We start from the raw sequence: 72,089 nt of genomic DNA, 5'->3' as shown, positions 1-72,089 counted from the left end.
GACCCCCTCTAAGTACAGGCCTTGAGGTTTTCTGGAGTTTAAAAATATCCACCGCTACGTTCTTCAATTGCAGTGGCTTCAGACACCGGGCGAATTTCCACAACTAGGTTTCCACATAAACATTGACAGCTTTTTTTTCTCTCCTCCTTTTTCCTTCACAAGATGGATTCCAAAAATATCAGGTGTGAACAGTGTCCCTCTGTGCTCACCTTCCTCCAATGGATGGTTCTCCAGCAGTGTTTTTTTTCCCTGACATATTAGCATTAATTACTCTACAAAAATTTGCACAGCACGATGCACTCCGGATAGAAAAATACACTGTGTGAGTAAAGGGAACCCTACAGTATTATAAGTCAAAACAAGTCAGGTGGGTTTCACTGTAATTACACCATATTACTTGTATTAAAACCAAATGTAAGGTGTAAAAGTAAAACAGTACGGTAATATTTAAGTAATACATTAGTAACTGATGCTTTCATAATGATGAATTAACACATCATTAATGCATTAAAGAAATAATGAAGCATATATGTACATTAACAGCCAACTGTGTACATATACAGTATCTCACAAAAGTGAGTACACCCCTCACATTTTTGTAAATATTTGATTATATCTTTTCATGTGACAACACTGAAGAAATGACACTTTGCTACAATGTAAAGTAGTGAGTGTACAGCTTGTGCAACAGTGTAAATTTGCTGTCCCCTCAAAATAACTCAACACACAGCCATTAATGTCTAAACCGCTGGCAACAAAAGTGAATACACCCCTAAGTGAAATGTCCAAGTTGGGCCAAATTAGCCATTTTCCCTCCCCGGTGTCATGTGACTTGTTAGTGTTACAAGGTCTCAGGTGTGAATGGGGAGCAGGTGTGTTAAATTTGGTGGCATCGCTCTCACACTCCCTCATACTGGTCACTGGAAGTTCAATGTGGCACCTCATGGCAAAGAACTCTCTGAGGATCTGAAAAAAAAGAATTGTTGCTCTACATAAAGATGGCCTAGGCTATAAGAAGATTGCCAAGACCCTGACACTGAGCTGCAGCGCGGTGCCCAAGACCATACAGCGGTTTAACAGGACAGGTTCCACTCAGAACAGGCCTCGCTATGGTCCACCAAAGAAGCACATGCTCAGCGTCATATCCAGAGGTTGTCTTTGCGAAATAGACGTATGAGTGCTGCCAGCATTGCTGCAGAGGTTGAAGGGGTGGGGGGTCAGCCTGTCTGTGCTCAGACCATATGCCGCACACTACATCAAATTGGTCTACATGGCTGTCGTCCCAGAAGGAAGCCTCTTCTAAAGATGATGCACAAGAAAGCCCGCAAACAGTTTGCTGAAGACAAGCAGACTAAGGACATGAATTACTGGAACCATGTCCTGTGGTCTGATGAGACCAAGATAAACTTATTTGGTTCAGATGGTGTCAAGCGTGTGTGGCAGCAACCAGGTGAGGAGTACAAAGACAAGTGTGTCTTGCCTACAGTCAAGCATGGTGGTGGGAGTGTCATGGTCTGGGGCTGCATGAGTGCTGCCGGCACTGGGGAGCTACAATTCATTGAGGGAACCATGAATGCCAACATGTACTGTGACATACTGAAGCAGAGCATGATCCCCTCCATTCGGAGACTGGGCCCTAGGGCAGTATTCCTGCATGATGACGACCCCAAACACATCTCCAAGACGACCACTGCCTTGCTAAAGAAGCTGAGGGTGAAGTCTCCAGACCTAAACCCTATTGAGCATCTGTGGGGCATCCTCAAACGGAAGGTGGAGGAGCACAAGGTCTCTAACATCCACCAGCTCCGTGATGTCGTCATGGAGGAGTGGAAGAGGACTCCACTGGCAACCTGTGAAGCTCTGGTGAAGTCCATGCCCAAGAGTGTTAAGACAGAGCTGGAAAATAATGGTGGCCACACAAAATATTGACACTTTGGGCCCAATTTGGACATTTTCACTTAGGGGTGTACTCACTTTTGTTGCCAGCGGTTTAGACATTAATGGCTGTGTGTTGAGTTATTTTGAGGGGACAGCAAATTTACACTGTTACACAAGCTGTACACTCACTACTTTACATTGTAGCAGAGTGTCATTTCTTCAGTGTTGTCACATTAAAAGATATAATCAAATATTTACAAAAATGTGAGGGGTGTACTCACTTTTGTGAGATACTGTCCATTAACAAAGTTATATAGGAATAGCCTTTAATCATGGTAAAAAAATAAAGTATTAACATCTTGTTAATTCATTCTGTTAATTTCCTGACTTATCCAGTATTAGTAAAGATAATTTACATTGTCTTGTTGTACACAATGCACCCTAAACTTTAGGCTATTTAAATAACAAGAAATTTGCGATTCACAATGTGAAGAACGACCGACACTTAGTAGTACCTACTCAGCGTGGCTCAAGGTCCCTTTGAAGAACTTTCAAACTAACTGTTCCTCAGTGGTGGAATGAACTTCCAACCTCAATCTGGACCACAGAATCTGTCACCATCTTCAAGAAACAGCTAAAGACCCACCTCTTCCGTGAACACCTAACCAACCCATAATTTTTTTTTAAAAAAAGAGCATGTTACAGACATGTACACACCTTAATCACACTGTGAACGTCGTGTGGGAGTTTTCAGCACATTTTGCGACAGGACACGTACACACACGGCAGTGCTCAACCGTTTGACGGCAAACAAGAGAGCATGGTTGCTTCCGAAACTGCGTACTTACCTGCTCTATAGTAGGTGAAATACATGTATCTCGGCTACAGTAGGTAAGTATGTGGTTTGGGACGCAGCCCACGGCTATAAGCAGTCATCTATTTGCACGTATAGCATGACAAATAATTAACTGCATTCAAAGCTTTCATAAAATTAAAAATGAAACACCCAAAACTGTATACAGTACCATAATGAAGACCAAATGTATGTCGATATTCTGGAGGGAACGTCGGACAGAGTGGCGTGGGGACGTAATGACGTGTGCCGTTAATCGATATATCTTCTATAACATATAAAACATGAACATGAAAGGAATATTCTGAAAGCAACTCATGTAAACTCCTCAATCAGAATATTGTTTTATTCAGAATAAGGTTGTCACGATTGGTTGAGATGGGTGCAAGTACATAATATCAAAGTTTTAATAAAGAAACAAACAACATACAAAAGACACTATAACTTTAGGCAAAACACTGTGGCAAAGATAAACATAAACTAAAGAACAAAAACACGGCTACAGAGACAAAGGCAAAGAAAGACTAATGTGAGAAAAAAGGTGCAGTGCAAACTGTGGCTATATACATGAGTGCTCAATTAACAGGAATGTGATTCAGGTGCAGGTGGTCATGTGACTGTGGTGCAGTGGCTGCTGGGAACTGTAGTTCCATGTTGCTTCTCTGATTTCATGACAGAACCACCCCCTAAGGGCGCTTCTCCTGGAGTGCCAAAATACACTCCATCCATCTGGCGGTCCTGTCCCCCTGGGCAAAATGTCCCCAGCTGAACGAGGAGACTGAGCGGTGCCCTCAGTAGAGCAAGAAAGCAAAGAGAAGTCCTCAGCGGAACAGGTAAGCAGAGCAATGTCCTCAGCGGAGCAAGAAAGCAGAGCGATGTCCTCAGAGGAGCCGGAAAGCAGAGTGATGTCCTCAGTGGAGCCGGAAAGAAGAGTGATGTCCTCAGCAGGACAGGAAAGCAGAACAACGTCCTCAGCTGGGCGGGAAGTCAAAACTTGGTTGTCCGTGTCAGTGGACTCGGGTGTGAGCATAACTTAGTTGTCTGTGTCAGCAGACTTGGGCATGATATCCCCGGCCTGGTTTGAATGCGGAGCAATGGCTACTGCACAGCCAGCGGGAGGAACAAAGGCGGAGCCTGAGGGGGAAGCGACATTCCCCATGACGCTAGAAGGGAGAGTGCTGCTCTCCGCGAGGTCCGCAGGGGGAGCGAAGTTCTCCGTGAGGCCAGAGAGGGCACTGTAGGCGAGACCACCTTGTGGGTCTCAGACTGAAGCTCTGGGGAGGAAGTATTCTTGTAGTAGGTGGTGAACAGCCTCGCAGGTTCATTCATGAGACTGGCCCTCCCCAAAAACTCATCCAGTCCCATAAACTGAGTTTCATCGTGAAGACCCTTGGATTCTGTATGGGCCAGATGCTCCGCCCATTGGCAGGCTTAGCCAACGAGCTGGAAGAGTATAAACCCCAGCCACTGCTTCTGGTCAGGCTTGGGGTGCACCAGGCTCAAAATTTTTTTATTGTCAGTCAAACAGAAAATATTCAGGGTAGCCGAAAAATCCATTGTAAGGCTCTGGGGGATCCATGGCAGCTCATTGAGGAAGCTTGATAGAGTTGAGTCTCAGTAGGGTGTTCCTAATTACCTTGGCATGATGTCTCCTTTGCTTTCCTGCTGCTTCCATGTTATTGGCAAAGTATTCTGTCTCGTAATGGAGGCTGAGATGGAAGCAAGTGCAGGTTAGCTAGTTTAATACAATAGTCCAAGGTAACAGGCAGAAATCAATAAACAAAGACAGGTAGAGGTCATGCAATCAGGCAAACAGTCCAAACAAGGCAAGGCAAAGAGGCAAGGTCGTGAACATGAACAAGGTCAAAACCAGAATAAACAAACAGGAATCAAGGCTTGGCACAGACAGAGACAAGACAACTGCTCATATACTTCACAAACAGTGAATGCACAGAAAGTCCTTTTCAACTCTGGTTGTGATTGTGCTGTGAATTGGATGCAGGTGTGCATGATTAGAATGAAGGCGTGTGTTCTGGGAATTGCGGTCCACAGTGGCCATGTTTGTAGGCCACAGTGCTGTATGGGAAATGTAGTCACTGGTTTGCTGTGATATGACAATTAACTACAGATGGCACGATACGATACCCAGGGTCAGTATTGGCCCAATGCCAGTAGAAATGATGGATTGAAGGATATCAGAGAAAAAATTCATTAATTTGATCCGATCCAATAACAAATAGAAGAAATTGAGAAAATTAGTTTGGGACTGTAAATGTTTACATATAACGAAATACCTGATTGTATTTTTTCTTAGAATGAATATTTATTATATTTATATATTATACTTTATAATATTTGCAATGTAGTTTTTAAAAATCATTTAACAGCTTAGTAGTTTAAAAAAAAGATAGATATTGGTATTGGCTGATATTCAATGTTTTAACATCATTATCCATATCAGAAATGAAAAAGTGGTATCAAGCCATCTCTACTATTAATATATTGCTTATATATTAAACAGTTACCAAGACAATAAGGATATATAATATTAACAATTGGTTTTCACTAGCTTTAATTACTTGCCTCTTGAAAATAGTCATGCCATACTTCTGAGTTCTTCATACCGTATATTGTATAATGCAAAAACACTTGATATTTTCATACTGTAAACAAAATCAGACAAGTAGCTATTAGGTACTGTATATCTTCAATGATTTTATTAAAGATTATTCACAACTCTCTTTCATTTAGGTCCTGAAACCAAAAGTCTGAAATTAGATTATATATTGAGCATGTTGGTTAAATGTTTTAAAGACTTTCAAAGCAGTGATGTGTATCTGTGTTAGTGTATTCTTTGTATACTGTATTATACAATCTCAATCTGTGCTTTTGGCTCAGTTTAGAATTAGCTCCATTAAAAGCACCAAAATGAGGCTTGTCTCATGCCAGTGAGGGGGACTGCGTTATGGCAGAATTAATAAAACACTAAAATCAGCATGGAGTACCGAAGTGCAGCTGTAGCATCTAATGAGATTTAAAAGTGCTCCCATAAAGCCTCATAAATGGTGCCTACTTGGGGAATTATATTCTCTTTAGGTGGAGTCTGATTGGTGTTTTAGCAAGCGGAGGCAGCAGTTGTCCCTGTGCTGGATGAGCAACATATAATGACGGGTGCGTGATCAGATCTTTACACTTATTTAGGATAGTCGTCCTGCCAGGCACATCCATTCACCATACACACAAACATGAATTCGTCTAGTACCATGTACCATTCACTGCAGCTGAATCAGAAAGTCATTGTACACAAGAATGGTGCTTTAGAAGAAGCAAATCATTATTTAGATTTATTTATTTATTTATTTTTACAAATTCTGGCAAATTACAATGCCATGCTAACAAACAACCATCTCTAGAAATGTGTGTCTGGCCTGATTTCCAAGTGATACATGCGATATTTTAATTAGAGACAATGTGAACGTGTGGCGACAAAGATAAGATGCTTAAATTTGAACTATTAGTCGCAGTAGTGGCTAAGGTATACTGGATCTGCCATAAGATTAGGAACCCCATTTAAATTGTAAAAGCCTAAAACACTATAAAGCAAAATAGAAAATTGTAATACAAGCAGAACGATTTGTTTGACTATAGTCTTTAGTTCACGCATGGCTTCACCAAGCCTGGCTTGAAAGAAAGTTGTGCTTTATGAGTGGGCCACGCATTAGATATGTGTGTGAATGGTTATGAAAGAGGGAAGTGAAGAAGAGAGGGAGGGAGTGAGAGTAAGAAAGAGAGAAACGCATCTGTGAGAACCAGGACGGACAATACTTGACTGTATAGAGACATGAAGTCTGGCCCTGCACTGTGTGGGTTTCGTCCAAGCTGAAGACATCTTTTGTATGAGATATGTAGCCTCTTTGTGTTTGGGAGGAAAAACTCTTTTTTGCATGATAATACTATGACTGGGGCATCTCAAGAGTCACATGAACACTTTCTCTCATAAACAGCAGACTTGCACATACTGTCTCTGTGTATGAAAGAGGGAGTATCAGTCACTTTCTGTGGAATTTAACAAGGTCGTTTAAAGCCTACGTTGTAAAAAGAAACAACTAGGCATAACAGGCTTTTAGTACACTGGACGCACAGAATATCTAGCTTTCATATACGAGTGGAACGGGATAGTGTTTTGCACTGCTGACCGTAGAATGTAAATGATACTTTATCTGAGATATTCACCTGAGACTTTCTTGCTTTCGTTAATCCCAAGCTAGGTATCAGATATACAGTCCCCTCTGAAAGTATTTGCACAGCAAGGCCAATTCTTTTGTTATATATGAGATGATAGATCTGAGTTTCAGTTTTCATTTCCAGATATTTACATCTAGATGTGTTAACTAACTTAGAACCCAGCCATATTTCAAGTTATCAAAAATATGGACATGTGACTGTGATGTTGTTATAAGGAGGAGGGAAAAGCCAGGTTGTGAGGATGCATACCTGGCACATGGGCTAATCAGTGGGAGGGAGAGAGAGATAAAGGAGCAGCTGGAAGTGCCACTGAGGGAGAGAGAGAGACACACACGTGCACTTTATGTTTGTGTTACGTTTGTGTTTTATGTTATGGTTAGTATTATACTTACTGTATGTTTACTGTATGTTCAGCCAGTTCCCACCTACTACTTACCTGATTTTAAAGTTTATTACATTGGTGCCAAAACTCGGGAAGAAGGACGGATGCTCTATCAGAGAACCGTCACCACTGTTGGAGAATCGCAATGCTGAGGATGCAGTGGTGCTGGAGTGGTTGCCAAGGAGGACAGAGGAACTGCTGCCATCCACCTGAAATAGAAGGAGTTGTCCACCAGGGGATAGAGAATCCGCTGCCGTCTGCCAGGGAAGCGAAGATTTGGTTGCTGTCCTCCTGAAAAGGGGAAGAGCCGTAGCTGTCTGTTGGGGAGGTGGAGGTGCAGATGTCGTCCGTCGGAAAAGGGGAGGAGCCACGGCCACCTGCTCGGAAGTCCAGTGCCATCGCCTGGAATTCTGTGTTTGGTTTACAAATGGGACCCCTGTCGTCCAAACAGTTCCATTTTCAACCTGTCAGTCCACAGAACATTCTCCGAAAAGGTTTGAGGATCATCAAGGAGTGTTTTGGCAAAATGCAGAGGAGCCTTAATGTACATCTGGGTTTTTCGAAATGTAGTTCCTTTGATGTTGTCCTTGGCTCTTTAGTGACTTCCTGGTTGAGTCATTGCAGTGCTCTTGGAGGAATTTTGTTTGCTATTGTGCATAGTTTTTTCCAATTGAAGATAATGGCTCTCAGTGTGGTCCCAGAGCCTTTGAAATAGCTCAGTAACCTTTCCCAGACTGATGTATTTCAATCACATTATTCCTCATCATTTCTTTCAATTTTGGCATTCTTTCAATTTTGGCATTTTCAATTTTGACTTAAGTTCTACTTAAGTGTTGATGTGATTGAACATGGTTTGCATTAAACAGGCCTGGTTGTGTCTAGTCCAGCTGAACCCCATTATGAATGCAGTTTCATAGATTTGGGGAATTAGTAACTAAGGGGGCAAATACATTTTCACACAGGCCCAGTTGGGATTGGATAACTTTTTTTTGCTTCAATAAATAAAATTATCATTTGAAAACTGTATTTTGCGTTTACTCAGCTTGCCTTTGTGTTATCTTAGATTTTCTTTTAATTTCTGAAACAATTTAATACGCAATATATACACAGCACAGCACTGTAACACTTAATATTTGGTTGGATATCCCTTGCTTGCAATAATTGCATCAAGCTGGTTGTCATGATTTCCCCTTGAGACAGTGCTGCAGTTTGCAGTGTGCTCAGAAAACCAAAGTGCATGCGCGTGCACGAGCCAGGTGCGCGAGCGCTCAGCGAATGCGTGCTTTTCAAGGACAAGGTTTTCAAGGACAGTGACTTTGTTTACTTTGGACACATTTGTTGTGATTATGTTCTGTCTCCACACCCGTTTTGTCACTGGTTGTTTCCCAAGTGTGTGTATTTATTGTTTTCAGCTGCCCATGTTTAAACCATAATTTTTTTTAACTTTTTAACTTTACTAAGCGGTTGTTTCTCGTTTCTCGTTTCTCATTTCATGTTATTGACCTCGTTTCTCGTTTCTTGTTACTGACCTTGTTTCTTTTTTCTCGTATTGATTCCAGCCTAGCCCTGTTTATGCCCGTTTGCCGATCGCTTGACCCATTGCCTGTCATTAGACTACGCTTTGATTACTGTTTGGATTTGTCTGCCTGCCTTGCTCTTTAATAAACGTCTTTATCTGCATTTGCATCTGTCCTCAACTCCATTACATCCCGCACCATGACAGAATACTGCACCGCAACATGGATGCAGCAGGAAGACGGAGGAGACGTCACGCTAGGAAGACCAAGCAAACCGTCCCAGCTGTGGATTCGATCCAGCTCCCGCAGTGGACTGTAGTAGATCTCCCGGAGCAGTATGATGGGTTGTCAGGCGCTCCTGAATGTTTTCTTGTGGACTGCCAGATCTATTTTTCTAGCATAGCGGACACCAAACCCAGCGAGCAGCAGTAGATAAATTTCATGTTGTCCCGGTTTTTTGGCTCAGCCCGCCAGTGGGTGAAGCGTCTACCAGCCATGGGATCCAGGGGACTGGAGAATGTAATTCAGTTTGTGAGACTATTCATGATGACGTTTGGCAGTCCAAAATCCAGAGCAGTCCTGGAGGATCTTTTGGGGGAGCCCTGCCTCAGAGATGAACCTGACGTGCCGTTCATTACATATTATGAGCAGACAAACTGGGTGACCTCCTAAGTGGTCTCACCTGCAGAGTTCCAGCCAGAGGTCAACATGGTGACCTCATCCCCAGAGCTCGAACCTGAGACCCATGAGGTGGTCTCACCTGCCGAGCCCCAGCCGGAGGTCAACGTGGCAACCTCATCCCCAGAGCTCCAGCCTGAGACTCACGAGGTTGTCTCATCTCCAGAGCTCCAGCATAAAGTCAAGTTCCTGCTAGAGGTCAACGAGGTGACCTCTCAAGCCACCTTTATGTCCGAGGTCGAAGAGGCGACCTCTAAAGCAAAGTTCCCGTCAGAGGTCGAAGAGACAACCTTTCAAGCCAAGTTCCTGTCCAAGGTCAAAGAGGCGACCTCTCAAGCCAAGTTCCTGTCCGAGGTCAAAGAGGTGACCTCTCAAGCCAAGTTCCTGTCCGAGGTTGAAGAGGAGACTTTTCAAGCCAAGTTCCTGACCGAGGTTGAAGAGGCGACGTCTCAAGCCCAGTTCCTGTCCGAGGTCGAAGAGGCGATCTCTCAAGCCAAGTTCCAGTCTGAGATCAACGATGTGACCTTCCACGCCACGTTCCAGCCCAAAACCATCGTCATGACCAACCGAGCTCTGCTCACGCCCGAGTCTGCTGACACAGACAACCAGATCCTGCTCACTCCTGAAGCCAACGTCCCGAAGAACCAGGTTCTAATCACACCCGAGTCTTCTGACATGGATGACCAAGTTCTGCTCACCCCCAAGTCTGCTGACAAGGATGACCAAGTTCTGCTCATACCCGAGTCTGCTGACTAGGACGACCAAGTTCTGCTCACGCCTAAGGCTGATGACACGGACGACCAAGTTCTACTCATGCCTGAAGCAGACTTCTTGTCTAACCAAGTTCTCCGCATGTCTGAGACTGACAACACATCCAACCAAGTTCAGTCAGCAAAGTCGATGGAGAATGATGCTCAGACTCTCTGTGTGACTGTGGACACCACTCAGCATCCCTATACAGCTAAGGATGCCACTCAGCCACCCTGTTCTACTTAGGAAATTTCTCCACCTCCTATTGCTTCCCTACGCTGCTGTGGAAGCCACTATGCCAAGGTTCGATCACATCGCTCTGGTTTTCTGCTCCCCTGAGGACGTCGCTCTGCTTTCCTGCTCCACTGAGGACGTTGCTCTGCTTTCCTGCTTCACTGAGGACGTTGCTCTGCTTTCCTGCTAGACTGAGCACATTGATCTGCTTTCCTGCTCCGCTGAGGATGTCGCTCTGCCTTCCTGGTCCACTGAGGATGTCGCACTGCCTTCCTGCTCTGCTGAGGACGTCGCTTTACCCTCCTGCTCTGTTGAGGACGCCGCTCAGTCTCCTGGTTCAGCTAATGATATTTTGCCCAAAGGGCCAAGACCACCAGGGGACGGGAGTGTTTTCTGGCGATCCAGGAGAAGCGCCCTCAGTGGGGGGTTCTGCCAAGATTTCCCCTTGAGACAGTGCTGCGGTTTGCAGTATGCTCGGAAAACCGATGTGCATGCACATGCACGAGCCAGGTGCGCGAGCGCTCAGCGAACACACGCTTTACAGTTTTCAAGTACAGTGACTTTGTTTACTTTGGACACGTTCTTTTGTTGTGATTATGTTCTGTCTCCACCCCGTTTTGTCATTGGTTGTTTCCCGAGTGTGTGTCATTATTGTTTTCAGCTGCCCGTGTTTAAACTATGATTACCTTTGTCATTTAAACCCCCGTGTCTGTGCATTTTGCGCAGTATTGCGTTTACCTCTTTACTAAGCGGTTGTTTCTCATTTCTCTTGTATCTGCATTTGCATCCGTCCTCAACTCCATTACCTCCTGCACCGTGACACTGGTGAGCCACTGACATCACCAAACAGTTGCATTCTTTTGTGATGCTTTTCCATGCTTGTACCATTGCTTATTTCTGTTGTTGTTTATTTTGGAGCAAATACTTTTTCACAGCACTGTTTTTACTTTAATCTTGAAACTTTAACCTGTTCCAATACATTTGCTCACCAACAGATTGGGTTGTATGACACAAAAAGTGCAATGTTATAAGTTGTTTAACGTATCTAGATGTAAATATCGAGAAATGAAAGAGTAAATTCTGATCCATCGTTTCATATTCATCTTTTGATATCAAACCGAAATGTCTTCAGTATATAGCAAAAACAAAAATAAAAATTTGCCTTGCCATTCCAATATTTTTGGAGAGGACTGTATGCAACGCCAAACGCCAAAGTTTGTTCTCCAAACTTGTTAGACGTTACAGGAATACAGGGTGTGAATAAAAAAAATAAATTTTATAAATCTGTTTACCAAAAAAGTACACATAATCATTCAGTAGCTTGCAGAACCATCAACAACTTGACGCCAATTTTCTGTATGAGTTTACAGCATGTAAACTATTTCTGCTATTGCAGAAAAATGTTTTCATGTATAGAAAATGAAAATTATACTTTTTTTTAATCTGCATATGAAATTTGAGCTTGTTAGTTTTGTTGTGGAACACTCAATAACTAAACATACGTCACCTCTGAACTTCCTAAGTCACATGGACAAGTATTTGGGACATCACAAACCAAATACTTTTACAATCAAAAAATTGTGTTCCATCAGGGCAAAAATAAAATACAGCTCATGGAAATTAAACAAAAATCATAGTTTATTTATATTGTTTAATAAAATGGGACATTTCAAACCATTAGTCATTGGTGTACAGTGCTTAAATTTTGGGACAGTATGACTTAAACTGAACTAGTAAAAAAAAAAAAAAAAAAAAAAAAAAGGAAATTACCCTATTTTACCCTCTAAACAAATGGATTAAGCATTTCAATGGGGTTGAAGCCTGGACTTTGACTTGTCCATTTACATGGCTTGATTGAGTTGTATGTTTGCTGTTTTGCTTAGGATTACTCTCCTATTGCATGCCCCAGTTATGACCAAGCTTTATCTGCTAGACAGATGGCCTCACATTTGTTTTTATAATGCTTTGGTATAACAAATAGTTCATGTTTACTCAACGACCTTACGGTGTTCTGCAGCTGTGGCTACAAGACCTGCCCAAATCCCCTCTATTACCCCTCTATGACCATGTTGGATCTGACACAATGTCCTCACATAGTACATAAGCACTTCCTTAACTATGTTCCTTTTCAAAGGGAACTCCACGTTGCGTTTAGCATAACACTATGGGGAGCGCCCTTGCACGTGACTGGCATCTGAAGCTTGTATAAAATCATGCCTATTTATAGGCCTGCCGTGATCAGCTGACATGGCAATTAAGCGCATCGCGTGATATATATATATGGCACCTCTGAACCGCTCTGTCAGCCTTATTATCTTCAGCGAGACTGCATGTCGGTTGTTTGTGTAAAGAAACAAAAAGACACTTCATTTCCTCTCTGTCTTTCTCAAAATCTCTGGACTTTTCTATCCCTTTAAAAAAAGAGAAGAAAAAAAGAATGAGCGAGAGAGAAAAGTATGAGTGAGAGAATTCAGGAAGTGTGTTACGCTTTGCTCCTGTTTCATCAGGAGGACTGCACACTGTCTGTGTGAAGTGTCTAGGGCTGGAGCATGCAACGGCAGCCCTCGAGAGGTCTGACTGTGCGCAGTGTAATGCCTTACTTTAGGCAGCTCCGCTCACAACTCGCTCTCTTCTCGGTAGCTGAAGCTAGATGGGTTTCAAAGCCTCGTGGATCTGGGCCAGCCACTGCCAGCAGCTAGCCGTCTCAGGTCCAGGGGATCTCTTATGGATCCGGAAGAGTAGCCGGAGACGAGTGCTGCTCTATCTCTTGCTCTGTCTTCCGGGTCCGGCTCTCCGCTGGCTAAGGAAAGCCAAAAAAAAAAGAAAAACACACATAAAAATAATAGTAATAATTCCTCTCTGATTCCAATGAGCCAGAAGGGTGTACTAAAAACTGAGAGCAGCATATAAAGAGCTGTTTGAAGTGATTACTAAGGTTGGATGAGCTTTTTTCTCCCCAGTGAAAGTAAATCCCTCACACTGCAGAAAACTCCCCTTTTTTCCAGAAGTGCATGACAAAATATCAGGCTTCTCGGGGAAAACCATGCATAAGCCTTATTTATAACCCCATGATGTTGTATTATTCGGCCATTGTGGGGAATGAATGGCATGGCTATTTAGCAATGCTGAAGGTGAGGGTGGCGCTTGCGAGCTACCTCTCTCCATTAACAGCAGGTAAATTAGGGGGGCCGGCTTTGCCATCCAAGCCACCGTGTAAGGCCACTGTGGCATTGGTGTGCAAGGCCTATAGAGTAGTAGTCTTGCTTGTGGGTCACTGCAGACAATGACAGTGTTGCAGGCCTACCAATCAGACCTGCTGAGTGAGCTCAACATATGGCCGCATTCAGCCAGTTCCTACCCTGTTGTGTCAAGTTCACCCGGGCATCCACGAGTGGAGCCTGGGCCAGCGCTAGTGTGAGGGAGACACAGAAGGTGTGTATGGCAGCCTGCCAACCCCCACAGACAGCCAGGGGAACCGGGCGGCCACAGTCACGGCCTGCTACTAGGCCTGATCTGAGAATGGTCATAAAGGCCAAGCAGACAAATAAGGATCGGGTTCTTTCCTTCAGGCAATCTTTATCCCCTCGCACCTTCACAAAGTGCATGGATGTCATTCTGGCTCCATTGTGATTCCAGGGCATTCGTGTACCAAACTAACTGGATGACTGGTTATTTCTAGCATGATCCAGGGAACTGGCGGTTCATCATCGAGATGTTGTTCTCACCCACATGAAGAGCTTGGGGCTCAGGTTGAACCTCAGAAAAGTATGCTTTCTTCAGTGCAGTGGACAACGTTTCTAGGGATTATAAGGCTTCTAATACAATGAGGGCATTTCTATCTCTAACATGCGTATGGTCAATCCTATCAAAATTGACCAAGATTAAGCTGGATCTTGGCATCCCCTCCAGTCTCTATGGGAGACTATTGGAGCTTATGGGCAGCCAACGTCATACCCTTGGGCCTATTCCACAGGAGACCGTTCAGTGGTGGCTGAGAAGTTGGGAGTTTCGTCCAAGGATGAAACCTCTGAGAGTAATCAGTGTCACGCGGAGATGCCTACGTGCTCTGAGAATTTAAAGTGTCCTCAGTTTCCAGCCTTGGGTCACACTCTAGGGGTGTCTCCTTAGTGTAAGACGGTAATGACAGACACCTCCCTCATGGGCTGGAGCACGGTCTTAGACAGCTGTCCCACTCATGGTCTCTGGAGTGGCCCTCATCTGGAGCGGCATATAAATTGCCTAGAAATGTGGGCCATATTTCTAGCACTGAAATTCCGTCTTCCTCAATTGAGAGGTCACCATGTGTTTACAGACAACACAGTGGTGGTCTCATATACTGACCACCAGGGATGATTATGTCCGCGCCCCCTGTTCAGGCAGGCGCAACTAATTCTTCTCTAGGCAGAGGGAAAGTTTTGTCAGTGAGTGCAATGTACATTCTGGACAACTGGAATGTGGGGGCAGACATCCTGTCGAGGCAGGGGCTGAGCCCCAGGGATTGGTGGCTCCATCCACAAGCGGTTGAGTCCAGATGGCGGAGCTTTGGCCAAGTGGGACTGTATGTGTTCGCCTCCGAGGAGACAACACACTGCCCGCTGTGGTTTGCCTTCACTCCTCCCGCACAATTAGGGCTGAACGCCATGGTGCACATGTGGCCGATGCCACATCTGTACGCTTTTTCCCCAATTGCTCTGCTCCCACAAGTTCTAGCGAGAGTTCACCAAGGCAGTCTATGTCTGCTGCTAGTAGTACCTTATTGGCTAGCTTGAATGTGGTTCTCAGAGATAATATCCCTGCTTGATGGCACTCCTTGGGAGATTCCCATCCGCAGGGATCTACTGTCTCAAGCCGGAGGGCTGATTTATCAGCTTCGGCCAGAACTATGGAAACTGTAGGTCTGGCCCCTGAGGGTCACCAGTGCTTAATTGCCACGTCACCTGATCACGGCAGGCCTACAAATAGGCATGATTTTACACAAGGGGCGCATGGTGGCTTAGTGGTTAGCACGTTCGCCTCACACCTCCAGGGTCCGGGGTTCGATGTGTGTGCGGAGTTTGCATGTTCTCCCCGTGCTGCGGGGTAGGCTGATTGGCGTGTCTAAAGTGTCCGTAGTGTATGAATGGGTGTGTGAGTGTGTATGTGATTGTGCCCTGGGATAAGCTCCAGGTTCCCTGCAACCCTGAGAAAGGAGTAAGCGGTAGAAGATGGATGGATGGATTTTACACAAGCTTCAGATGCCGGTCGCGCGTGAGGGCGCTCCCCATAGTGTTATGCTAAACGCAATGTCTCATTCCCTTCTCAGGGAACAGGGTTACAAGCGTAACCCAGACGATTTCAGTAGATTCCATGACAGTTGGGAGTTTTGGCATGGACACCAGAGAAACAACCAGTTATTGAAAGGGGTCTTGATTTTGAAGCATGGGAGCTATAGCAAAATATTCTTTTTGATCGAAGTAAGCATGGTGGATCATAAAAGACCAAAAGTTCTCTCAGGTACTGTGGCGCCAGGCCATTCAGTGCTTTATAGGTCCATAGTAGTATTTTATAATCAATGCAAAATTTCACTGGGAGCCAATACAGTGTGAATAAGATAGGGGTGTTGTGGTCATACTTTCTGGTTCTAGTAAGGACTCTTGCAGCTGCATTCTGTGCTAACTGGAGCATTTATATGCTCCCTACTAGAACAGTCAGACAGTAAAGTATTACAATAATCTAGCCTAGAGGTGACAAAAGCATCAACTAATATTTCTGCACCATGTAGTGACATTATATAAAGGTCTTTTACTGTTGAACAAGATGAAACAGAAAGGCCTTCAGAGTTATGTAATCAGAAAGCTTAATTCTAACTGCATGTGGTCCTAGTAGAAGTATGTCTGTCTTGTCAGAAATAAGTAAGAGGAAGTTAATAAACATCCAATGTCTAATGTCCTTTACACATTCCTCAACTTTATTAAGCTGCTCTGTGCCGTCTGGCTTTGCTGAAACATACAGCTGTCTGTCATCAGCATAACAGTGGAAGCTAATTCCATGTTTATGAATAATTTGACCTAGAGGTAGCATATATAAAGTAAAAAGTAGTGGTATGCATGGAGAAGTCGCCATTTATATCTACAAACTGATAGCATCGGTCAAATAAGACCTGAGCCTGGAGAGGATCGTTCCCTTAATGCCAACAACATTTTATTGTCTATCGAGGAGAATAGTATGATCAATGTTATCAAAAGCTGCACTAAGGTCAAGTAACACGAGCAACGAGACACAACCCTGATCAGAGGCCAGTAGTAGGTCATTTACCACTTTAACCAGTGCTGTCTCTCTGTTATGATGAGGCCTAAATCCTGACTGATACATTTCATGAATGTTGTTCCTATGTAAGTGCGAGCATAGCTGCAGCTACAACCTTTTCTAATATCTTGGAAATAAAGGGGAGATTTGATATAGGTCTATAGCTGGACAGTTGACAGGGGTCAAGGTCAGGTGTTTTATTGTCTTTAATTTGTTTATTCATTTTCATATGGTTCATTTACATGTGATTCATTTACATGTGATTCATTTACGTATGATTCATTTACATGTGATTCATATTCATGAGACTCATATTCAAGTGATACATTTTCATGTGATTCATTTATGTATGATTCATTTACATGTGATTCATTTACTAATTTGCTTCTCTTTAAATCCAGTTTTAGACTGTGATATTACAAAGGTCTTTCCAGATTATTACTTGCTACACTGTATGAGATAACCCCAGTAAAATTGCCTGAATTCTATAATATAATTTGTTCACCATGTTAGGTTTAAATCCTCTAAAAACAGATTCTCAATTAAATAACATTACATCCTTCAAAGCATTGGCATGTCCTGCTTACTCTCACAATCCTCCAAACTCCCACACCCAAAGTCTCCATAAACAAATGAGACAGCAGTGTATCCTACAAAAACCGAACGTTGTCCACAAAGTGAAAACAACTCGGAGAGTAAGCTGAACTAACCAACAAAATTACCAAGACTGATAAACAGTCTGCGCACAATAACAAATATAATGTCCTTACCTTTTAAAGACTTGTAACAAATAATATAACAGTGTAGCACGTAAAGCCGAGGGGATAACACTAATAAAATTAAATAAACAGAGACTCTAACCGGGTCAGAGCCTCAAAACAGAGAAGCACATTATTACAGAAGTAAATTTTAAGAGGAGTATGTCCACAAAATCTAGGTGGAGACAATATCTTCAATAAAAATCGAATTCTGTAAAGCTGGAAGGCCAAGTGCAAAAAAATAAATACAAGAAGAGCGAAAAAGACTCCGCTGTGTAGGTGATGCAGTTCACCCCGATATCAAAAGTTTAACATAGTCTCCTGCTTCCTCCGCTGAAATAAAGTCCTTCTGGACACCGTTATATGTAATGTGAAGCCGAGCTGGGTGAAGTATTCCATAGCGAGCGCCCTCAATACCACGAAGTTGACGCCGAACCTCGTCAAATGCGACTGGGGCCCGGGTGGTCTTGGCTGTGTAGTCAGGGAAAACGGAGATGGTCAAATCCCTCACTTTAATCTGCTGGAGCTCTCTTGCACGGCGTAAAATGTCAACACAGTCACTGTGATAGTGGAATCTGCACACAATAGCTCGTGGTCGTTCACCAGGCTTGGGCTTCGGCTGAAGGGTCCGGTGGGACCGGTCCAAAACCAGCTCCTTCTCCAGACCAAATGCCTCTTTTAACAAGGCTGCTACAGCAGCAGTTGTACAGGTGTCAGCGCCCTCTGGAACTCCGACTATCCTAACGTTATTGTGCCGTGACCTCGACTCCAAATCCTCACATTTATTCTCTAATTGAGTCACGGTCGCAGTGAGAGACTCGATAGTAGTGTTCATATGAGCTATGTCATCGGTGCAACCGGAGAGCGCGTGCTCCATTTCCCCAACAGTACCTTTCAATGTTGATATGGTAGCCTCGGTAGCAGCTTTATCACTAGCCAGCTGTGTTTTCACGGCCTGCAGGTCAAGCTGGATAGTAAACAGCGCTTCCCCGAGAATCTTCTGGAGCTCCTGGACCTCCTTTTTAAAAATATCGGCGATGTCCTTCCTCAGTAAAGCCAGCAACTCAAGCCTGAGTGTGGCGAAGTCAGAGTCACCGCTCGGCAAGGCGGACACAGGGGGGAGAAGGGGACTCGCTCGCGGCACACACACTTGTACTCAGTCGTGTCTGAATGCTACCACGGGTTTTCGTGTTCTTTCCAGACATTTTAACATACTACAAAGTTAAAATTGCAAACAAGGAAACAGAGTAGAATAAGTCAAAATATATTGTATGACCGAAAAGCACTAATTAATTACAATTTTAATCGAAATCAGCCTCCAACTTCGCGTCCTACTCCATCGAATTCCGAATCAAGGTCAGGTGTTTTAATCAGGGGTTTGATAGCTGCTACTTTAAATGATTTTGGTACATAGCCAGTGCTAAGGGAAGAATTGATTATATTTAGAAGGGTTTCAATTACTCCTGGAATAATCTGTTTAAAGAAACATGTAGGTAAGGGATCCATCCATCCATCTTCAACCGCTTACTCCCAGGGTCGCAGGGGAACCTGGAGCCGATCCCAGGAAGCATCGGGCACAAGGCGGGGTACACCTTGGACAGGGTGCCAGGCCATTGCACGGCACAATCACATACACACTCACACACCCATTCATACACTATGGACACGCCAATCAGCCTACCATGCATGTACCCGGAGGAAACCCCCACAGCACGGGGAGAATATGCAAACTCCTGACCCCGGACCCTGGAGGTGTGAGGCGAATGTGCTAACCACTAAGCCACCGAGCGGCCTAGGTAAGGGATCTAGTATACAAATTGATGATTTTGCTGAAGAGATTAATGAAGTTAGTTCGGTCTCTCTAACGGGAGTGAAAAATTTTAATCCTTGATCTTATATTGATATATTATCATCTACAGGGTTAGCTGTAAAAGTGTCTGCCTTTAAATTAATAGTCTGAATTTTATGTCTAATATTTTCAACTTTGCTAATGAAAAAAATCATGAAATCATCGCTACTATATAATGATAGTGTGCATGTTTCTGTGATGGACTTATTCCTAGCTAATTTTGCTACTGTGTTAAATAGAAATCTAGAATTGTTTTTGTTTTCTTCTTTTAAGGTGGAGAGATAGACTTTTCTAGCAGCACTAAGAGATTGTCTATAGTTCAGGAGGCTCTCCTTCCATGCTGCTTGAAATATTGCCAATTTGGTTTGACACCATTTACATTCTAATTGTTGAGTGGTCTCTTTTAAAGCACGCGTTTTATCATTAAACCAGGGTGCTAGCTTTTTCTCTCTAATTATTTTTCTTTTGAGTGGAGACACCCACTATCTAGTGTGTAGCGGAACGCTGACTCTAAGCATTCAGTCGCTTGATCAAGTTCTTTGGGATCAGACCGTGATCCAAATCTAATTGATGTCTCTGGGAGGTTATTGACGAAGCTCGGTGCAGTAGCTGATATGAATGTACGTTTTACGCGGTGGTGTGGTGAGGTGCAAATATTATGATCAACATGCAATTTAAATGAGATGAGATAATAGTCTGAGACAACTTCAGACTGCAGAAGTGTTACTATATTTTCTATATTTAATCCATATGTTAGTATCAGGTCAAGAGTGTGACCATAATTATGAGTAGGTCCTATTACATTCTGATTGACCCGTACTGAATCTAAAATGGACACAACCGCCGTTCTCAGAGGGTCTTTTGGGTTATCAAAATGAATATTAAAATCACCAATGATTAATGCTTTATCTAGAGAAACAACCAGGTGTGAGATCAAATCTGCAAATTCACTATGGAATTCATAATATGGCCCTGGGTGTCTGTAAATAGTAATTAGTGGAATCGATTTTTTTTTTTTTTTTTTTTTTTTTTTGTGGCTACATACTGGTATAAAGAACTTCAAAAGAGTTTTTTTTATTATGATAGATTCTGATTATAGATGAGTGCAACACCTCCTCCTCTGCCAGTCAGATGGGGCTGATGTATATAATTGTATCCAGGAGGACTGGCTTCATTTAGTGCTTTGTGCTCGTTTGGTTTAATCCAAGTTTCCATTAAACACATATTAAATTCCTGATCAGTGATGGTTTCATTAACAATAAGTTCCTTAGACGTAAGAGATCTATGTCACGAATCGAGGTTGAGCCAGAAGCAGGTGCAGATAATAACATTTATTGAAACAAACGTACTAGGAAACAAAGACACGAACACAACTTGGAAAACTACTGTGGCATGAAACAAAAACACCGAGACATAAACAACGAGAGTCTAAGACAACTTAACATAATACTGTGGCAAAACTAAACATAAACTAACAAGATCAAGAAACATGGAACACAGCGGTCTAAGACAACGAAAGACAAGCACATAGTGCAGACCAGGACTATATATACACACGAGTGCTCATTAACCAAAACGTGAATCAGGTGCAGGTGGTCATGTGACAACTAGAGCAGTGCAGTGGCTGATGGGAAGTGGAGTCCAGAGTTTCTTGATACGTGACAATCTAATATTTAACAGTCCTAGCTTCAGATCAAAGGTGCTGGCTGTGCATTCAGTATGATGTAATTTTATGTTAATTAGGTTACTAAAATAAATTTCTGAAAATTTCTATGTATTTGTTTAGCCTAAGGAACAGACATAGTCTCTATAGGATGTACTACAAATGCTGAATTATTATTTGAACATTGATTATGATAAACGTTGTTGATGTTGGAAGTTGTACTTACGGCAGGTAGTCACATGGTGTGTAGGTGTAGCATCTTGGAGATGCTGGGGTGCAAGCTATCAGCACAGAACAACCTAGGACGCTCACAGATTCCAATTATTAACAAAGAGCAGATCCTGTTTATTACACCATGATCTTAACCACTCATTTAAGGCAAAGAGTCTACTGAAGCTTTCAAGTCCATGTCCGTATGTGGGGAGAGACATGATGATCTTCATTGTGGATGACCTGCTGTATACCGTCTTGATCAGGCTGCCGAAGTCCCTCTTCAGGATTTCCGTCTGCCGCAGCCTGATGTCATTCACCCCCGCATGCAGCACGATAGCTCCGATTCTCTTGTCTTTCTTCAGGATTGCTGTTATCTGCGCAGCGACATCAAGAACACAAGCACCAGAAAAAACATGTGTAACCATGTTACCTTTAGTTGAGGAAATGCAGACGTTATGAACAATGGCATCTCAGATGATCATAGTGTTCTATTTGGTCTCACAGAGAGCAGGGAAGCGGTGCCTGGTGGAGATCTCGAAGACCAGGGGCAGTGGAGGGGGAGAGGTCCTCGCCTGGGGTCTGGCCCATGCCTTCCGCTGCTGGTGCACCCAAGGTCCGTGGTGTGTCTGTGCCAGAGTAACGGAGACCTGGGCTGGATACGTCCTGGGTGCACAGTCCCTGCACAGATTAACACACAGTGTAGAGGTGCTGGGAGTGATAGTACCATGCTGCATGCTTACCTTGAATTTGTGGGTGATAGCACAAGATGTTTCTAGCGTGGTTCTTCGTTCATGCAGCTGGGCCTGCTTGTCGAGTAGGTCACGAATCTGTTTCTCCATGGCTTCTAATTCTAACAGCACCATGTGCAACTCGAGTGAGTCCTCATCTGCACTCAAAGGTGGAGAAACAAGCAACATATTTGCCTTTATAAACAGTGGTGTGAAATGTGTGAGAAATGTAAAATAAGGCTAAAGGTAAGGTGACGTGAGCAGGATGCAAGCTAGTCATGGAGGTTTTGTAAGATCTGATTAAAGCTTAGCGATATCGCAATGTTACAATTGCTTTTCATCTAAAATAGTATCTGTGATATGTTTACACGTTATAATAGAAAAATTATATTTTTAAAGTATAGAAATTTATACAAAATAATGTGAACTCGAGGGTCACTGCTTCCTGCGTCACTGCTTCCTCCGTCACCTATAAGGTTGCTTTTTATATGTTCAAAACAGGAAATGGAATGGCCAACTAGGAAGGGCTCAAAATTCAGAGAAGGGTGCCTTCTGGTGGTGTGGTGGTGAATTGTCCATAGAGGGTGTGACACTTATAACCATGCATCTCTACTTTTGTGTATCTCCAATGTGCAAAGGACATTTTTCCAGAAATAACATTGCAAACCTAAGCTGTGCTTGCATGTTCTTTCTGGAGAGAAGATGCTTTCTCTTTGCTGATCTTCCATAAAAGCCATATTTGTTAAGTCTTTGTCTTATAATAGAGCCTTGAACATCAATTTAATATCCTAAATGAGGCCTGCAGATCTTAAATGTAAGTCTTATGGTCTTTGCAATTTCTCAGACCATCAGACAGTCAGACTTTGGAATGAATTTGCTGGGATGTCCACTCCTGGGAAGACTCGCAACTGTCTTGAATGCTCTCCATTTCTTAAGAATCCTTCTCACTGTACAATGATGTATTTGAAATTGTTTGGATATGGCCTTATAACCCACACTGGACTGATAGGTAGCAACAATTGATTCTCTGAGGTCATTGCTGATGTCTCCATGGCATGGTCTTGACACAAATTTGAATGCCACCAATCCTGACCACCAGACTTTCATTATCAGCAACTAATCAACTAATCAAGTGGTTAGCTATATAGTGCTTCAGTTATACTTTTACTCACCTAAAAATTGTGTGATTTGCCACCAAAGGTGGCATGTTCTAAGCTGTTTAACACATCTTCATGCAAATATCAGGAAATAAAAGCTGAAATTTTGATCTATCTTCTTATAATCATCTTTTGTTCTCAAACCTAAATGCCTTCAGTATATAGCAAAAACAAGAGTTGACCTTGCCATTTGAATACTTTTGGAGGGAACTGTATATGCAGTATGTTTATGACTGTGTCCCATTTAGTGCTGGCTCAGCATGGAAAATCTATGTTATGAAGAAGAAAGTAGAATGATATCTCACAGTTCCTGGAGAATCCATGTGGCATCAAAGGATCTCCCAGTAATTATCCTATATAAAATGGAATTTGGCTTCACTGGAGCATACTTTGCATATTTGTATTTTACAATAAAGCACCTTGATTATAGTTTCCCTCACCCTATTAACATTTTTGTTTGTTACATTGTGTATAGCATTCCATGTGTAGTATATGGTCCATGTATCAATGTTGTCTCTGTTATATATCTTTCACATACAGATGATGGCATTTGCTTACTGGATATGCATATTTTAATGCTAATACAGTATATACTACATACTACATCATCAGATAAATCTAAACATATGTACCAGCCCAGATTATCTCTTACTAAAGTTAGAACTGAGCTGGAACTGCTCAGTAATGACTAAACCCCTCCCAAAGCAGGAACCGTAATTATATAAAGCTGCTGTGGGTAATTCATGCCACTCATATATAGGGTAGGTTATTTATAGTCTTTAGTAACTAGCTGTATATTACTGCTGAGATATGTGTATCTGTATCTGAATGACTGGGCCACACCTACTGCAAATACCACTCGCACAAAGGCTGGAGAGAAAGATGATATGATAATTGTATTCTTGGGTGGAGTTGAATGTGGTCTCTGAAGGCACAGACGTTCCAGAGAATTACACTTGATTTATTAAAGGGAATTTCCTGCATTTTTCTGGCATTTTACGTACAGTGCATACTTTGTTCATTGATACTGAAACCATAGAAGCTTAGAAGGAAGAATCTTACATATCTCTATATGTATAAAAATTTGTATATGTATAATAAAGTTACCAATTATTTGACAATTTTGTATCTTTAGTAATGTGTAATTTCATTACTTTGAGCAGTAGGTATAGTACCATTAGAGTCCCAAAAAATTCACCAGGTCAGTCATAATATCTTTTGTGTAAGTGAAGCTTGTGTGTATAAGCATCACATGTCAGAGTGTGTTTACTAACTGATTAAATTAGCACCTTAGAACTAAGGTTTTAGATTTTTATTTTATTAGATGTCTATTTTATGTCTTCTATGGGGAGGGGGTGGTGGTGGTGTTGACATTGTCTTCCTGAGTGTGGAAGGTGTTGTGATGTCATTCTCTGTCATTGTGTTGTCTGCTGGTAAGAAGAGGCAGGCTGTGACTGTCATGCCCCAACCTTGTGGTGCCTCAGGAAGGCCTGCAGAGAAGGGAGGTGTGAAATGGGACAGCCATCTTGGAGCTGCGAATGGGGACATTTGAGGAGGTGGAAGGACGTTTGGCAAAGTAAAGAAAAAGAGTCAGAGTAGGAAAGTAAGAGAGCGATGCTGTGACGTGCTGCCACTCGCAGCGGCACCCCACTCATGTGTATCTTATTGAAGCTCATCTTATCTTAACTGTTGGAGTTGGACTTGGATTCCTTTCACAAGCATGCTGGACTGATTTACCTGCTAAACCCAGGAGAGCTTCCTGGTTGTCTCCTGGGAGTCTCTAAAAGAAGCTTTGGTGAAAGTATTTAACGCCCCACTTCCAAAAATGGACTTGTTCCTTATACCAAGTGACCAAATGAGGTTGTGACATTAAGTCTAAATGGACCAAGTCACCAAGCTCTGCTGAGCATGTTCATTTTGAGGACCTCCTTAACCCAGTATAAATGCCATCTCTCCAGGTGGCAGTTGCAGAAATCTCTAGTGCTTTGGAGTCCAACTCTGTGGCTGATGTTATTATGGTCGTTTGAAACCTTAGTAGTTGCAAGGCTGCAGGAGTGGATGCGATTTGGCCTGAGATGTTGAAGGCCCTGGACAAGCTTGAGGTTGTGTGGTTAAACTTTTTTTTGGAGATCACGGGCAGTACTTTTGGACTGGCACAATTCCCTATTTTTAAATAAAGGAGAGCAGGGGGTGTTCCAATTACAGACGCACACCCCTCAGTCTCCTGGGACAAGACTATGACAGAGTACTGAAGTGAGTCTCAGATTCAGGATGAACAATATGGGTTCCATACAGACCTTAGAACAGTGGGTGGGTGTCAGACTCCAATAAGGTTGTGTCTTGTCTCCACTCATATTTGTGGTTTTCAATGCAGGTAAAGTTTGAGAGGTGTTTCTTATGGGGGTTAGAGGTAACATTCCTGTTACTTGTAAAAGATGTTGTTCGCTTGACACCATCTGAAGTGGCACTCCAACACATGTTGAGTGTGAAGTGGCTGGAATGAAAATCAGCACTTCCAAATCCGAGGCCGTGGTACTTCCCTGGAATAGAGTAAGACACTTCCTTCAGGAGAGGGGAGAGACCTTGCCCCTCGAAAAGCAGAAGGGATTTCTATATATACATATTACCAAACTGATATTCTGAAATATTTTACAATGATAATATGGATGAGTTTCAGAAAAGACATCTGTAGTGAATTCAAATTATTTGAATTCTTATAATCAGAAAAATCTGCTTAATGTTCAGAAATATTAATGAGAAAGGGAAATCAAGCATAACATATCCAGTGGTTTTACTCACAGGCAATATGATCTATCCTTTGTTTCTAGTCCTCATGTGCCACCCAGTGTATGTTACCTGTATTACACTTATCTATTTTCAAGTCCTGGTCTTGTAATGACCTTAATAATACAAATTGTAGTTTGCATCCTGCTCTAACACACTTGAATCATGCTCAGCAATATTGCATTTAAATTGTGGGTGTGTGAGTTAAGCCCTAAGCATTTATAGTAACACTTTATGTGAAGTCTACCAGCTGTACATTAGGTCTTCATAAAACAATTAAAACTTATGAGGTGGCATTTGAGTTTTACAGACATTACTTAGTAAGGTATCTGCCATTGTCTTAACATGAAAGAGGAAAGAACAGAAGCTCAAAATAATTGAAAAGGTAGACAGTTGAAGACTGCACTGTACACTATACGTTATACAGGTTATCCAATGCACAGCTGCCACTTTATTGATTTAGTGATACATTTTAAGGTGTATTGGAGATGCATCCAAAAAGTTTTCCATTTCCCAAACGGTAAGATTACAGAATTTTGTTTCAGAATTTGTTTTTGTTTTCTTATATGCCTAGCTAACTAGCTGTCACTACCTTCTTCAGTAAAATTTAGCTAGGTAGCTTTAGTTTTAAACGCTAATAATGTTGTTGACCTGATTTCCAAAAAGTATTTACTTCAGTAATAGATACCTGTGCCATTGGATGACAGGTAGATACTTTATTTATGAATATACTATTAATAAAGACAAACTAATAACGTGTTTGTTAGTGAAGTAAGATGAAACATTCAGCCTTCATATTAAAACAGTAAAATCTTTACTATACACTTTGTATGTTTGATCCCATCTGCACAGGATGTTGTCACAGCCCCAAATCGAATGCTTCGTTCTTTCTTCTTTTTTTTTTTTACTTTGGGGAAACAAGATTGTGAGGTTCTGCATCTGGAGTGTCCTACAAACCCACATAAGCGGCACCTACATGCTAACGGTCCTGATCTGGTTTAAAATCCACCTTTAAAAAAAAAATACATAGTGACATATTTAAAACCTTTATTCATTATTTTTCCAATTACAAAACAACAAAGGATATAGCCATAATTATATAAGATATTAAACTAATAGTAAAAATCAATACCAATCAGATAGTTTGAAGACAAAAGTGTGGTGCAAAGTAATCTTTGCATAACATATCTTTGCCCTTTTATACATTCGGCACTTCATAACTTAGATTTCTTAACAAAATACTTCTAGATATATATAGATATACAGTGAATATGAGCAAACTTTCCATTTACATTACATTCATGCATGCAGTTTAAAAAGGAAAAAAAAAAAAAGACAGGACTAAAAGCTAATTCTGGAGGGTTTTTTTTGGAGTTCTGGAAATTTCAAAGCATAGATTCATGACAAGATGGTATGATGGATTTAAATACAGAATGTGTTGAGATGTGGGACTAAATGCATATAACTGGTCCTCCTGAAGTCTTAGCATCTTGCACTAAAATACACCACTAGAAAGGTACACTTTGAAATAATAATAATAATAATAATAATAATAATAACACTAAAGCAATGGGTTGTTGTTTCTCACAGATTCAGAAGAGAGGGATGTTGTTTCTCGCAGATTCAGAGCTGGTCATTAGTTTTCCCCCATGTTTTCTGTTAATTAAATTAACACTATAGTTAAATACAACAAAACTCTAAAATTCAATGTTAAAAAAAGAGAAATTTATTTATCTTTTTCTCTTATAACATTTTTTTTTACAGTCACCCAGAGTGTGTCAAATAAGCAGTCATTAAATTAAAGATTGTTTTGTTTGTTTTTTTTTTTTTGTTTTTTTTATTATTATTTTATTAAAAAATTTTAGAAAAAAAAAATCAAATACACAGCAAGCTGCAATTATAATTGAACAGTTTAAACCTCTACAGTAGCAGTGGGACCATTAGTGGTGTTTTCACTGAGGGCTTTCTCTATCTCGCTGCTGGACTCAGTGACTCCCTCTTCAGGCGATGCTGAGTCAGTGCCTTCCTTGGTGCGCTCTTCGCTTGGTTTCTCTTTGGTGCTCTCTTCGCTTGGTTTCTCTTTGGTGCTCTCTTGGTGCTCAGCGTCTGTGCTGGGATTCGTTGGGATCAGTGCTGTTGATTCGTTAATAATCTGCACAGAGTCAGCAGGGGCTTCACTGGGCTTCTTCACCTCGCCGTTCTGCACGGGGTACGCTGCCTCCAGGGCGGCATATAGGAACTCGTACTGCTCCTGTTTTATTGAAGGAAGACGTACATACATTACATCACATTTAAAGCCTGTTAAAGGACTTTAAAATGGGTGTGTTAGAAGAGAATAACACAAATCTTTTTGGTTTGTTGGACTAAGATGTGGAAATTCAGGTCCAACTATAAACATATTCAGGCAGAATTTCTTTTGTAAAACTAGTCCATAGCTATTACTACTGTTCTATGCAGTTATTTCAGATTTTAAAATGTATGTCATTTTAAAATGTGCATTTTAATACAGATTTAATATCACAATCTGTAAAGAACTGTACAAAAGTTTGTGAAAATTTCTAAATAACAACTCCAAAGGTTGCTAATCCTGCTGAATGTTATCTCTCGTTATGGATGAAGCAACTAAAGGTAAAGTTGACTTGTTGCTGGAATTACTGTCATGATTTAAGAATATTTATTACCAAGATTTATTGGAATTGTTTTAATCTGATAGATTATTATAAATAAATAAGACTGCATAGGGTTTTTTTTTTCTTTCTTTCTTTTATGCTATGATGTCATGATAGACTTGGATTTGTCCAAATATTTGTCTAAATATATCATTTTGTTTTTCTGTACAGTGCACCAAGTTACGAGGTTTTTGCCGGGATATGAAGTTTAAAAACTCACGAGGGTGTTGATCATCCCTAGACGAGCCTTGCGCAAGTCCTTGGCCACCTGGAAGATGTCCACCAGTTTCTCTGTGTCCGCACTGTCCAGAAGCTTCCACAAGGCGCAGAAGATTCCAGAACGTGAGGAGCCATCACTGGTAGAGGAAACAATCATGTGCATGTAAATACAGTCTATATTAAATAATCATTTCTGTATATGCTCTATTCAATGATATGCAAACTCCCAAAAACTGTGTGGACTCAATAAGGGTTCGAATGCATCAGCAAGCAGTGTGTCGCATTGTGTGTTAAACAATTTAAACTCACTTGCAGTGGGCTACAATGGGCAAATTGTTGTTTTTGCTGCTGTTAACACTGCTCTGTCTGGCACTCTTCATCATGTCAACCAAGTCGAGAGGCTTGGGTGGGATCTCATGACCCACCCATTTCAGGAATTGGTACTGCTGCAATGTGTGGCTGTCTTTCCTCTGCAGGAGTGATGAGCAAGTCTGAGTGCATGACTATATCTTACATACATAGATAGTTGCACTGTATTGAAATACGAGCATCTGAGTCTAATAGTCAATATAATAATGAACAACAGAAAAGCTGTTCACCTTTGTGTGCTGTATTTCTAGGCACCGTCTGATGTATGTAGGGAAGTTTTCAGTCTCTTTGACCTCCACCACCATCTCCCCAAATGTTTTCTTCTCATCATCCCAATACTGGGCGCACATCTCCTGGCAGATTGACACATAACAGCAAGAAGTCGTAAGAGTGGTATCTTTTTGAAACCTATTTAATGAAACAGCTTAGATGTGGAGAGACTCACCTGGTCATTCTCAGTGCAATCAGAGAGCATGAACACAGTTTTAACCTTCTTCTGGTAAAGCATGTGCAGAAAGTCAGCAACTGTGTCAGGCATAGGTCCCTGAGCAACAATGAAGCTACTTGGGCACCAGTATCCCTAGAGGACGGCAGATGTAATAATAATTTGACCGTGCATTAAAATATTCATTTAATTGAACAGCTTTTAAGCTTTGTATAAAGGAAACATTTACATCCACATATGAGGCATTAATATATTTGGTGGGGACTTCATCTTCTTCGTCTGAGGAATATTCGTCCTCATCTTCAGCCTCGCTGTCATGACTGGCTTCGTCGTCCACTTTAATTGGGACTCGGTTGAAGTCATCTAAAGGGGGGGGGGGGGTGGTAAAGACCAAAGACATTCAGACATTAGTTGAGGCTAAAAATATTTCACTTTGTACAACACAACTCAGCCTCTTTTTTAATATATATATATATGTATATATATATATATATATATATATATATATATATATATATATATATATATATATATATAACAATATAAAAACAGTTCAAACACATTGTGAATAGATCAATCATTAATTATAAATTACATGATGAAATCTGATTTTAAAAACAACAACTCTGAAATGTCACTAAAAGTGAGTAAAAACAAAGCTTGATGCTCACATGGCACGATAGACGAGCGGTTTTTCTTATTATTCTCCTCAGTCCGCGCCGTGTTGGACGCCCTGTAGTTTCTGAATTTTGGAAGTTTCTGCATAAAAACCCACAACAACAAAATGTTATAATGTGCTAGGGGTTGAGTCGTGTTAACGCACCATTAACACAAAGGTCAGCGCAAACGTGCTTAATACGGTATGTAGTTTATAATAGACACCACTGATGTATCACACTTGTAAAGAATGCATATAACTCTGCTTTGTCATTCATAAATGTCAGGAAGAAAAGCACCATGACACAGAGAAAAAGTACATAAATTGAGAAAGATGTAGTTTATATACAGACCCTTTTGTAAAAGCATTATTTTAAAAACGAATGGAAAATAAGTGTACTTTCTAAGAATTGAAGTCACATTTACATGTAAATTTTACATGTAAAAAAACAAATCAAATATACATTGTGTATGAATGAAAGCCAGCTATTTTCAATTACTCTTTTTACACGTTGCAGTGTATGCATTTTAATCAAGAGGTTTTGCATTTACATTCGTTTATTTGCGAAATAATTGCCCAAAGCCAATTAAAGTAAGTTAGAATACAGTACAATGATAAAGCCGAGTAGGTTATAATGTATTTAACGAAGAGGCAGCGTGTGTTTACGCAGCAGTGGCTTTCTGACAAACTTTCCAGTCAGTAATGGACAAATGGACATTATCAGTAGGATAATAAAAAAATATTTAAAAGAGGAAGCACCCACCTGAAACTCCAGGTCCATTAAAGATGTCTCATTTCCCTCCTTCTGTCTGAGTGTATTGACCTCTGAGTGGAAATCTGCGAGTGACATTTCTGTCTCGCCAAACTGACTGTACTCGATCAGCGCCATGTGGATGAGCACATACTGGGCCTGGGATACATTACACTTCCATTTAGATCAGGGTACATTTGTGATCTGTACAATCACTTGTATGATATTATACAAGTAAAGGAACGAGTTCGTTCTTTATTTTTTTTAAAAACATATATAATATCATATTTATATGTATACATACAGTGCCCTCCACAAATATTGGCACCCTTGGTAAATATGAGCAAAGAAGGCTGTGAAGACTTGTCTTTATTGTTTAAGCTTATGATATTTTGTTTAAAAAGTTCAAAAAAAACACTCCACTCTCATGGATATCAAACAATTGCAAATACAACACAGGTTTATCAAATCTTTATTAAATGTAAGTGTGCAACAATTACTGGCACTCATATGAATTCATATGAGGAAATTGTTCATTCATGACTTCCTGTTGCACAGGGGTATATATGTGAGGTAACACATAGGCCAAATTCCCTTAGTCATTCATAACAATGGGTAAGACCAAGGAATATAGCTGTGATGTGCAGCAAAAGGTTGTTGAGCTTCACAAAATGGGAAGAGGTTATAAGAAAATAGCATAAGCATTGAAAATGCCCATTTCCACCATCAGGGCAATAATTAGGAAGTTCCAGTCAACTGGAAATGTTATGAATCGACCTGGAATTGGACGCGTGTCTATATTGTCTCAACGCACTGTGAAGAGGACAGTTCGAGTGGACAAAAAATGTCCAAGGATCACAGCTGGAGAACTGCAGAAGTTAGTTGTGTCTTGGGGTCAGAAAGTCTCCAGAACTACAATCTGAAGTCACCTACATCACCACAAGTTATTTGGAAGGGTTTCAAGAAAAAAGCCTCTACTCTCATCCAAAAACAAACTCGAGCATCTTCAGTTTGCCAGACACTACTGGAACTTCAAATGGGATCGGGTTCTATGGTCAGATGAAACCAAAATAGAGCTTTTTGGTAATAAACACCAGAGGTGGTTTTGGAGCACACAGAGAGGTAGACATATGGAAAAGTACCTCATGTCCACGGTTAAATATGGTGGAGGCTCTTTAATGATTTGGGGCTGTTTTTCTCCCAGAGGATCTGGACATTTTGTTAGGATACATGGCCTCATGGACTCCATCAAATATTAGCAGATATTAAATAAAAACCTGACTGCCTCTGCCAGAAAGCTTCAAATGGGCCATGGTTGGATCTTCCAGCAGGACAATGATCCAAAACATACATCAAAATCAACACAAAAATGGTTTACTGACCACAAAATCAAGGTCCTGCCCTGGCCATCCCAGTCCCCTGACTGGAAACATATAGAAAACCTGTAGGGTGAACTGAAGAGGAGAGTCCACCAGCATGGACCTCGAAATTTGTAGCATCTGGAGAGATTCTGTATGGAGGAACGGTCTCAGATCCCTCACCATGTATTCTCCAACCTCATCAGGCATTACAGGAGAAGACTCAGAGATGTTATCTTGGCAAAGGGAGGTAGCGCAAAGTATTGACTAAAAGGGTGCCAATAATTGTTGATCACCTATATTTAACAAAGATATATATATATATATATATATATACATATATATATATATATATACATATATATATATATATATATATATATATATATATATATATATATAATAAACCTGTGTTTTGTTTGCAATTGTTTGATATCCATGAGAGCAGAGAATTTTTGTAATATTTTTTGAACAAAAGATCAATTTTTCACAGCCTTCTTTGCTCATATTTACCAAGGTGGCCAATATTAGTGGAGGGCACTGTATATATAGGTACAGCAAAGATAACTTCAAAAATACAGAAATTAAATGTTCTACATTTTAAAAAATACTATAAAGTGCAGTAATAAACAGTAATAAATGAGTCAAAATAAAATTAAATAAGTCAACTGAATGAGCATTCAGTTGTACTGAATGTACTGAACGAAAGGCAGGAAGACCACAGAAAGTGCCCAATTGTTAAAGCACAAAGAATTCATAAGTTAGATGATCATAACTGTTTACTAATGTTAGTTGATACTGTACCATTAAAAGGTCTAGTTAATTGTTACGTAATTCTTTTAATTTCTGCAAAATCTGCTTTAAGAAACAACTTATCATACACATCAATTATATATTATAATGATATATGATGATATAATGATAACTGACATTTTGTGTGTTACTATTTTATAGGTTTTTAAAAAATATATATTCATAAGGGTGCATTAATACACATTTATAACACAGCATTTAGCTTTGGTAAACAGTTAATAAAATAAATTAAAAACTAAATAAATTGATTTATTTACTATTGAGTATTGATAGTTATGATAACTATTATTATTATTTTTCTATATTAATTAAGCAATTTTTAAGCATTAAGTGACTATGAATTAATAGGAATGAATTACTGCTTAACAGCTGGTTGATGTCTATGATACTCATTTGCAAATTGTATGTAATTAGTTAATGATTAATAGACTTATTATTGAACTGTTTTGCAATAATTATTACTGTACTAATGCCTATAATGTCTATAAAGAAGAAAATGAAGACAGAAAGTGGCAGGATGCTTTGATATGCTGTGTGTCTCACCTCAACTTGGACCATGAGGCATCTTTGACGGCGAAGTTTGACCACATATCCATAAATGTCCACACGTCCTTCTGCCTCCAGACTCTCAATCATGGCATCGATGCCGATGTAGGTCCCTGTGCGTCCAACTCCAGCGCTGCACGGAATAAAGATCCATTTGAGTTCAGCTTTAAATGTACTCGTTTGCAAAAATGTACTCGTTTGCAATAAAATGTAAAAACTGCTTTCTATAGTACCTGCAGTGAACGACGATGGGACCACTGAAGAAGTTTTTAAAGGAATTGACTCTGCGGCGGAGTTTAAGGAGCAGGCCAGGATCAGAGGGGACACCATGGTCAGGCCAGCTCGTGAACTGGATGTGAGTGACTTCTCTTTCCGCTGCCTTCTCTTTCCGCTAAAAAGGAGGAAACATTACGACTCATTAACCGACTTTTGTGTGCTTGAATCATAAAGAATATATCTAAAGTCCAAAAAGTGAAGCATTATATTTTGGTATAGGTTATGGAGTAAACATGGACTAAGTCTCATAATTCATATTAGTAATGTAAATGAAAACAAGTTTGAAATTGCTTACATTCATCAGGGTCAGGTGGCGAATTATGTAATCCGGGCAGTTTTCCTCTCCCTTGATTTTCACAACCAAATCCTCAAAAATCTCTGTTTCTCTCTCCATTGATGGCCAGTACTGAGCGCATTTGTTCTGAGAAGCCAAAAAAAAAAAAAAAGATTAATGAAATTTTTAGAAATAAATAAAGGACAGCATGAGTGACTAGGTCCACCATGTCAGGTTCAATCCTGAACACAAGAGACTTTGCCCTGGTGGAAGAGTTTTGTTCTTAGTTTTGGCACCTTACAAAGAATATACCCTGTTCGGCTCCCACTAAACATGTATCAAGCAAATCCTATTGGATGGAGGACAAACCTCCATCCATACGATAGAGAAGTCTGACCTTCTAAACTCACTACAACCCCCACAAGCTAAAGCAGAAGGAACTTACACTGAGGTGCCTATCTTCCTATCTCTTGCGCAATTTGTCAGTTGCCCACAACCTCACCCTTCAGTAGAAAGTAATCATTGTTGACAAGATACTCATCTGATTAAGTGGTATATTTAAGCACAGCAGTTAGTGTGTATTGAAATGGAAGTGGTAGATTATTTCCACTGAGACTACTGCGGATGGTACCACATAGAAACCATAAAGATGGCTGTAGATGTGTTTTCTTGGATAGCCTTAGGACTGCAATTGCTAAGAACAGTTTTGCACTCTATCAAGTCTCCATCACTGAACAGTTAATAACTTCAGTTCAATATAATAGACTTTAAGTTAAAAACTATAATGAATTCAGAAGTTGCTCATAAGCTGATAGGTTCCTGGTTACACAATTGCAATTTTGTCTATATAGTACACAGTTATAGAAGGGAATTATTTATAATCGCACTATTTGGTGTAACCCAGATGAGGATGGGTTTCTTTCAGAGTCTGATTCCTCTCAAGGTTTCTCTAAATTGTCTCAGGGAGTTTTTCTTTGCCACCTTCACCTCTGGCGTGCTCATTAAATCTGGAATTTATATGTTTTGTGACAATGTCCAAAAAGTATTAAAAGTGCTATACAAATAAAACTGAATTGAATTGGCTCATTGTCACTGCTGACAAACTACAAGGTGAACTGACTGGGAAGGGAAAAGTAAGTGTTTAAATGTTTAAAAATGCCAGCATCGAGCATCACTTCTACTAGCATGATGGCAGAACAATTTTCCATTTAAGTCCTGATCTAACAAATTTTTAGGTTCTGGTCAGAAAGCTCTCTACTCATGGAAATGACTACCCTGTATAGATCACAGATTTACTAATATATTAATACATCATGATTAGCTATACCTTGTTTCCTTCTTCACAACGGGTTACCATGACAATAATCGAAGTCTTTTGCTCCCAGATCATTGCCCAGAAATCTCCAACTGTCTCTTCCTTGGGTCCTTTGGAAAAAAAAAAAAAAAAAAAAATTAAAATTACAGTCCCCATTAGCAACAACAGGAAAGATTATTTCTGATGGTGTCTTGAGTCAAAAAAGCAACGTTTACCTTGGGCTGCAATGTATTTGTTGGACTCCTTGTAACCCTGTAAAATGTAATGTAAAGGTTATGGACCTTTTCATGTACAGAGGAATGAATAATGATCAGCTGACTTTGAAAGTTTCAGAGGAACTACGCCTACCTCAATAAAACTGGCGTTGATGTAATCTGTTCCTCCATGAGAGAGAGTAACACGATTATAATCATCTGAAAGTAGACACGCAGTCAGGGGTTAATTTACGGGGAGGAAATAAATCAAATAAAAAAAAATTTAATTAATGGAAGTTTAGATTTTGGTTTGTATTTGCTCCATGATAAACTTACAGGGAAGAATGTCAACATAGCGATTCTTGGGTTGGTTTTCTGGTTTTTTGGCCTCTCTGACCGAGTAGTTGGAGAAAATACGTGGAACACTCTACGGAAAGCAAACAAGCAACGTATTCAAATTAGAACAAAATTATCTCTGGTTAAGCATTTAGGACAGAGCGTCTCACCACATATTAATGGTCTGAAATTCATGCAATCTGTGGGGGGGGTTCTGCTTTTTAAAAAAATAATAGATAAATCACACTACTTACTACTATTGAAAATTCAGGTGCATTCTGGGGTAAGAGTGCACAATGTTATTATAGTTTCTTATTTAAAGATTAAAGCTGATCTTGTCAAATTCCGTCATCATTTTTTTGGTGATGGAATAATAATAATATTATAGGAATATTATTATTATTATTATTATTATTATTATTTTACATATTTATGCATTACTGTGCATTAAGACCAGGGCTGAGTTTCTCAAAAGCATCGCAAAGTTAACATCATTTTAACTGGGAGAAAGAGAGAGAGAGAGTGTACAATGTGATGCTTGCTCTACCATTTAACGATGATCTTTGTGCTGTGATGCTTTTGGGAAACTCAGTCCAAGAACAGTATTGACTTTCCAAAAAAAAATTTAATCTAAAAAAAACAAAAAACACCTAAGTATACATGTAAAAGTAAAACCAAGACTAGTATCCTAGTACTGATACTTCTGATCTGGTAAATCTTCTTGCGTATTACAAAAAAATGAAAACTGCAGTTGAGAATTTGTGAATGTGGACGTCAATAGTTATATGTGAGACTAATTAATTCAGGACTTTTTAGTTACAGTAACAAATCATATACATCACTTACAATTAGATTTACCAACTCAGTGTGACCAAATTACAGGAAAGTTTTGTCAAAATGTATAATATTACTTTAAACAGCTTATTTCAGTGCATTTGGTAATGATGGTTACTAATAGTTCATTTTGTATAAATGCGGTTTCCCAGTGGCATCAGTGCAGCAGTCATGACATTGTAGCACACTTTACTGAGTTGATTACTTATCTAGAAGTACAAAACTAGCTACGTATGTGACAGTGGTGAACCACAGATAACCGCCAGCGTTCCTTGTCAGTGGGAATCTGTCAGAATTTGGTGAGTGGGTTCTGATGGCCGTGTGACTGGTATTTATGTAAAAAAATTGTCATGTTTCAATAGGTTGGAAGGTCTTGGCGTGTGTACACATATAAGAAGGTATCTATGTGATTCTCACCACCTCTGGCTGTGATCCAGGGATCCTCAGGAAGACACAGTTACATACACAACTAGCACTCGTGTTCTGTTTAGATTATACGTATACACTGCAAAATATAGCATTAACATTGTATTTTACCGTGTTTCTAGCTATAAATCATATCCTTGCCATTCTGTGCATACTGTAGTTTTTAATCATGCTGCATGTCTGATAGAAAAGGCCACTGGTGTATAGATTTAAGCGCTCCAGTGTCATGGTAATTGCATTGTTGATTGACTTTCATTATTGTTGTGACTCCATGTCAGGTCAACCCACATGATGTAGGTATACCTCTAGCTCTACCTCTACTTCCTCAGATTTTGCTGTTTACTATTACTGAGGCAGCTGAGATACTCGGTCTACATGCATGTGGATTCAAATGAAAATAGCTGAGAGTAACCTGAAATTCCTCCATGAACAGACGTCCTTCGTCAGCCCTCTTCTTCTTGTAGGCCTCCAGCAGCGCTTCAGCACTCATGGGTTCCACCCGGAGCAGTGCATCTTACCAGGAGGAGAACATCATCAAAAAAGGTCCACAACAATATAGATATTCCAACCAGAAAAATGGTGAGAGATTAGTTATTACATACTTGTAGGAAGAAGGTCATCCAGTTCTTGGTCATTCCTGCTGTGCAAAATAAAAAGAGCATTTATGAAACTGATTTTTAAAATCAGCACATTTTATTTAATAAAATAAAATAAAATAAAATAAAATAAAACAAAACAATTAAAGCCACACATGAGAGGGTTCAGGAAACATCATCTGTGACACAGACCTTGACTTCTCTCTCTTTAAAAGATAGATTTTGTAGAGGACAAACAGCAGTGCAACAGATGTGAGAACAATGAGAAAGGCCAGGAATCCAATAACGGCTTTGTCATTGTCTGAAACACACCACATATTAGTTTTAGACTGGTTATTAATATATTATTATTGTAATATGGATATTAGAGGAACATAAAATATGAGGACATCTGAATTAGGGCAAAGGAGGTAAAAGTGGGTCTTACATTTAGTGGAATGATCCATATCAAGGATAACTGTTCTGTTCCCATGACCATTTTGGGCATACACCTGAGTAAAAATATCATAGTAAAAAAGTCCACTATCAAAATAATGCATTGGTTCCCAAAGTTAGCACTGACTAATTACTTTATAAACTGCAAAATGAAAGTCAGTTAAGTGTGATCAAATGTCAGTACCTTAATTTTATATTGTGTTGAGTAGTAGAGGTTTGTGAAAAGAAAATCACAAATTTTTCCATTGCAGTCTGTTTTATTCTCTTGCAGATTATGATTAATGTAGAGCTCTGCGAAGATCTTTCCCGGATCACCATTCCAATTGTCGATTGAACAGCTCACTTTGAAAGCATTATGGCTTTCCTCTTTTTTTGTTGGACCTTTTGTGAAAGACGGTTCTATGAGAGAAAGAAGAAAAATCAAAGAAATTAAATGATTTTAAATTAAATTGCTTAGTTTTGAAGGAGCTATGACATTGCTTATGCTTCAGTCTTATACCAGAAATTTGCTTTCGTAATATGTGCATGAAGAATACGTCTACATCACACGTTTATGTCTAAGATGTTATACATGAACATGTCCGTGTTTGTTTTATTACTTGTTATACAGTGCTCATAGATTGATGGTATATACTGTATAACCTTTCATAAACTGAATCAAACATACTGAAACACTAAACAACATAATGCAGAGAGATGAGGATCATTAACCAGCAGGTGGTTGCAGCTACAGAGAGAAGTCATGGACCATTCAAGCTGAACTGATCACCACGTCATGATGGATCTTGCTTTCCAAAGACATCAATTCTGCTTTCCTTTTCTCAGACAAGATCTGATGTCTGTGTCTGTTTCCATATAATCTATATGAGCAGGGTTTTATTTTTCTTCTTCTATATTTGAAATACCAGTGACACAATAATACAGGTCACCAATAACAACTTATTTATATCTTTATTATTATATAAATAAATATACATTTTTGAATTTATTAAACAACCATTTTGTGGTCATTGTGGTGGCTCTGCCATCATATTGTGATCAGTTTAGCTTGAATGTGTTGCTGTTATTTTGCTTTCTTTTAACGTAGGTTCTATAAAAGAAAGAAGAGAAATATTAGAATTTATGAAACTTTAACAATAATTAAACCTTAAGCTTATGCTTCAGTCTTATAGCAGAAATTTGTTTTGGTAACATGTGCATTAGCAAGAAGAATACACTGAACATTTAAGTCATACTGCATATATTCATGCCTTAGATGTAGTATATGAACATTTCCTTGTTTGTTTTAAAGCGTATTAATCCTCATAGATTGGTGGTGTCATGTCAGTGCTGGAATCAGCAAGAAACTCCACTACCCAGAAAACACTGCTGTCTACAAAAGGGACTACAATCCCCATCACCCCATCAAACTCCTCCATCTGTTCATGCACACGTGATCCCAATAACACACACACACACACACACACACACACACACATACGCATGCACGCACACACTATTTAGTATATACGGACTTGCAACAAAGACTCTTTGAGAAATTGAAAGACTTTGTGGTGTTTTTTGCATCATGTTGTGATCAGTTTGGTTTTAATTAGTTGTGGCTTGAATTTGCTACTATTGTCTATGTAGATGCAACTTCCTACTGGTTAAAGATCCAATTCTGCTGTGTCTAAAAAGAAATAAGGAGCTGGACCATGACAAAGAAGAAATAAATAATACAACAACAACAGTTTAAAGATGTAGTGAGAATAGAGAATGGCTTAATTGGGAGTTGATCAAAAGAGAAAGAGTGGGAGAAAGAAAGGAGGAGAAGGATCATGGGACTTGGAACTGTACATCTTTTCTCAACAAATAAACAAATATTGCAATGATTATGTATCAGATCAACACTTGGGATTAGTGGTCATGGTTAATTATTATGCATTACTAACACCATCAGACATAAAAACTTGAAAATCGTGTGCAGTACTTACGTCCAGGCCAGGTTTTTGGGGTTTTGGTAGTGGTGTTAAATGGTTTGTTTTCATAAGCTGCTTCAAACTCACAAGTATATTCAGTAAAACTTTTCAAATTAGAAAATTCACAGGAGTTCTTAGTACAGTGCCCTGAAATGATAAAACTCATAATGAAGTATAACTGTTGAATAATGATTAAAAAGACAGAAGAACATTTGAAATGAAGAGGACGCATCTGTAAAGCACAGGGACAAACCTTTTAAAGAGCTGGTGGAACCTGGAATGAAATAGAAACACAAAGATTTCTAAGATTAAAAAAGAGAGATCTTGCATGTTTCTTCTAACTTTACACTATAAGAGAATGTTTTCCTACCATTTTTACATGTTACTTTCCAGGTGAAGTCTGTGGTGATCGATGGACAGTTCTGGCTATCCAATTGCCAGGATGCATGAATGCTATTATGACTTACAGAGAGACTGGGCTCATTCACTATATCTATAACAGAGAGAGTAGTTAGCTGCATTTTTTTTAAAACCTTTCTAGATTAAATAATAGTGATTGTCATTGAGGAATTACAACTTCTTATACCATTTATTAACACTTTTGAGATCCTTCTAGCTATAGGCCACTTAGTTTGCTCAGTGGTGATCAAAAAGTGTTTGCAAAGGTATTGGTCAAATGGTTGGGCAAACATGTTGCTTCTTTAATCCATTCTGATCAGACAGGCTTTGTGCAGGACAGAAAATAAGTTGTCATTCCATGCTGATGACTTGTTTTTGTACATATCTGAATGTACCATGTCATGACATGCTCTACTGGAGTTGATAAAACACTTTGGTACCTTTTCTGGTTTTTCAATTAATTGGGAAAAGAGCATTTTTGTTCTCTTGAGATGCAAGATTTCTAAATTCTGTCCCATATAAAATTTCCCATCAACACTTTACTTACCTTGGAGTGACCATTCCCAAGGACCCTAAGGACTTGTTTGAATTTTAACTTTACTGAAGCCATTAATAAACTGAACATTTGTATTGAGAAATGCAGGATTCTTCCACTGTCCCTGATTGCGCATGTCAGTGCGATAAAATGATTTCCCTTCCCAATTTTCTTGATCTTTTTAATTATTTACCCATATGTTTACTTCCTATTATAAATTACTGAACTCAGTTATCTTGCCTTTTGTTCGGGGCTACAAGGCCCATCGTATTTCCAAGAGGATTCATACATGTTCTACTAATGCAAGGCTTCCACTTATACAGTTTATGGTATGCACAGTTTGCATTGATGTAAAGAGAAGATTCAGAATATTTCTCCACTCTGCTCGATGCTTGTGTTCTGAGGGGACTTTTATATCATATGTTTTGGGTGTTCCCAATCATATTTAATTTCTGGAGGATATATTTTGCTGGTACTCTTTGGTGTATGATATGGAGATTGGTCCTAATATTAAATTTGCCCTTCTTAGCTGCTTGACTGCCACACTGACTCTCTCATATGCCCTTTGAGCCTACTGTGTTTAATCTTTGGCATGGTTCTAGCCAAGAGAATCTTACAGCTTCTCCTAGGCTTTAGGACTGGTTTAGTGAGTGAGGTGGGCCTTTCCCTATGACTGGAGAGTTTTATGTATATATATATATTATATATATATATATATATATATATATATATATATATATATATATATATATATATATATATATATATATATAGTTTAGTAGTTAGCAAGTTTGCCTCTCAACTGAAGTTGAGAGTCTCAAGTTTGCCTCTCCGGTGCCCCGAGCTCCCTGGGATAGGCTCCATGCTCCCCCAATACCTTGTGTAGGATAATTGGTATGGAAAATGGATGGATGGATACTTATGTGAATGATTTCGATTTTTTTTTTTACCCATACCCTTTCTTACCCTTTACCCTCATATCCTAGTTATAATTACCATGTTGGCATTTGAGGAATCAAGGGATTTAAAAAAAATTTCTTTCTTTTTTGTGTGTGTTTTTATGTCTACAACCTGATAGGCATGCTTGGATTAAAACTGGCTTTAAATTTGTCTCAGCAGAAAACTGTTTCTGTCGTTGAACTTTGTGCAGTGAAAAAGTACTTGACTCCATCAGATTTATATGCATCGACGTAAAGTTTTATCCAAACCACAAACCGCACAAGTTCAAAACCAAAAAAAGTATTTTTTTTAAAAAGGCCTGACTCAAATCTCTTCCTGCTTGAGCTCAGTGTAAATCCTTATCTTTTATGGCTTCATGTGTGAGAAGTAATTCCTGTCACATTACTTCATGTTAGTTAATAGATCGCATTAGGTCAGCTCACATTAACTAGAGAGCTACAGTTAGCAGCTGGCTTTAAGACAGTCTTGACAGATTAGTTGATTTTAGTTAACTGCTAGGATTAGCAGTGAAAAATCCTGAACACTAATTCTGATTTATGTGCTCTAAAACAAGATCTTGGCTGCTGAGGACTGTCTTAAATGAGCCAAAAAATGCAATCAGCAGACTTTGTTCCAAAACTAGCATAGTATGGTGTAAAACTGGCAACCCTACCAGCATTGTGTGTTCTCAATGACACACTGAGAGGGCAGGGGTAATTATTAAAATTTCTACATTTAAGATTTAGTTTTGAGATTTAGATTTAAAATGTAGATAACATTTACATTTTAACATTTAGAATTAATATTTACATTTTACATTTAGATTCATATGTAACATTTACTCTGAAACTTAAAACAGTTATTTGACATGAGTCACTATGTAACTAAAACAAACAAACAAACAAACCAACAAATAAACAAAAAAATAAATAAATAGTCATAGAGAAAAGTATATTCAACTTTTTGCATTTGATGGCCCATATAATATTATTTAGAACATGTAGATGTTTTCATATATTTTTTTACATTTTAATAGTTGAATGGTTTGTGTCTTCTTAATTCTGTCTTTATTAAATTAATATCAGACTTAAATTTCTTTTCCCACTTCACTTTACTATTCCATTTCTCATACAGCTCTCATTATGCTTTGACACAAGAGTTATCCGTGACCTATTTGTTTTGTTGATATCACCTTAATGTCATCTTACCGGCTGATGAGGTTCTCACTGCATAAGGAAAATGCTGAAATTGAGTCAGTGCCCAAAAAATTTGTCTTAACTGTCTTCTCTGAGCAGAATTTGTGTTGTTTTGTACTTTTATATTGGATTTAATGTCTATTTATTATCATTTGTATTCAAGTATTTTTGTCTTCAAAAAGTTGTCATCTTTTTTAAATGAATTTATTGTTTGTTTGTATTTTTTTATGAATCAGCTTAGGATGTCACTAACAGAATTTCACTGTGCGATACACTAAAAGACACTAAAACTTTTAAATCCTTGAATAATAGATTAAAACTTCTACAGTGACAGTTTCACACTTTGACCAGGCTGTATACTCAGATTTATTCAATTCTTTTTTTTATAAAATTACAGTGACTTAAATGTGTGAGAGAACTCAGCTCGGTAAAAGAGATCATTATTAGCAACTTGCACACGTCCAGTTTGTGTCCACTGACTTACTGAAACTGTCATTAGAGAGAAGGTCAGAATGATGTGCCTTGGTCAAAACACTTCTATTAGGCTTTTTTTATAGGATCTGATACTCGGATAAATTACCAACTTACCACAATCAATCTTAACTCGGATGGGATCACTTGTAATTGTTCCACTCTCATAATCATATGTCCCAGTGCATTCATAATCATGAAAAGGTTTCAAATCTTCAAAATCTGCAACTGTCAAACCTACAAAGAATAAAGTTTTTTTGTTATAAACATCATTATTATGTGTTACATCATGATTTATTTATTTATTTATTTTTGTGGCAATAAAACAAACAGTTGCTCTTATTAAACAGTGTAAGCGTTTATAACTTCAGTGCTTACCATTGCAGTTGTATGTGAGGTCTTTTAGGCAGTTTGAAGGCTGATTGTCCCAACGTAATTTCGTAGGGAACTCGTTTGTATAATTAATAACAGGCTTTACTGCAACAGACACATTTAGGAATTTATTTTCCAAAACGATTCTTCCACATACTGTACGCACAGCTATATTTAAGCTTTTGTAATTTGGGTGTGCAAATTCCAAACCGTGCTATGTGTTATTAATACAATACATCCTACATTCATTAACTGATGAGATTTATTAATTAGAGACTGTATATATAATGTATACAGTATGCAATGTAATATATATGTATTTTTGTGTTCATCATGTACATTAATAAGTGCAATATATACCTGGGGGAATTGTGAAAGGGATAGATTTCTTGCAGGGATCTCCTTTAAAAGTCACACTATAGCCAGTGCAGGAGTCACTGGTATTGAGATCAACACATTCACTCAAATTCCATTTGGTCTCAAAACACACTTGTACTTTTGCCCCAGTTATGTTCAACGTGTGGCTTACATCTGAGTCAACTGCAAAAACAATCAAATTAAATAAAGCTGTTAGAAATCTTTTCTAATTAAATATAATAGTCACTTTATTATTAGTTGAATAAAGTAGTGTACAAATTCTGTACACAAAATTATATATTTAACTTACCTAATTCTCTTGTTTTAAAAAATCCAGTCATGGGGTTACAGGGAGGATCAAAAGTGACATTGTAATTTTGGCAAGGCTTAAATGATTTAAGTGATATTGGGAAAGACTCTTCTGGCCATGTTTTTGTACTGCTTCCATCTGATGTGTCTGTGAATTTAATCTTGTATTTGACTGCTGAGTCATTCTTGTTAATTTTCACTGTCACAGTATCGTTTTCTTCTTCGAGGGTGTAGCTGCCTGTAAAGAAATGTTTTCTTGTACATCGTGAACAAAACAATATCATGATCATAAACAGAAGAACTTTGCTTTGGAATTGATGGACTTGTACTTACACTTGAGGGATGTCTCTGTGGAGTAAAAAGAATGACAAAATTATAGTATATATACTTAGATGAAATATAAATATAAAGGTCCATAATAATAAGAAGTGTGTGTGTGTGTGTGTGTGTGTGTGTGTGTGTGTGTGTGTGAGAGAGAGAGAGAGAGCGAACTAAGCAGCTGTGTGATCCAGCATTGTCTTGTTACCTGTTGTTGTGCTGGTTGTGAGTGGGGGTGAGGTTGTGTTCATGGTGGAGGAGTTGCGTGAGGAGTCAGAGGTGCTTGCGCTTACGATTTCTGCAAATTGTCAACAATGTCAGTAGGTTGTGAATTACAGAAAAGCTGCTAATAGTACAATCTCCATGATACACAATGACAGGATTAGTTAGTATGATGCTGTAAAAACAAAGTTACACATCATTCAGTGTTTAAATGTTTTTTAATCCAGTCTTTTATCCAAATTGGGATATTTTATTAAATATAAACATTTCTGACTGGTTGGACCTGTTGGGACATACTGTATTCAGAGCAGGCTGTAATGTCTGTGTTGAGGAAAAGCATCTAGTAAAAACTATTATCAATACCTTCAGTACATGTATTCTTCACAAAAGTGACTATTACCTGCTGTAGTCACGGTTACGGTTGCATGTGAGTGTTGATGCTTGGTGGTGTTTGGGAGCAAGGTTGTTGTGTTATTGTCTGCTACTAGAACAAGTATAATACATGAGTATATCAATATGTATGTAATACAGCATGTAGCAAACATGTCTATGTATCTATAGTCGCGTCATAACCACTGATCACATAACTTCATTTGCCTCATTGAGCAAAATAAGAAAATTTTACCTGTTGTATTCAAAGTTGTGTGTGATTGGTGTTGATGCTTGGTGGTGATTGTGGGTAAGCCTGTCGTGTAAATGTCTGTTACTAAAACAAGCAGAATGCATGAGTATATGAACACGTACGTAATACAGCACTTACCAAACATTTATGTGTCTCTATAACCACTCCATAAACACTTCTAACTTAACTTCCTTCCTATCATTCCCTACAGCAGGAAGGTATTACCTCGTTCTTTCAAGGTGGTTTGTGATTGGTGTTGATGCAAGGGGGTGCTTGTGGGTAAGCCTGTCGTGTAATTCTCTGTTGTTAGAAGAATCATAATACATGATTATATCAACACGTACAGTGGATATAAAAGGTATACACACCCCTGTTAAATGGCAGGTTTTTGTGAGGTAAAACAAAGAAAAGGAATAAAAACCCCTTCAGTGTGAAATTGAAACCTATAAAAATAATGTGAAATGCAATCATGAACATTGGGGGAGGGGGGTATTCGGGGGGTTGACTTCCACCCTTAAACTAATACTTTGTTGTAAGCACCTTTTGATTCTATCACAGCACTCAGTCTTTTTGGTTAAGGCTACTACTAGTGGACACTGGCCTTAGCAGCAGAATATGGAGAAATATGATGATGACAAGATGATGTCAGAAAAATCCTACAAGAACAACTGTACTTGGGGGAAATCAGAGTCTCTTTATTTGATGGCGGGTGTATACTAACTAATACTTAACATGACATTGAATGTGACTGGTTGATTCTGAAAACAGCCACATCCCCAATTATAAAAGGGTGTGCACACTTGTACAACCAGGTTATTGTATTTTTTAAAAATATTTTTTTGTTTTTTCCCTAAAATGTGATCTAGGTTGTAATTTCATATTGAGGGTGGGAAAAGTTCTGACATGATTTATCTTGGTTTAATTTTTTTACATCACAAAAACCTGACATTTTAACAGGGGTGCATAGACTTTATATATACTGTACACTGTATGTAATACTGCACATACCAGACATGTATATGTATGTATAATCACACCATAAACACTTATCACTTAACTTCATTCCTATCATTCCCTACAATAGGAGGATATTACCTCGTTCGTTTAAAGTTTTGTGTGATTGGTGTTGATGTAAGAGGGTGCTTGGAGGAAGGCCTGTTGTGTAATTGTCTGTTACTAAAACAAGCAGAATGCATGAGTATATGAACACGTATGCAAGACTGCATCTAGGGTGATGCTATAACAACTTCACATAGACCAATATAAAAAGAAGAGATCATGACCTGCTCCAGCTGTGGTTTTGTTTGAATGGCTGGTGTTGCGTGCGGGTGTGCCTGTGTCGTTATTGTCTGTCACCAGAAAAAAAACTTACTATCTTTAAGATAAGTGGACTATAACTGGACAAACTGCTTTCACCTGATCCTAGAATCTTTTCTAAGTGTATTATGAAACATTACTTAAGGGTCACTGTCTAGAATGCTTTAAATGTTACGGGGAAAACCCAGTGTATTTAAGTTCAACTTCCTGAGTAACTTTCAAGGGTGCATAAATCACAAGCCCAGGTGACTGGAACAATTATTTGTAGTTGCCCAGTGGACACTTTGTCAGAAAAAGACAATAATCATGGATTTGTTTATTTCTTTCAGTCTATATTAATGCACTTAACTAGCTAACTAGCATGCTGTACATGATTATGTTATGTTAGCTACTACTGTATCTAGTCTAGTTAATTGGCTTTCTGTGCAATTTAAACATGAGACTGGGCAGCACACTGGAGCTTTATTAACCTGGCAACCTAACTAATGAATTTCTCAGTTCTCCACCCCTAGCTTTTCATCACTGCTGCCTGATTAGGGCTTAAAAATTATTCTATGTCCATCCATCCATCCATCCATCTTCTACCACTTACTCCTTCTTCAGGGTCGCGGGGAACCGGAGCCTATCCCAGGAAGCATCGGGCACAAGGCAGGGTACACCCTGGACAGGGTGCCAGTCCATCGCAGGGCACAATCACACTCACACACCCATTCATACACTACGGACACTATAGACACGCCAATCAGCCCACCATGCATGTCTTTGGACTGGGGGAGGAAACCGGAGTACCCGGAGGAAACCCCCACAGCACAGGGAGAACATGCAAACTCCACACACACACAGGGCCCCAGCGGGAATCGAACCCCGGACCCTGGAGGTGTGAGGCAAACGTGCTAACCACTAAGCCACCGTGTGCCTCGGTTCTTTGCCTTTTAACATAATTTTTTCTTTTTTCTCAATGATTACACAGCAACATTATATAATCATTATATATAATTATAGACTATATATGTGTGTGTGTGTGTGTGTGTGTGTGTGAAATAGGCAGCTGTGTGATCCAGCATTGTCTTGTTACCTGTTGTTGTGCTGGGTGTGAGTGGGGGTGGGGGTGAGGTTGTGTTCATGGTGGAGGAATTGCGTGCGGAGTCAGAGGTGCTTGTGTTCATGTTTTCTGCAAATTGTCAACAATGTCAGTAGGTTACGAATTACAGCAAAGCTGCTAATAGTACAATCTCCATGATACACAATAACACGATTAGTAGGTATGATGCTCTTAAAGGAAAGTTACATATGATTCAGTGTTAAAAAAAAAAAAAAATTTTAGCAGTCTTTTAATCAGTTTTTAGTCTTTTATCCAAATTGGGATATTTTATTAAATATAAACATTTCTGACTGGTTGGACCTGTTGGGACATACTGTATTCAGAGCAGGTTGTATTGTCTGTGTTTGTTTTTGGTTTTTTGGTTTGCACTAAACACACTTTTTGGAGTCACTGTATGGCCAAAAAATTCAACCTTAACACATTTTGTCATATGGTTTGGGTGACGGTACGTTTTGGCAACATATGTAAGTTTTGGTTTCTGACGAGCCACCCTACTCCATAGCCCAGACATGTGAAGAATATAAGAGATTGCTGTCACATGACCAGGATTGGCCAGATATTCTATTTCTGTAGCTCCTTTAATGTTGCTGAAGATCTCTTAGCAGCCTCCCTTAACAGTTTTCTCCTTGACTTCTCATTAAAGTTTGAGTGACATCCTGTTCTTTGTAATGTTACTCTTGTTCCATATTTTGTCCACTTGTTGATGATGGCCTTCACAGTATTCAGTGGTACATCTAATGCCTTGGAAATTCTTTTGTACACCTCTCCTGATCAGTATCTTTCAAAGATGAGATCCCATTCGTGCTTTGTAAGATCTTTGTGGACACTGGCCTTAGCAGCAGAATATGGAGAAATATGATGATGACAAGATGATGTCAGAAAAATCCTACAAGAACAACTGTACTTGGGGGAAATCAGAGTCTCTTTATTTAATGGCGGGTGTATACTAACTAATACTTAACATGACATTGAATGTGACTGGTTGATTCTGAAAACAGCCACATCCCCAATTATAAAAGGGTGTGCACACTTGTACAACCAGGTTATTGTATTTTTTAAAAATATTTTTTTGTTTTTTCCCTAAAATGTGATCTAGGTTGTAATTTCATATTGAGGGTGGGAAAAGTTCTGACATGATTTATCTTGGTTTAATTTTTTTACATCACAAAAACCTGACATTTTAACAGGGGTGCATAGACTTTATATATACTGTACACTGTATGTAATACTGCACATACCAGACATGTATATGTATGTATAATCACACCATAAACACTTATCACTTAACTTCATTCCTATCATTCCCTACAATAGGAGGATATTACCTCGTTCATTTAAAGTTTTGTGTGATTGGTGTTGATGTAAGAGGGTGCTTGGAGGAAGGCCTGTTATGTTCATCTCTGTTACTAAAACAAGCAGAATGCATGAGTATATGAACACGTATGCAAGACTGCATCTAGGGTGATGCTATAACTTCACATAGACCAATATAAAAAAGAAGAGATCATGACCTGCTCCAGCTGTGGTTTTGTTTGAATGGCTGGTGTTGCGTGCGGGTGTGCCTGTGTCGTTATTGTCTGTCACCAGAAAAAAAAAACTTACTATCTTTAAGATAAGTGGACTATAACTGGACAAACTGCTTTCACCTGATCCTAGAATCTTTTCTAAGTGTATTATGAAACATTATTTAAGGGTCACTCTATAGAATGCTTTAAATGTTACGGGGAAAACACAGTGTATTTAAGTTCAACTTCCTGAGTAACTTTCAAGGGTGCATAAATCACAAGCCCAGGTGACTGGAACAATTATTTGTAGTTGCCCAGTGGACACTTTGTCAGAAAAAGACAATAATCATGGATTTGTTTATTTCTTTCAGTCTATATTAATGCACTTAACTAGCTAACTAGCATGCTGTACATGATTATGTTATGGTAGCTTCTACTGTATCTAGTCTAGTTAATTGGGTTTCTGTGCAATTTAAACATGAGACTGGGCAGCACACTGGAGCTTTATTAACCTGGCAACCTAACTAATGAATTTCTCAGTTCTCCATCCCTAGCTTTTCATCACTGCTGCCTGATTAGGGCTTAAAAATTATTCTATGTCTTTTAACATATTTTTTCTTTTATCTCAATGATTACACTGCAACATTATATAATCATTATATATACAGTATCTCACAAAAGTGAGTACACCCCTCACATTTTTGTAAATATTTGATTATATCTTTTCATGTGACAACACTGAAGAAATGACACTTCGCTACAAAGTAAAGTAGTGAGTGTACAGCTTGTGTAACAGTGTAAATTTGCTGTCCCCTCAAAATAACTCAACACACAGCCATTAATGTCTAAACCGCTGGCAACAAAAGTGAGTACACCCCTAAGTGAAAATGTCCAAATTGGGCCCAATTAGCCATTTTCCCTCCCCGGTGTCATGTGACTTGTTAGTGTTACAAGGTCTCAGGTGTGAATGGGGAGCAGGTGTGTTAAATTTGGTGTCATTGCTCTGACACTCCCTCATACTGGTCACTGGAAGTTCAACATGGCACCTCATGGCAAAGAACTCTGAGGATCTGAAAAAAAGAATTTTTGCTCTACATAAAGATGGCCTAGGCTATAAGAAGATTGCCAAGACCCTGACACTGAGCTGCAGCACGGTGGCCAAGACCATACAGCGGTTTAACAGGACAGGTTCCACTCAGAACAGGCCTCACCATGGTCAACCAAAGAAGTTGAGTTCACGTGTTCAGCGTCATATCCAGAGGTTGTATTTGGGAAATAGACGTATGAGTGCTGCCAGCATTACTGCAGAGGTTGAAGGGGTGAGGGGTCAGCCTGTCAGTGCTCAGACCATACACCGCACACTGCATCAAATTGGTCTGCATGGCTGTCGTCCCAGAAGGAAGCCTCTTCTAAAGATGATGCACAAGAAAGCCCACAAACAGTTTGTTGAAGACAAGCAGACTAAGGACATGGATTACTGGAACCATGTCCTGTGGTCTGATGAGACCAAGATAAACTTATTTGATTCAGATGGTGTCAAGCGTGTATGGCGGCAACCAGGTGAGGAGTACAAAGACAAGTGTGTCTTGCCTACAGTCAAGCATGGTGGTGGGAGTGTCATGGTCTGGGGCTGCATGAGTGCTGCCGGCACTGGGGAGCTACAGTTCATTGAGGGAACCATGAATGCCAACATGTACTGTGACATACTGAACATGATCAGTATGCAGTATTCCAGCATGATAACGACCACAAACACACCTCCAAGATGACCACTGCCTTGCTAAAGAAGCTGAGGGTGAAGGTGAGGGACTGGGCAAGCATGTCTCCAGACCTAAACCCTATTGAGCATCTGTGGGGCATCCTCAAATGGAAGGAGGAGGAGCACAAGGTCTCTAACATCCACCAGCTCCGTGATGTCGTCATGGAGGAGTGAAGAGGACTCCAGTGGAACCTGTGAAGCTCTGGTGAACTCCATGCCCAAGAGGGTTAAGGCAGTGCTGGAAAATAATGCTGGCCACACAAAATATTGACACTTTGGGCCCAATTTGGACATTTTCACTTAGGGGTGTACTCACTTTTGTTGCCAGCGGTTTAGACATTAATGGCTGTGTGTTGAGTTATTTTGACGGGACAGCAAATTGACACTGTTACACAAGCTGTACACTCACTACTTTACATTGTAGCAAAGTGTCATTTCTTCAGTGCTGTCACATGAAAAGATATAATCAAATATTTACAAAAATGTGAGGGGTGTACTCACTTTTGTGAGATACTGTAACTATAGGCTATGTATGTGTGGGTGTGTGTGTGTGTGTGTGTTTGAACTAAGCAGCTGTGTGATCCAGCATTGTCTTGTTACCTGTTGTTGTGCTGGTTGTGAGTGGGGGTGGGGTTGTGTTCATGGTGGAGGAAGTGCGTGAGGAGTCAGAGGTGCTTGCGCTTACGATTTCTGCAAATTGTCAACAATGTCAGTAGGTTGTGAATTTCAGAAAAGCTGCTAATAGTACAATCTCCATGATACACAATAACAGAATTAGTTAGTATGATGCTCTAAAAACAAAGTTACACATGATTCAGTGTTTAAATGTTTTTTAATCCAGTCTTTTATCCAAATTGGGATATTTTATTAAATATAAACATTTCTGACTGGTTGGACCTGTTGGGACATACTGTATTCAGGGCAGGCTGTAATGTCTGTGTTGAGGAAAAGCATCTAGTAAAAACTATTATCAATACCTTCAGTACATGTATTCTTCACAAAAGTGACTATTACCTGCTGTAGTCACGGTTACGGTTGCATGTGAGTGTTGATGCTTGGTGGTGTTTGGGAGCAAGGTTGTTGTGTTATTGTCTGCTACTAGAACAAGTATAATACATGAGTATATCAACATGTATGTAATACAGCATGTAGCAAACGTGTCTATGTATCTATAGTCGCGTCATAACCACTGATCACATAACTTCATTTGCCTCATTAAGCAAAATAAGAAAATTTTACCTGTTGCATTCAAAGTTGTGTGTGATTGGTGTTGATGCTCGGTGGTGATTGTGGGTAAGCCTGTCGTGTAAATGTCTGTTACTAAAACAAGCAGAATGCATGAGTATATGAACACGTACGGAATACAGCACTTACCAAACATTTATGTGTCTCTATAACCACTCCATAAACACTTCTAACTTAACTTCCTTCCTATCATTCCCTACAGCAGGAAGGTATTACCTCGTTCTTTCAAGGTGGTTTGTGATTGGTGTTGATGCAAGGGGGTGCTTGTGGGTAAGCCTGTCGTGTAATTCTCTGTTGTTAGAAGAATCATAATACATGATTATATCAACATGTACAGTGGATATAAAAGGTATACACACCCCTGTTAAATGGCAGGTTTTTGTGAGGTAAAACAAAGAAAAGGAATAAAAACCCCTTCAGTGTGAAATTGAAACCTATAAAAATAAAGTGAAATGCAATCATATCATGAACATTGGGGGAGGGGGGTATTCGGGGGGTTGACTTCCACCCTTAAACTAATACTTTGTTGTAAGCACCTTTTGATTCTATCACAGCACTCAGTCTTTTTGGTTAAGGCTACTAACTTAGCACATCTTGACTTGGCAATATTTTCCCATTGCTTGCAAAAATGTTGTAGATAGCGAGGGCATCTCCTGGACACAGCCCTCTTCAGGTCACCCCACAGATTTTCAATCGGATTTAGATTTATCTTCTTTTAGTGAAGCTAATCTATTGTTGATTTGGATGTGAACTTCCTCTTCATTTTCAGCTTTCTAGCAGATGCCTGAAGGTTTTGTGCCAAAATCAACTGGTATTTGGAGATATTCATGATTCCCTCCACCTTGATTTTAGCCTTAGTCCCAGCTGAAGCCAAACAGCCTCAAAGCATGATGCTGCCACCACCATGCTTCTCCGTGGGGGTCGTGTTCTTTTAGTGATGTGCTGTGTTTGTTTTTGGTTTTTTGGTTTGCACCAAACACACTTTTTGGAGTCACTGTATGACCAAAAAGTTCAACCTTAACACATTTTGCCATATGGTTCGGCAACTTGTATATAAGTTTTGGCAACATATGTAAGTTTTGGTTTCTGACGAGCCACCCTACTCCATAGCCCAGACATGTGAAGAATATAAGAGATTGCTGTCACATGACCAGTATTGGCCAGATATTCTATTTCTGTAGCTCCTTTAATGTTGCTGAAGAGCTCTTAGCAGCCTCCCTTAACAGTTTTCTCCTTGACTTCTCATTAAAGTTTGAGTGACATCCTGTTCTTTGTAATGTTACTCTTGTTCCATATTTTGTCCACTTGTTGATGATGGCCTTCACAGTATTCAATGGTACATCTAATGCCTTGGAAATTCTTTTGTACACCTCTCCTGATCAGTATCTTTCAAAGATGAGATCCCATTCGTGCTTTGTAAGATCTTTGTGGACACTGGCCTTAGCAGCAGAATATGGAGAAATATGATGATGACAAGATGATGTCAGAAAAATCCTACAAGAACAACTGTACTTGGGGGAAATCAGAGTCTCTTTATTTGATGGCGGGTGTATACTAACTAATACTTAACATGACATTGAATGTGACTGGTTGATTCTGAAAACAGCCACATCCCCAATTATAAAAGGGTGTGCACACTTGTACAACCAGGTTATTGTATTTTTTTTAAATATTTTTTTGTTTTTTCCCTAAAATGTGATCTAGGTTATAATTTCATATTGAGGGTGGGAAAAGTTCTGACATGATTTATCTTGGTTTAATTTTTTTACATCACAAAAACCTGACATTTTAACAGGGGTGCATAGACTTTATATATACTGTACACTGTATGTAATACTGCACATACCAGACATGTATATGTATGTATAATCACACCATAAACACTTATCACTTAACTTCATTCCTATCATTCCCTACAATAGGAGGATATTACCTCGTTCGTTTGAAGTTGTGTGTGATTGGTGTTGATGCTCGGTGGTGCTTGGAGGAAAGCCTGTTATGTTCATCTCTGCTACTAAAACAAGCAGAATGCATGAGTATATGAACGTATGCAAGACTGCATCTAGGGTGATGCTATAACAACTTCACATAGACCAATATAAAAAGAAGAGATCATGACCTGCTCCAGCTGTGGTTTTGTTTGAATGGCTGGTGTTGCGTGCGGGTGTGCCTGTGTCGTCATTGTCTGTCACCAGAAAAAAAACTTACTATCTTTAAGATAAGTGGACTATAACTGGACAAACTGCTTTCACCTGATCCTAGAATCTTTTCTAAGTGTATTATGAAACATTACTTAAGGGTCACTGTCTAGAATGCTTTAAATGTTATGGGGGAAACCCAGTGTATTTAAGTTCAACTTCCTGAGTAACTTTCAAGGGTGCATAAATCACAAGCCCAGGTGACTGGAACAATTATTTGTAGTTGCCCAGTGGACACTTTGTCAGAAAAAGACAATAATCATGGATTTGTTTATTTCTTTCAGTCTATATTAATGCACTTAACTAGCTAACTAGCATGCTGTACATGATTATGTTATGGTAGCTTCTACTGTATCTAGTCTAGTTAATTGGCTTTCTGTGCAATTTAAACATGAGACTGGGCAGCACACTGGAGCTTTATTAACCTGGCAACCTAACTAATGAATTTCTCAGTTCTCCACCCCTAGCTTTTCATCACTGCTGCCTGATTAGGGCTTAAAAATTATTCTATGTCCATCCATCCATCCATCTTCTACCACTTACTCCTTCTTCAGGGTCGCGGGGAACCGGAGCCTATCCCAGGAAGCATCGGGCACAAGGCAGGGTACACCCTGGACAGGGTGCCAGTCCATCGCAGGGCACAATCACACTCACACACCCATTCATACACTACGGACACTATAGACACGCCAATCAGCCTACCATGCATGTCTTTGGACTGGGGGAGGAAACCGGAGTACCCGGAGGAAACTCCCGCAGCACGGGGAGAACATGTAAACTCCGCACACACAGGGCCCCAGCAGGAATCGAACCCCGGACCCTGGAGGCGTGAGGTGAACGTGCTAACCACTAAGCCACCGTGCGCCTCGGTTCTTTGCCTTTTAACATAATTTTTTCTTTTTTCTCAATGATTACACAGCAACATTATATAATCATTATATATAATTATAGACTATATATGTGTGTGTGTGTGTGTGTGTGTGTGAAATAGGCAGCTGTGTGATCCAGCATTGTCTTGTTACCTGTTGTTGTGTTGGGTGTGAGTGGGGGTGGGGGTGAGGTTGTGTTCATGGTGGAGGAATTGCGTGCGGAGTCAGAGGTGCTTGTGTTCATGTTTTCTGCAAATTGTCAACAATGTCAGTAGGTTACGAATTACAGCAAAGCTGCTAATAGTACAATCTACATGATACACAATAACACGATTAGTAGGTATGATGCTCTTAAAGGAAAGTTACATATGATTCAGTGTTAAAAAAAATTTTTTTAGCAGTCTTTTAATCAGTTTTTAGTCTTTTATCCAAATTGGGATATTTTATTAAATATAAACATTTCTGACTGGTTGGACCTGTTGGGACATACTGTATTCAGAGCAGGTTGTATTGTCTGTGTTTGTTTTTGGTTTTTTGGTTTGCACTAAATACACTTTTTGGAGTTACTGTATGGCCAAAAAGTTCAACCTTAACACATTTTGTCATATGGTTTGGGTGACTGTACGTTTTGGCAACATATGTAAGTTTTGGTTTCTGACGAGCCACCCTACTCCATAGCCCAGACATGTGAAGAATATAAGAGATTGCTGTCACATGACCAGTATTGGCCAGATATTCTATTTCTGTAGCTCCTTTAATGTTGCTGAAGATCTCTTAGCAGCCTCCCTTAACAGTTTTCTCCTTGACTTCTCATTAAAGTTTGAGTGACATCCTGTTCTTTGTAATGTTACTCTTGTTCCATATTTTGTCCACTTGTTGATGATGGCCTTCACAGTATTCAATGGTACATCTAATGCCTTGGAAATTCTTTTGTACACCTCTCCTGATCAGTATCTTTCAAAGATGAGATCCCATTCGTGCTTTGTAAGATCTTTGTGGACACTGGCCTTAGCAGCAGAATATGGAGAAATATGATGATGACAAGATGATGTCAGAAAAATCCTACAAGAACAACTGTACTTGGGGGAAATCAGAGTCTCTTTATTTAATGGCGGGTGTATACTAACTAATACTTAACATGACATTGAATGTGATTGGTTGATTCTGAAAACAGCCACATGCCCAATTATAAAAGGGCGCGCACACTTGTACAAACAGGTTATTGTATTTTTTTAAATTATTTTTCTTTTTTCCCTAAAATGTGATATAGGTTGTAATTTCATATTGAGGGTGGGAAAAGTTCTGACATGATTTATCTTGGTTTAATTTTTTTACATCACAAAAACCTGACATTTTAACAGGGGTGCATAGACTTTATATATACTGTACACTGTATGTAATACTGCACATACCAGACATGTATATGTATGTATAATCACACCATAAACACTTATCACTTAACTTCATTCCTATCATTCCCTACAATAGGAGGATATTACCTCGTTCATTCGAAGTTGTGTGTGATTGGTGTTGATGCTCGGTGGTGCTTGGAGGAAAGCCTGTTGTGTAATTGTCTGTTACTAAAACAACCAGAATGCATGAGTATATGAACACGTATGCAAGACTGCATCTAGGGTGATGCTATAACTTCACATAGACAATATAAAAAGAAGAGATCATGACCTGCTCCAGCTGTGGTTTTGTTTGAATGGCTGGAGTTGCGTGCGGGTGTGCCTGTGTCGTCATTGTCTGTCACCAGAAAAAAAAAAAAAAAAAAATTATTATCTTTGAGATAAGTGGACTATAACTGGACAAACTGCTTTCACCTGATCCTAGAATCTTTTCTAAGTGTATTATGAAACATTATTTAAGGGTCACTCTATAAAATGCTTTAAATATTACGGGGAAAACACAGTGTATTTAAGTTCAACTTCCTGAGTAACTTTCAAGGGTGCATAAATCACAAGCCCAGGTGACTGGAACAATTATTTGTAGTTGCCCAGTGGACACTTTGTCAGAAAAAGACAATAATCATGGATTTGTTCATTTCTTTTAGTCTATATTAATGCACTTAACTAGCTAACTAGCATGCTGTACATGATTATGTTATGGTAGCTTCTACTGTATCTAGTCTAGTTAATTGGGTTTCTGTGCAATTTAAACATGAGACTGTGCAGCACACTGGAGCTTGCAGCACACCTGGCAACCTAACTAATGAATTTCTCAGTTCTCCACCCCTAGCTTTTCATCACCGCTGTCTGATTAGGGCTTAAAAACCATTCTATGTCCATCCCTCCATCCATCTTCTACCACTTACTCCTTCTTCAGGGTCACGGGGAACCTGGAGCCTATCCCAGGAAGCATCGGGCACAAGGCGGGGTACACCCTGGACAGGGTGCCAGTCCATCGCAGGGCACAAGCACACTCACACACCCATTCATACACTACGGACACTATAGACACGCCAATCAGCCTACCATGCATGTCTTTGGACTGGGGGAGGAAACCGGAGTACCCGGAGGAAACCCCCACAGCACAGGGAGAACATGCAAACTCCACACACACACAGGGCCCCAGCAGGAATCGAACCCCGGACCCTGGAGGTGTGAGGTGAACATGCTAACCACTAAGCCACCGTGCGCCTCGATTCTATGCCTTTTAACATAATTTTTTCTTTTTTCTCAATGATTACACAGCAACATTATATAATCATTATATATAATTATAGACTATATATGTGTGTGTGTGTGTGTGTGTGTGTGTGTGTGTGTATAAAATAGGCAGCTGTGTGATCCAGCATTGTCTTGTTACCTGTTGTTGTGCTGGTTGTGAGTGGGGGTGAGATTGTGTTCATGGTGGAGGAAGTGCGTGAGGAGTCAGAGGTGCTCGCTTTCATGTTTTCTGCAAATTGTCAACAATGTCAGTAGGTTGTGAGTTACAGCAAAGCTGCTAATAGTACAATCTCCATGATACACAATAACACGATTAGTAGGTATGATGCTCTTAAAGCAAAGTTACATATGATTCAGTGTTAAAAAAAAAAAATTAGCAGTCTTTTAATCAGTTTTTAGTCTTTTATCCAAATTGGGATATTTTATTAAATATAAACATTTCTGACTGGTTGGACCTGTTGGGACATACTGTATTCAGAGCAGGCTGTAATGTCTGTGCTGAGGAAAAAGCATCTAGTAAAAACTATTATCAATACCTTCAGTACATGTATTCTTCACAAAAGTGATTATTACCTGCTGTAGTCACGGTTACGGTTGTATTTGGGTGTTGATGCAAGGGGGTGCTTGTGGGTAAGCCTGTCATGTAATTCTCTGTTGTTAGAACAATCATAATACATGATTATATCAACATGTACAGTGGATATAAAAGGCATACACACCCCTGTTAAATGGCAGGTTTTTGTGAGGTAAAACAAAGAAAATAAATTTTTAAAAACCCTTCAGTGTGAAATCGCAACCTATAAAAATAAAGTGAAATGCAATCATGAACACTGGGGGAGGGGGGTATTCGGGGGGGGGGGGGGGTTGACTTCCACCCTTAAACTAATACTTTGTTGTAAGCACCTTTTGATTCTATCACAGCACTCAGTCTTTTTGGTTAAGGCTACTAACATAGCACATCTTGACTTGGCAATATTTTCCCATTGCTTGCAAAAATGTTGTAGATAGCGAGGGCATCTCCTGGACACAGCCCTCTTCAGGTCACCCCACAGATTTTCAATCGGATTTAGATTTATCTTCTTTTGGTGAAGCTAATCTGTGGTTGATTTGGATGTGAACTTCCTCTTCATTTTCAGCTTTCTAGCAGATGCCTGAAGGTTTTGTGCCGAAATCGACTGGTATTTGGAGATATTCATGATTCCCTCCACCTTGATTTTAGCCTTAGTCCCAGCTGAAGCCAAACAGCCTCAAAGCATGATGCTGCCACCACCATGCTTCTCCGTGGGGGTCGTGTTCTTTTAGTGATGTGCTGTGTTTGTTTTTGGTTTTTTGGTTTGCACTAAACACACTTTTTGGAGTCACTGTATGGCCAAAAAGTTCAACCTTAACACATTTTGCCATATGGTTTGGGTGACTGTACGTTTTGGCAACATATGTAAGTTTTGGTTTCTGACGAGCCACCCTACTCCATAGCCCAGACATGTGAAGAATATAAGAGATTGCTGTCACATGACCAGTATTGGCCAGATATTCTATTTCTGTAGCTCCTTTAATGTTGCTGAAGATCTCTTAGCAGCCTCCCTTAACAGTTTTCTCCTTGACTTCTCATTAAAGTTTGAGTGACATCCTGTTCTTTGTAATGTTACTCTTGTTCCATATTTTGTCCACTTGTTGATGATGGCCTTCACAGTATTCAATGGTACATCTAATGCCTTGGAAATTCTTTTATATACCTCTCCTGGTCAATATCTTTCAAAGATGAGATCCCATTCGTGCTTTGTAAGATCTTTGTGGACACTGGCCTTAGCAGCAGAATATGGAGAAATATGATGATGACAAGATGATGTCAGAAAAATCCTACAAGAACAACTGTACTTGGGGGAAATCAGAGTCTCTTTATTTAATGGCGGGTGTATACTAACTAATACTTAACATGTCATTGAATGTGATTGGTTGATTCTGAAAACAGCCACATGCCCAATTATAAAAGGGTGTGCACACTTGTACAACCAGGTTATTGTATTTTTTAAAATTATTTTTCTTTTTTCCCTAAAATGTGATCTAGGTTGTAATTTCATATTGAGGGTGGGAAAAGTTCTGACATGATTTATCTTGGTTTAATTTTTTTACATCACAGAAACCTGACATTTTAACAGGGGTGCATAGACTTTATATATACTGTACACTGTATGTAATACTGCACATACCAGACATGTATATGTATGTATAATCACACCATAAACACTTATCCCTTAACTTCATTCCTATCATTCCCTACAATAGGAGGATATTACCTCGTTCATTTAAAGTTGTGTGTGATTGGTGTTGATGCTCGGTGGTGCTTGGAGTTATTACTACTATTAATTATTATTAGTTATATTACTATTATTATTATTATTATTATTATTATTATTATTATTATTATTATATTACTACTATTAGTTATTATTACTATTATTAATTACACACGCCTGTTGTGTAATTGTTTGTTACTAAAACAACCAGAATGCATGAGTATATCAACATGTATGCAAGACTGCATCTAGGGTGATGCTATAAGACAATATAAAAAGAAGAGATCATGACCTGCTCCAGCTGTGGTTATGTTTGAATGGCTGGAGGTGCATGTGGGTGTGCCTGTGTTGTTATTGCCTGTCACCAGAAAAAAAAAAAAACTTACTATCTTTAAGATAAGTGGACTATAACTGGACAAACTGCTTTCACCTGATCCTAGAATCTTTTCTAAGTGTATTATGAAACATTATTTAAGGGTTACTCTATAGAATGCTTTAAATGTTACGGGGAAAACCCAGTGTATTTAAGTTCAACTTCCTGAGTAATTTTCAAGGGTGCATAAATCACAAGCCCAGGTGACTGGAACAATTATTTGTAGTTGCCCAGTGGACACTTTGTCAGAAAAAGACAATAATCATGGATTTGTTCATTTCTTTTAACCTGGCAACCTAACTAATGAATTTCTCAGTTCTCCACCCCTAGCTTTTCATCACCGCTGTCTGATTAGGGCTTAAAAACGATTCTATGTCTTTTAACATTTTTTTTTTCTCAATGACTACACAGATACATTATATAATCATTATATATAAGTATAGGCTATATATGTGTGTGTGTGTGTGTGTGTGTGAAATACGCAGCTGTGTGATCCAGCATTGTCTTGTTACCTGTTGTTGTGCTGGTTGTGAGTGTGGGTGAGATTGTGTTCATGGTGGAGGAAGTGCGTGAGGAGTCAGAGGTGCTTGCGCTTGAGTTTTCTGCAAATTGTCAACAATGGCAGTAGGTTGTGAATTACAGCAAACAGTACAATCTCCACGATAGGCTATATATGTATGTGTGTGTGTGTGTGTGTGTATATATATATATATATATATATATATATATATATATATATATATATATACACACACACACACACACACACACACACACACACACACGCACACACACATATATATAGTATACACATACTTTCGCATTAAAGATGCTTAGATATACTGTGGGTGAGCCCAAAAATGTACACTGGCTGTTCACAAAACCACAAACCAGCACCTTTTGTTAGTTTTGGAATGAATATAATAATATACAAGGAAATGAAAGGTTTGTGTTAAAAGCAAAAAGAGATATATGTGCTGTAACATTTCACAATTTGATTGTTAGTGTGCATGTAAAGCAATACAATGAGTCAGGAAAAGAGGTAGAGAGAGAGAGAGAGAGAGAGAGAGAGAGAGAGAGAGAGAGAGAGATTATTACCTGGTCCATTTTTGTCATCTGCGGTACCTGTGGTCAGAAAAGCACAAAATAAGAGATATGGCACTTTGTTGAAGTTTTAGGACCATCTGAAATGTACAAATGTACCAGATTTGTTTGCCTTTTGTGCAGGAACAATATGAATGCAATCCAGTATCAGGGTGTTAGACCTAAACAAAAATAGTTTGTCTGTGCCAGGAAATTTACTCTAAGTCAGGGGTCAGGAACCTATTTCTGGTGGGCCATATAAGGCTCTTTCAATGACTGTCTATGGCTCAACAGCAGGAATAAAGGAATCACAAAAGCTGGTGTGTCAATTCAATTAAAACTCTACATGTTACATATTTTAAAATATTACATAATTCATAATCGATGCCCGTTTGTCATGTATACACCAACCTGTGGCACAACAAGCTCAAATTTCACTGGACAGTGAAGCAGAGCGGTAATTTCCCATTTTTATTCATAATTCAGTTGAAAACTACATAACCAGTCTGTTTTCATTTTTTTAACAAAGGTGAAATGATTAAAAGAAAAAAAGATGTAGAGTATCGTTCTTTCCAGTCCGAACGGACAGATGAATTTGCATATTTGGAAGTAGCATTAACGGTAAATAATGTTCAATTTACTCTCACTTACTCACTGCATCTTGTATTGATTTACATTTTGATGAAACTATCATAACTGATTAAATGACGTCCAAGTGCCATCTACAGGCCCATTAGGTGAAGTGCAACAGTCCCAAACTGCATGCATTTTTTATGTTCAGAAATTATATTTTCTAAAAAGTTTTTATCTTCATTGCCTATTTTAGACCAGAATATTGCACACTCTGAACATTGGAAAATGTATTATTAATTTTGTTTTATTTTAAAATTCATTTACTTTTAAATATTTGATATTTAGACAGAATCAAAATTCAACCATAGAAAATCTAATGAATCTGGATATGCGTGAAAGTAATTTATGAAGGAAAAGGTTAACGTCTAACAAACCTGTAGTTATAAAAAGAGAGAAGTGATTTAATGAATAGCTGAAACCATACACAAGGACTAAGCACATGTATGGACTTCAGTTTATATTCAGCATCATGACTCTTGATTTATCAGATCAAGAGGACGACAGTAAATGATATATTACTATAGAGGTAGGGTGAGCACTCTTAAAATGATCTCTGTTTTCAAAATAAAGTACAAAATAAGGTTCTAATTTTGACATTTCCTTAAGTAGTAGTCTGAGATTGTATTAATCTGTTATTATTTCTTTATTGATCATTATTGATTGTTATTAGTCACATATACATTACAGCACAGTGAAATTCTTTTCTGTGCATACCCCAGCATGTTAGGAAGTTGGGGTCAGAGCACAGGGTCAGCCATGATACAGCGCCCCTGGAGCAGAGAGAGTTAAGGGCCTTGCTCAAGGGCCCAACAGTGGCAACCTGGCAGTGCTGGGGATCCAACCCCGACCTTCTGATCAGTAACCCAGAGCCTTAGCCGATAAGCCACCACTGCCCCACATGTTATTGACATATTTCACAGTAAATCTATGTCAATGTTTAGAGTAGCTTAGAGAAACTGACTGATGTTTTACTTTGCTATGCTCTCGTAAAATCTTATCGTAATTTTGAATCCTGACGATGCCACGGTCATGCATGGCCGAGAACCTAAATTGTCTGTGCTCTCTGGAAGGGAGGGATGGCTGACGCTTTCTCCCCTGTCAATCACAGAGACACTAACCAATCGTGTGCATCTGTGAGCTCATGTATGCGGAGGAGACCGTGCTTTCCAGCAGCATGAGCAGAAGTTTGAAAAGATGCGGTGGGCTGGCTTCACTTGTCTCAGAGGTTAGCCTTCACCCTCCCTGCTATGATAGGGGAGAACTGACTGGTGGGTGGGAAATGGGAGGTGACCAAATTTAGGAGAAAAATAGTGATCACCAGGGTCTGGGTCACTGAGAGTGAAGTCACAGGTGGGGTCTTGACTGAGGGTGAGAGTTTGGGAGAGCTTGGAGTTTTAGTGAGTGCAAGACTGATCAGAGTGTGTGATGAAGGTGGTGATGATGATGAGAAGACCCTGTGTTACCTTGAGTGGAAGCTAGGGAAACTGTTGTGGTGACTGTAGGTGTTGATTGCGTGGAAGAATTAGAACTTGTCTCTGTGTGACCCTGCTTACCTGTGTGACAAAATCATTATTATTATTCACATAACCAGGAGAATTGTGTTTCTCTTTACTGTTACCACACAAAGCAATGCTGTAAGCTACATGAAGCACACTCCACAGAAACATTGAAGCAGCAACTTAAAATATGAAGCTTTCAGCAATGAATCAGCAAATGCTGTGGACAAAAATATTGCACATAGTTATATACATCATAGCATTTTATATTTATAGTTCGACACTTTTGATTGTAGGAATTCATTTAGAACAAAAATGATGTGGGATATTAGGGAGACAGAGTCTAACAGAAAAAATGGTGTGTGTGTGTGTGTGTGTGTGTGTGTGTGTGTGTGTGTTTGCTTGCTTGCTTGCTTTATACCTGCTGTATACATCTTACACGACCATATTCCTGTCCAAGTCTTAGAAATTATCAAATGGAGGAGCATCATCGACGGTGGTTTATGTATAGCACAGCCTGGTTGTTATAGCAACGAGTGCACAAAAGCTATTTCAGTTTTTTTTTTTTAACCACAGCTTCCTGTGCACTGTAAAACCCTCCCCCCTTTTCCCCAGCTGAGAACACTTTGCTTTCTTTTCTTTTGTTCTGCTTCATGCGATAGTTCATTTATGTGCTTGGATATGTGTAATGTGTTTTCAGAAAAGTTACAGCAAATTAATGAATTGTCTTGACTAATTAATGGTAGTAATTAATAAAGTACTAATCAAGAAAAAAAACACACACAAATGTTGTACTGGATATACAATCTGTACTGTCATTGTCACTGATCAAATCCACATTGTATTTCTAAAGTAAATGTGAGAGTATATAGTATATATAGTATATAATAGAGTATAGACTATATAGTATAGTCACAGTATACAGGACTAATAAAGCAGAACTAAGATTTGCAAGAGCGCCTTTTGACAGTCTTTCTCTTTTTCCGGATGTGGCTTTGCTCAACTCAGTTCACAACTTCAACTGCACTCTGCACACTGCACACTGCCAGCACACTTTTTCACGTTCCACCCACTTAATGGAACATTATCGTTTCTGGACCTGTCTTCAACTCACTTAATTCATCCTGCTTTAGTATAATACATAAACGATGGCATACGTTTAACACGGTATCAGAAATGAGTCCCTTCTCAAAGATACACAAGAACAGATCTGTGGTAGAAATGACATCATCAAAAAACAAACAAAAATGTTGTGAGAATCTTCATAATCGAAGTGTCGATGGAAAAAAAATAACGATTAAATAAATAAAAATAAAACGATCGGATTGTAATATCAACCAAGCAAAAGGTTCAATTGAGGTTAGGCGTTTCAGCCATTTTGAAAAAGTTCAGCCATGCTGTAAAAGCGCATTCACGAGCCAGTGGCTTACAAATGTATGCATTAAACTTTATTAAACAATTCGGAATTTATTCGCATAAACGAATCATCCTATAAGAGCATTATTTGCGTGTTTGATAGGAATCATGGACTTGAAATGAAAAAGCAAGTTATGCTATAACATCACTAATCAAATAAATATAAATAAGCACATCCAATACGACATTGGTTATTTAATTGTAAAAGGATTCAAATAATCTAGCGAATGAAACATTTTGCGATTTGGGCTTATCGATTGCTTTCACTGCTTAATAAAATGGCAGTTAAATGTATCGCATGCGCCAGAGCCTAATGACATTATCATATTATTATTATTATTATTTTAAATGTGTGTGAAATTAGCTGGCATGTTACACCACAACACTGCATCTACAGTTTATATTACATCTATTAAGTTGAACTACTTATAAGACAATGATGTGATGTTTACAATTCAATACAATACAGTAAAATACTTTACTGCTTCCTCTCTAAATGGATAATGTTATAAAGGTAAAACATATTATTCTATTTTTGCTCATCATTTGGAAGGCCTTGAATCATGTTGGTTGTATTATTATTATTATTATTATTATTATTATTATTATTATTAAATGGTGACACCACTGTGGTAGATGTCTCAGTCTGGAATGTGTATGATTATGTCTTCATCCCCATTCCTACACTGTCCACACACAAACGTTCATATATATGACTTGCTTGTAATGTTCAACAGAAGCACACACTTCTGTGTGGTATGGGGAATTGTTTAGGAATGCAGCTAGAATCTCTTGAATCTCGAATCTAAGAATATTGGGTGTGGTTAGAGCTAGCTAAAGTGTAAATGAGGGTTGCTTTGGAAATTTGTTTTGCATTTACCATTTTATATTCAAAAATTAAGCCCGATACATTCTTGTGTAATAAAAGCGCCTTAAAATAACTCCCTGGACTGTTCACCGAATCCAGAGGAATTACATTCCTAATTCAAGTAGTTACTGTATATTATGCGTTAACTTAAATAACTTGTAAATAATAATATCACCGTAATTCTAATAAATCATGTAGTATGTATTATTAAGCTCATATAATCATATAATAAACTATTTACTACCGTATCTGTTGTAGTAGAACGTGTTGAAATAACATTTCACTTCTTGTGAAGTGGCTTATAGAGTAGCTGTAAAAGTCTTATCAGGTTTATACACATGAGACACTGTTCAGTTCGAATGATCATTTTGGCATGTGAGCACATGACTTTATCTCTCCACTTCCTAAACGCTATACATCAGTATTCCACAATTTCAGTATTTCATATACATTTACTACATATCTTACAGAAGAATGGTGTAAGGGGTTACAAATGTATGCTTTTTTTTTTTATAGAAGCATCCTTTTTTTTTTTTTTAAGCATAGTCAACTTTTCAGCTTGTGATTGTTAGGAAGAGACACCACCTCAAGTTAGAAAGAGGAAGTGGACTGAGGCCTGAGCAGAGAGGCCACACTTCAGAAGCAGACTGTATTGTGAAAAAGACACCAAAAAGGAACTATAACTGTTCCCAGAAGTAGATGAGGACATGCTCAACACCCAAACTGTGCTGAAAGTAGCTTTAAAGCAGAAAATGCTGGCAGACGGAGGTTTAATCAGAACAGTAAGATCAGGCCGAGACTCTGAATCCAGTGCTGAGCAGCACACAGTGAAACCATTCAAGCAGCCATTAAGCATCACTCAGACTGTTTTAAACCAGCACCTCAGTGGACACACCCAAAAAGAACACACATATTGTCGGTTCCAAGAAACAAACACCAATCATACACACACACACACACACACACACACACACACACACACACGTATATATATATGTACACACACTCATCGAATGCAAAAAAAAAATCATCAGGATAGCATAAAAAGATCTCTTATTCCAATTGATCTAGAAATGTAACAGGAAGCAAGGCATCATGGAAGAGTTTTTAAATGCCGAGTCCAACATCATCTATCATCTCCATATATATCTTAGTATAGAATTCCATAATTACGCTTTAAATAATTATGCAGATATTATATTTCTTCAGTCCAAAGGATGTAGTGTATTCATTTAAAAAATAAATGAGTCACTCAGTTATACTGTCATTCTCAAGAAATGTTAGAAACGGACAGACCATAAATTATTATTATTATTAGTAGTAGTAGTAGTAGTAGTAGTAGTAGTAGTAGTAATAATAATAAAACCATTCACTCTTATTCACATGACATGCCATAACCAGCATCCTTACTCTGAGCAAACAAGCCATAAAAATTATGCTAATTCAGTATTGTAATATATTAAGGTACATAATCTATAATGCGACTCATACGAAAGAACATTCATGAAGAAAAAGATCACCATGTCACATTTTTGCCTGTACATAGCTTCCCGAATAGTAAAACATGCCGCTATAGAAAAGTGTTCTACTCACATAACACTAATCCTGCCAGGACCAGGAATAAAAACCTTGGTCCATGGAACTTTGCCATAACGGGGTGTAAAAGGCCTCTTCTAAGACACCATAAGTCCTGTTGGAAACAGAAACATTAAGTTAAAACATCTGAGAACTGATTCTGATCTAACTTGTAATCTATAATTTTGCTCAAATATTAAATTTTTAATTTATTGTTTATTTTTATGAAGATTAATTTTTTTTACTTACGCTTTCTTTTGTTTTATCTAATCAGTCGTCACAGTTTCCTGCGTGTTTTATGCCCCGGCGTTCTCAAGCTTGTGTTTGTGCTTGACAGACGGAGCAGTGTCAGGAACACTCTCACCTTCAGTGAAGCACTAAAGGCGTCTTAACAGGAAGTTGTATTTTCAGCTACGCCACAATCTCTCGCTTTTTGAACTTCTGTCTCACTTGTTGAAGCTAAGAAGCAACATTATGCATTTATAATACACATCCTCATGTCCATGAGAGAAATTCTGAATACTATTGTCTCCTTAGATGAATGAAAAAAAACCAACCCTGTCAGTCATGCTAATTTTCTGTCTTACTCCGTTTATTGTTAGCTAGCGACGTTACTTGAATTTAGAGTTTGGTATCTACCCTAATGAAAAATCCAAATTACTCTGACTAGCTGCTGAGATAACCAAGCTGATAACCCTTTTATCTTTGCCAGCTAACATTAAGGCTATATTATCTCAACCATTTACACAAAAACAACAACTTGTCTACGGTGTAGCATTAGTTGAGGTGATTCAGAAACCCTTCTATCAACACTTTCCAGCTCAACCTGAGTTTTGGTATCTGATTTTATTTATTTTTAGTAGGATAATGTTAGATAGCTATAGCATAAGACTTATCTTGTCCATCACCACTAAAGGTAGCAATAGCTAGCTAAATCCAAACGCAGATGTAGCAGTTCGAATAACTGAATGGAAAAGCAAAGTTGCTAAACAGACACCCACCATCTTCTACAAGGGGTTTGTACATAGACCACAAACATGATGTTAACTATCAAATAATTCCTCAGGACCCAGCTATTTATCTACTTAAACTTGTAAAGGACCTGGGACGCTCCTTTGAGGACACTGATGTATACATTGTTCAATGGAGGCTTTTAATTCAAAGTGAACCATAACTAAGTCTGAACAGAGGCGAAGGTCTGCAACAGCATCTACTAAACCTACATCATCATCCTGACATGGTGGGGATTTTGATATCATCAGGTAGAACTGGCTTGTCTCCAAGATTCTTCACAGAGACAAATCTATCTATCTATCTATCTATCTATCTATCCATCCATCTACCAACACACACACACACACATAGTATATTATATATATATATATATATATATATATATATATATATATATATATATATATATATATATATATATATATGCGTGCACACACACACACACACACACAGTGCTCTCCACTAATATTGGTACCGTTGGTAAATATGAGCAAAAAAAAATTGTTTAACCTTTTGATCTTTTGTTAGAAGAAAATCAAAAAATACTCTGCTCTCATGGATATCAAACAACCACCTTTTACTTTTCCATATGTCTACCTCTCTGTGTGCTCCAAAACCACCTCTGGTGTTTATTACCAAAAAGCTCTATTTTGGTTTCATCTGACCATCGAACCCGATCCCATTTGAAGTTCCAGTAGTGTCTGGCAAACTGAAGACGCTCGAGTTTGTTTTTGGATGAGAGTAGAGGCTTTTTTCTTGAAACCCTTCCAAACACCTTGTGGTGATGTAGGTGACTTCAGATTGTAGTTCTGGAGACTTTCTGACCTCAAGATGCAACTAACTTCTGTAATTCTCCAGCTTGGAGATTTTTTTATCCACTCGAACCGTCCTCTTCATAGTGTGTTGAGACGATATAGACACACGTCCAATTCCAGGTTGATTCATAACATTTCCAGTTGACTGGAACTTCTTAATTATTGCCCTGATGGTGGAAATGGACATTTTCAATGTTTGTGCTATTTTATTATAGACACTTCCCATTGTGTGAAGCTCAACAACCTTTTGCCGCACATCACAGCTATATTCCTTGGTCTAATCCATTGTTATGAATGACTAAGGGAATGTGGCCCATGTGTTACCTTATATTTATACCCCTGTGAAACAGGAAGTCATGGTTGAACAATTTCCTGTTCCTAGTCACCCATGTGTATTAAAAGATGTAAAATATCAATGGGAATATACTTCAAATATATTTTTCTCATATGAATTCATAGGGGCTCCAATAATCATGGCAAACATATATTTACCAAAGATTGTTTTTTGGTAAACCTGTGTTGTGTTTGCAATTGTTTGCTATCCACGAGAGCAGAGTATTTTTGTGAATTTTATATCAAAAAAGCCTTATTTGATCATTTCTGTTTGTGTGTGTGTGTGTGTGTGTGTGTGTGTGTGTGTGTGTGTGTGTGTGTGTGTGTGTGTGTGTGTGTGTGTGTGTGTGTGTGTGTGTGTGTGTGTGTGTGTGTGTGTGTGTGTGTGTGTGTGTGTGTGTGTGTGTGTGTGTGTGTGTGTGTGTGAGAGAGAGAGAGAAGAGATATATACGGGGTGTATAGTGGCTTAGTGGTTAGCACGTTGCCAGGGTCGGGGGTTCGATTCCCACATGTGGTAGGCTGATTGGCATGTCTGAGTTGTCCATAGTGTATGAATGGGTGTGTCTGAATTGTCCATAGTGTATGAATGGCTGGCACCCTGTCCAGGGTGTAACCCGCCTTGTGCCTGATGCTCCCTGGGATATGCTCCAGGTTCCCCCATAACCCTGAAAAGGAGTAAGTGGTGGAAGATGGATGGATGGATGGATGGATATATATCTATCCATCCATTTTCTATACCGTAATCACTAATCACCATGCACCTGGTGATGCACCATATATATTTTTTATATATATATATATATATATATATATATATATATATATATATATATATATATATATATTGCAAATGAAATGTTTTCGGGATTATTTAACATAAGCATTGTAGTGAACTAACTGTACCCTTTGCTAAAGTTACATTTAATACAATAAATTTATGTGTTCTTGAATAGCAAAGGCAAAATTCCAGTGATTAAAAAAATCAGATCTGCTATTTCGGGGACAAATAATCATAACTTGGCTGAACAAGCTAGATATGAGCATTAAAAAAAAAAGACTAGTGAAGTCATCATAATGAGCAAATGTTTGAGTGGTATGTCGAGTTTCACACAGCAGTGTGGTCAACTGTAACTACATGCATGTTCTGTTATATATAGATGCAGCACTGGGTTACAGAAATGACCCCAATCATTTTATACACTACATGCACAATGGGTTTTAAATAATATCTGAATAGTTCTTGAGATTCTGTATATTTCAGTCATCTTTTTCACATCATTTAGCTTTGTCTCAATGAATTAAACATATTAACTTCTGTTCATGATTCCCTGGTATC

The 72,089-nt window shown here is 39.0% G+C and overlaps 1 protein-coding gene across 50 annotated transcripts; it reads right to left on the bottom strand.

Annotated features, from left to right (window-relative positions):
* Positions 1–27,004: 27,004 nt before the first annotated feature.
* On the bottom strand, positions 27,005–69,049 carry ptprc (protein tyrosine phosphatase receptor type C). 50 transcript variants are annotated; one of them, XM_053634576.1, is made up of 52 exons: positions 68,841–69,043; positions 68,610–68,706; positions 64,700–64,789; positions 62,619–62,645; positions 62,033–62,122; positions 59,427–59,504; positions 58,993–59,082; positions 57,865–57,930; positions 57,681–57,761; positions 56,335–56,430; positions 55,234–55,299; positions 55,048–55,128; positions 53,331–53,405; positions 53,109–53,189; positions 52,884–52,967; positions 52,470–52,559; positions 50,117–50,182; positions 48,579–48,674; positions 47,470–47,535; positions 46,412–46,486; positions 46,190–46,270; positions 45,965–46,048; positions 45,551–45,640; positions 45,358–45,372; positions 45,026–45,262; positions 44,719–44,898; positions 44,365–44,463; positions 44,104–44,223; positions 40,817–40,939; positions 40,700–40,720; positions 40,462–40,593; positions 38,673–38,887; positions 38,481–38,544; positions 38,246–38,354; positions 38,060–38,097; positions 37,870–37,970; positions 36,198–36,288; positions 36,016–36,080; positions 35,883–35,919; positions 35,680–35,777; positions 34,374–34,499; positions 34,036–34,193; positions 33,800–33,935; positions 31,098–31,244; positions 30,348–30,435; positions 29,906–30,039; positions 29,677–29,811; positions 29,462–29,584; positions 29,172–29,332; positions 28,864–28,999; positions 27,893–28,225; positions 27,005–27,630 (listed from the first exon to the last, which is right to left on the bottom strand). In XM_053634576.1, exons 2-52 carry the CDS (start codon positions 68,665–68,667, stop codon positions 27,598–27,600), a joined length of 5,166 nt encoding a protein of 1,721 aa, XP_053490551.1. In that variant the 5' UTR covers positions 68,668–68,706; positions 68,841–69,043; the 3' UTR covers positions 27,005–27,597. The 50 variants fall into 50 exon arrangements, with proteins under 50 accessions (XP_053490551.1, XP_053490553.1, XP_053490556.1 ...); XM_053634578.1 differs by having other exon boundaries at positions 45,965–46,045; XM_053634581.1 differs by having other exon boundaries at positions 46,190–46,264.
* Positions 69,050–72,089: the final 3,040 nt, after the last annotated feature.

This window comes from Ictalurus furcatus, chromosome 10 (genome assembly GCF_023375685.1).
Source record: "Ictalurus furcatus strain D&B chromosome 10, Billie_1.0, whole genome shotgun sequence".
Lineage (NCBI taxonomy): Eukaryota > Metazoa > Chordata > Actinopteri > Siluriformes > Ictaluridae > Ictalurus > Ictalurus furcatus.
The sequence above is the reverse complement of the archived record's forward strand: the minus strand, read 5'-3'. Positions and strand labels throughout refer to the sequence as shown.

What these genes read in the sequence shown, in the direction of transcription:
- ptprc (XM_053634576.1), bottom strand. Translation starts at nt 68,667, where the DNA reads ATGGCAAAGTTCCATGGACCAAGGTTTTTATTCCTGGTCCTGGCAGGA. An exon ending in CCGAGTTAAGATTGATTGTG is followed by an intron (nt 40,940 to 44,103) that starts GTAAGTTGGTAA and finishes TCTCTGTTATAG; the next exon opens with ATATAGTGAATGAGCCCAGT. An exon ending in GTCCCACTGCTACTGTAGAG is followed by an intron (nt 27,631 to 27,892) that starts GTTTAAACTGTT and finishes TTTAATTAACAG; the next exon opens with AAAACATGGGGGAAAACTAA.